Genomic DNA, 72,089 nt, shown 5'->3' with positions numbered 1-72,089 from the left:
GGCCCATTTGATGTATTTGAGGCCCATGGGTTGAAGCCCAATGGGATGTATATAAGGTCTATTGCATTGTGTGCTTCCACCATGGGTTTTGTAATTACATTTATGGCGGGCCATGCCTTGAGAGCAATGTTGGTTTGACGTCCACATTATAAGAATAATGTTGGTTAAATGTCCACATTATAACTCTCCCTAAGGCCCATTAATAGGCCCATACTTGTTGTGTGTAGGCCATTAAGGCCCATCTTCGTTATGAGAATAGTTCATCACCATATAAAATGCTTAGTATAACTCCACGATTCATGCCCATACACATCATATGTATGCCTGATATGAGGAATGTTTGATCATAGCATACGCTATTAGGCAGACTATTTATAGGACTCCTTATAAGACGGAGTGCCTACATTATCGCGCTGTATGCGCATGATTACTGCGTGACTGGATAGTGTAACTCATGCATCTCATATATATGTGACTTGATCATTGTATGCCCTAGCGACATCAGGGCCGTGGCCTCCACAGACACATCGTGGATGGCCAGATAGGCCACCGAAAATGATTGGTTCTAGCACTCTGGGCATGTAGGATGTCCTTCGGTGAAAATTCCAGAACCTCCTTGGTACTAGGAGATGCTCCAACATCTAGACCGAGTGGAATATGAGCGTCGGTGCCTATACCATGAGGTTGTGTCTCCTACTGTGTCGTGGTCGGTTGGAGGAGGTGTGGTCTTATCCACCCGAGTGAGGGGGCTATAAGCTAGGCTGAGTATGACCAGCTCGTAAATGGGTCCGTTATTGACGAGTCGGGCCCGATATTAGCAAGCGGATAGTGAGGTCTCTTCCACTCACTGGGTTGTGTAGTTAGGGAGGAGACAGTCAAAGTGGAGTGTAATAGACCCCGGTGATTTCTCCAGAGAGCAACCGTACTGATATGTGGACTTATTGAGAAGGAATTACATATCTATTCATTCATTCATTCACTATCCACTCGGACTAATGGTGCGTAACTATTTATTACGTGTACCATCGCATGACCAGGATTTAGGTTGGGCGCGCGACTAACATGAGATCAGGAGTTTACCACTTGGTGTCGGACTATCCAAATTTAGGTATGGGATTGGTTTAGATAGAAGTCCCTTTTAGTGAACCTCGTAGCCTGCGATACTACGTACTATCATCCCGACTTCACATTTCATCATGGCCATTTCATTCGCACCGCATATTACATTGCATTCGCAGTTCTTAGCATTTTGGGTTACTATGTTTTTGGATGAGGTTGATGGTATTCGTGGCTCGTTAGGATTTGCATATTGCATTGCATCCTCAGCATCTGTTATTGTCTTGTTATGTGTTGCATCGCCTAGCCTTGGTACGGCTGATAGCACTCATAGACTTATCAGTATATTTTCACTTACTCTGATATCGTATGATTCATGATCTTGTCAGTATTTTCGCTTATTTCGATGATGTATGATTTATGAGCTTTATGGTATACTTGGCAATTATCTTAGGCACACACTTTCACCACCCTCTAAGCTTTTGTAAGCTTATGCATGATAGATGCGTACAGGTGGCGTTAGGTTGTAGTAACATTGAGCTTGGAGTGTGCAGCGGTCCTCTGGAGCTTTGATTTTGATATATGTATTTCCTTTTCAATATTGTATCCAAATGTTTATATTAATGGATATGTGATGATGATGTTGCCTTTTTTATTTGGGTAAACTTGTGATTATGCTCCTTTTTTAAAAAAGTACGTTGGAAAATCCTCCTTGTAGGATCCCAGGATAGGAATCTAGCATATAAGTGTCGGAATCCGAAAATGGGGCACTACGGAGGCTGTTGGCGCCAGATTTTGCGATCGAAAATTTTGTGAGCCCGGTTTCCGAGTTTGGGGCGTGACATCATTGGGCACAACACAGTGCGCCACACACCCAAACAAAACTGTGTGGTTAAGCGAATGAATCGGATTCTCTTGAAGAGGGACCGTGCATGTTAAGTAATGCTGCTTTCGGCAAGGACTTATGTACTGAGGCCGTTAATACAGCTTGTTATTTGGTGAACCGGTCTCCTTTTACGACAATTAAATGTAAAATTCCAGAGAAAGTATGGAGTGATCATAAACTGGAATACTCATATTTGCGCATATTTGGTTGTGAGGCTTACTCTCATGTACCATCAATTGAGAGAGATAAGCTACACTATAGTGCCAAAAATTATATTTTTGTTGGCTATGGTGTTGGTGTGAAAGGTTACAGGTTATTTAACAAGGTCACACGCAAGGTCATCTTTAGCCGTAATGTCAGATTCGATGAAAACTCTCTATTCCGCAAGAATGATCAAGAGGAGCAAGATGAACCAGAATGATTGATTGTAGATATCCAGATTGACACAGATGATACTCAGGCAAAGATAGATGCACAGATAGGGGTACAAGATCAGGTGGAGTAGCCACATGTGAGAAGAAACCCAGCGCGTGATCGCAGGTTGTTGAGGGTCAAATATTGCATCTTATCTCCCATTTATTTCTTGGATTTACAAACATAATATGACTTAATAGTATATTTTACATGTGTTTGTGTTGCAAGGTGAATTTAAGAGCTTGGATTGAAAAGAATGTTAAAAGCATGGATTTAATACTCAAGAATCATCAAGCAAAGAATGAATCTTTGGAGACCAAGATGAAAGATTTCAAGACCCCAAGATTCAAGAAAATCAAGTGGAAAAGGAAGGAAGTGTAAAAATTAGTGCAGAAATTGGTGCAGAAATTCACACAATTTTAGCTTAGATGACATCGAACAGAGCTGTTCGATGGCATCGAAGGATGGTGTTTAATGACATCGAAGGCTTGTCAATGACATCGAAGAATTACAGAAAAATTGAATTGGTTGCTGACGTATTGGGTGCTCTTTTCAATCCATCGAAGATATGTTCGATGACATCGAAGGAAGGGGTTCGATGACATCGAAGTCTGCTCGATGATATCGAATTTATTGAAGAAATTGAAGCAACTCGCTAGATTGTTTTGAGTACATTTTCGATGACATCGAAGCCAGTCCTCGATAACATCGGAGGTTGTTCGATGACATCGAAGACTTATGCAAAAGTTGCGCGGACTGCATAAATTTGAGACGGTTTTCAAAAATTTTAATTGGTATACGAAAGTTTAAGCCCTAAAACTATAAATATGGGTCCCTTTAGCATCCCTAAGCATCATCTAGGGTTTGTGGAGTGGAGCAAAAGTTTGGAGAAGCCGTCGCCAAGCATTTTTCTTCCCTTTCTTTAGTTATTTTTGTGCTTTTCTTAAGAGTTTTTAGTTCAATCATGTCTATGGTTGGCTAAACCTCTTAGTTAGGGCTAAGAGGTGAAGCTTGTAGCGTGATTAGGGTATTTTCTTTGTTTTGATTCATATTTTATTGAACTCTCTTGGATTCTAGTTTGATTATGAATAAATATTTTTAATTTTTAATGGTTTGTTGTGACAAATTACAATAGATCTGCAATAACTTGAGATATCTTCTTTTCCTGAATTGAGATTGTGAAAGTAGGAGATCCTGTTGTTCACCATCATCCCTTGGGCATGGTAGGATGATGGAATCCTTCCTAACCTTCACAATTCTCTCATGATTAGTTGTGTGATTGGTAGATCCTGTTGTTTGCCTTCTCTCCTGGGCATGGTTAAGTGATGGAATCACTTCCAAATCATCACAGCTCTCATCCATTGATGATTAGATCCATGAGAAGTTCAGAGATCTGATAAATCTCTTTGTCCTTCAATCAAGCAAGGTAGCATCCTGAGAACCTATATGTGGATCTTTAGAAACTCTAGTTTCTCACCTTTGATTTTCTTAAGTTTTTCATTAAATCTCTCATAATTACTCTCAATCTCTTCAGAATTAGTTTTATATCCTTTTTTAGTTCTTCTTCTAGTTGATTTCAGAAAACACATGAGATTAGTCCCTCTGGATTCGATCTCAGTCTCACCGAGATTATTACTACATCACAACCCTACACTTGGGGTTGTGAACATAAGTTACCGGTAAGATACAGGGATGACTGTGATATTGCATATGCCCTCGTTACAGATGAAGGGGACCCATCTACTATTCAGGAGGCTCTCAGTGAGCATGATGCAGAAAAGTGGAAGGAGGCTATGGATGATGAGATGGACTCGTTGAATGAAAATCACACATGAGAACTGGTGGAGCTTCCAGTAGGCTTAAAAGCGATCAGATGCAAGTGATTATTTAAAAGAAAACATGATATATACAAAGCTACATTGGTAGCAAAGGGTTATACTCAGAGAGAAGGAATCGACTTCATAGAGATATTCGCGCTGGTGGTTAAGTAGGTGTCTATCAGATTCGTGTTGGCGTTGGTTGCCCAATACGATCTCAAGCTAGAACAAATGGATGTCAAGACTGCATTTCTACATGGGGAGTTAAAAGAGCAAATCTACATGAAGCAATCAAAGGGCTACGAAATTAAAGGGGAAGAGAATAAAGTTTGTAGGTTAATGAGGTTGTTGTACAGCCTGAAACAATTGCCTAGGCAGTGGTATAAAAAATTTGATTATTTCATGTTGAGTCAGAAATTTACTTGGAGTAAATATGATCACTGTATCTATTACAAGACACTAAGTGATGACAGATTCATCATCCTAGTATTGTATGTTGATGATATGTTGATCGCCAGTCATTATATGTCTGAAATCAACATACTGAAGACTCAGTTATCAGGGACATTCGAGATGATAGATCTGGGGGTAGGATTATCAGCATAGATATTCATAAAGACAGGAAGAGGAGTAGGCTTTGGTTATCACAGATAGAATACTTTGAAAAAGTGTTGATCAAATATGGGATAGATCAGACAAAGTCAGTGAGCATTCCCCCACACGGCTCACTACAAGCTTTCCTCAGAACAATGTTATAAATCAAATGAGGAAAAATAGGTTATGTTTCATGTACCTTATTCGAATGCGGTAGCCAGTTTAATCTATACGAAACCGGATATTTCACAGGCAGTCGGTATTGTGAGCAGATACATTTCAAACTTGGGCAAGCAACATCGGAAAGCGGTGAAATGGATACTTTGATACATTCGAGGTATAAAAGACTATATCTTAAGTTTTGAGAAGAAAATGACAAAGTTGGTAGGGTATGTGGATTTAGACTATGCAAGCAATGTGAATTTTAGAAAGTCTACTTCATGATACTCGTTTGTACTAACGGGTGAAGCAATTAGTTAGATGTCGAAGTTTCAGTCCGTGGTGGCTCTTTTTGCACGACCAAAGTAAAATATATAGCAGTGACAGAAACGTTTAAGGAAGGTGTTTGGTTAAGAGGTATGATAAATCAGTTGAGACTTTAATAGGAGGCCGTGTCGGTTAACTATGATAGCGAGAGCACTATCAATTTTGTTAAAACTTCAGTTTATCACTCTCGTACTAAACACATTGATGTTTGTCACCATTTTATCCAACATGTGATTGAGGAATGAGGCGTAACACTAGAGAAGATTCACACCAACGTGAATCCAACAGACATGCTTACTAAGGTTGTTTCTATAAAGAAGTTCAAGTTCTGTACAACTTCTCTAGGCATGGCTGTGGCATAAAAGAATGACGGAGTGTGCACGAGAAGTGTTGACTGAAACTATGATATGATATAAAGATAAGAGAAGATGGCAAGAAGATACACGTTTGAAGATTGAAGTCATGGTAGAGATTGTTGTTAAACAGATGTCTTCAATCTTGGAGTTTCGAGGTGCTCGACCAATCAAGGGATTGGCTCAATTAGTCAAAGGTCCCTCGACTGGTCAAAGCCCTCCTTCGACTAGTCGAGGGTTACGTAGATGGTGCGTAGTTTGTGCGTGGACTGCGTAAATTTTAAGCGGTTTCTAAGGGTGTACATAAGTAGGACTTTTCCATTTATAAATAGGAGTCCTTAGGGCTATTCTAAGATATTCTAAGGCTTTGTAAAAGTATTCTAAAGATTTCTAAAAGGGTTCTAAGGTTACCAAAGGGTGAACAGGGGTGAGATTCGACGTTGTTCAAATCAGGTAAGTCCTCTTTCTTTATAATTTCTATTTTCATAGTGAAAATCTATCGCTTTGTGCCATGGTTTTTTCCGAAAAGGGTTTTCCACGTTAAATCTTTGTGTATTCTTGTGATTGGTTAGCGTCATTGGATTGCTGTCCTAGATCCATATCTGTGTGATTCCACAGCACAAATCTCAACACTTGATTGTTTTATCCAAGCCTTTCATGGGTTTTCCACCAATTAAAGGGATAGATATATCTAGCATGGTTGATTTTTTTATATTTCAAGTGATCCAATCTAGGTCTTAATATATAGATGTAGCAACCTAGGTCGGTACACTGGAATTATGAAGAAATGGTTGTGAAGTTGGGAAATTTTCTTGTATCTTTTATTAATAAAAGAGAAGTTCTATTATGAAGATGTGCAAAACTAAACTTAGAACAAATTAAATATATGATTAGCCGTATAATTAGTACAATATCTAAACTCCATTTGATTTTTCTGACTCGACTTTATCATCTCTTAAAGAAAGTAGGTGTCTTTTGATAGAAAGAGTACCTATTATTTTTTAAGGGCCTGTTTGGCTAGGCGGAGGGATAGGATGGTAAAATCTCGAGATATGCCAAACGAGCCAAACAGACCCAATGAACTTGTCCCGGGATATAGCAATCCCATGGATCTTAAACTAATTCACTGACATCACCATCATTACCTTAAAATTGATCCCATCCCTCCTAATCCCATTTAATCATACCTGGGTTGTGTTTGGTTGGACGGATTAGAAGGGATTGGAAGGTATAATCCCGAGATATGCCGGGTGTGCCAAATAGACTCGGTGAACTTGTCCTAGGATATAGCAATCCCATGGATCTTAAACCAATCCACTGACACCACCGTCATTACCTTAAAATCCATCCCATCCCTCCTAATCCCATGGGATCCGTCTGGCCAAACAGGCCCTAAGAGTCCTTATCATGCCCAAGGTACGGATTTTAACCCTTTTTTTTTGTTATTATTTTTTTATATGTATGGAGAATGGAATTACATCTTTTAGAATTTTGGGTAGATTGAGAGTAATTACCTATAGAAGTTTCTAGAATAAATTGTTTGGGTTTGGCTCGTCATTGAAGATTTTTTTTTTTTTTAGAAATATTATTATTATTATTATTATTTTAAAATACACATAAAATGTCACTCTTTTATGGAGAAGTGGCGATATCTAATGAAGGGGAAGAGCCATGGCGAAGAGCCTAATGCCAGAAGGTTCTTCTAAGAATATGTTTGGCATGTTTGGTTGCTGGTTTTTATTTCTCAGCTTAACAATTTCCTAGCTTTTCTAAAGCACAAGTTTGCTTTACAATTTTAGTTCTTTTTCCCTTTCACTGAGAATTCCATTTGCCCCACCTTCTTTTTTTTTCCCCCCCCTTAAATTATAGTTAGGAAATGAAAAAATAATAATAATAAATTTTTGGTAAGTTTTTTCAAAATAACTACTATATCAACCAATCAAAATTTAATCATTCTTCAAAAAAATATGTTGATAACTCTAACATTTCTTAGGGAATATAAAAGATAAGAAATGAATTCTATAACAACTAACAAGTCATAAAAATGATTTCTTCTCATTCTAGTTGGTCATTATAAGTTACAGATAATAGTTGTTGGTTATGAAGATAACCTTAATAGTTAAAAAATAATAATTTCCAATACAAGATCAACCAAAGTAAGACAATTGTATAAAGTCTAACACATAATGGCATACAGGTTTTCATAGAATGAGGCGCTGCATGAAACCTACCATGGGTGTCTTGGTTCTTACCATTTGCCGCAAGGAATGGTGTGAAACAATACTGAGAAAGAATCTTTATGGTTATTCTTGAGCCTATACAATAAAAAAGCGAAATTCAAATTTTTTTCAGACATCCCGATAACATTACTTTTAAAAAAACAAAAACAAAACCGTAATTAATAATCCTAATTTAATTAAATAGAATTTACCAAAATATTAAATTTTGCCAAAAATACAAAGTGCTAAATTAATTGTGTTGGATAATTCCTATTATAATTACAAGCAATTCCTAATAATCTCCTATATACTAAAATTTTAAAATAAGGGAGATATGCTAAAATTAGAAATTATTGAAAATAGTAAATTTTTTGAAACTTATAATTTTAAACTAGAAGGAAGCATTTTATCATAAAATGGACTGATGTGACCTGTTATGGGAGTCGGTTGACGCCAATGGCCCATTGCAACAAAGATTGGTAGCTGTGCATTCATGACGACATCCAAGTCATGGCAGATGTCTGCTTGGAGGTGAAATAACTTTAATACCCTTGCATGCTTCCTTTGATAAAGGGGTGGAGTTGAGCGTGGCAGAACTTGTGGTATTTGTATGACATCCAATCCATCCAACATGTGCATCCAAGTCCAACGATCATGATCATCAGATAAATAGAATATCATGCAGATTGGGATCATCAAGTGGGCCCAACCTCAGAAAACAACGTAGATACTCATATACTACTAAATTCATGTGTGGACCCTCTGATGATTCCATTGTCCTCAATTCTCATTCACACACCCCATTGGGCTCCATATTACTAATCATGCAAGGGTATTTTTGTCATTTCACACCTGTGATGTGTAGGATGCTTTTGTAACTAAAAAGGAACCGTCTGGTTAGAGTAAATATGAATATGATGGTAAAAACATCATGATGAGTGGTAATAAATGCTGCTGAGAGAGGAAACAAGTTCACATGCAGTAAAATCCAACGAGGAATATTGCATGCTGAGTATTGAGTAAAATCCATGGGTCCACTTAAACTTTGGAGCTATCTCGTTTTTGGGCGCTTGGGAGCTGGTACAATGGATGGACAGCTTAAATAAGACACACACACATCAAGTGGGCCCCACAAATTTCACTCAGTGAATTGAGATCTTATGTCTCATATCCTTTCAGCCGTGTAGTGAATTGAGATTTACTGACATAATTATGTCTGCTTATGGGTATTTACCCCCAACTAAAACCGTACTAAAAATAGTCCAAGTGATTGTCTAATACATCAGGATTCAGAAGAAATGTTGATATGTGTCGGGAATATCTGACCACATATCAGAAGGGATGCCCATTGTCTGTGGATTTAACAGGTTGAGCCGTGTAAGACGCACTAAAGGAGGTAGGATGCTTGCTCTTCCCGGAGTGGGGTGGTAGACTCCCGGGAGTTTCAACACCTGGTCAAGGGTTCGAGTATCTATAGGTGGTGAAAGCCCGCCACGGTGTGAGTGTGTGGGGGTGTGTGTGCGTGTGTTAAAAAAAGAAAAAAGAAAAAAAAGGTTGGCCCCTCCATAATCTTCAAAACAAACGGTTCAACTCATATGATTTTGCCTGTCCGTAGATCAATGGCTAAGGCCATCGGTAGTGACTCATTATTCTTCAATGAACTTGTCGTGGTAGGCCCAGTCCCTGCAATGGTTCCTATCACCCATACACGTGTATGGCCCCACTAGGTGACTATGAATTCGTTTAAATAGCGACTGTCAGGAATGGACCGGTGGTGTTAAACGATTAAACCACTCCGATGGACACAGTGGTACGGTAACCGTTGTCACAGAAAGCTTGTCTGGGACATGTTTTTGGTAAGATGGCCGCCAGACGGGCTTCTGCAGTAATAAACTTAACCACCAGGACGGACATGGATCCATGAGCTATGAATATTTTCGCCTTTGATTTCTAATGCAATATTTCTCTGGACAGTTGCTGACAACTGCATTAACGCCTGTCCAGAGCATGCCAATGACTGAATTTAAGTTCGAGAATGCGAATGGTTTGGATTATCAAACACATGGCCACGTGAACACACATGTGAAATATTGACGATTCCCACCTATTTAAGCTCCTTTTTTTTTTCGAAAAAATAAATACTGTCCTATAAATTTAGGGCCTTTTTGGATTAGCCATTAAAGCAGTAATGCCCAATGAATAATTATTATCATTAGCACAAGTAAAATAGAGTGTTCACTTGTATGTTACACCACTCTGGGGTGTGTGTGTGTGTGTGTATCATGGTTGCGTATATATGGATGTAAATGCATCAATATGTATTGTATTTACATTATTCATCCCTTTTGCAATATCATCTCTGAGCGTGAGCTAAAAAATGAAGTAAATCCAAAGCTCAAGTGAACTACACCACAGAAAGCATCGGGGACAATGACCCTCATTTATTGAAACTTTCATAGGGCCCACTATAATATTTATTTGTCATCCAACTTGTTTATAAGGTCACACAGGAAAAACACAAATATCAACTTGGTCCAACACTTCTATGGGGTTCAAAAAAGTTTTCAATGGTAGGTGTTCAATACCCAATACTTTATATGGTGTGGTCCACTTGAGCTTTGGATATGTCTCATCTTTAAGTTCATTCTCTAAAAAGATCTCATGAGATAGGTGGACAGACAACGCGGATATAACACATACATCATAGTGGGGCTTATAGAACGTTGCCACATCACACGTTCCCAATCATCTCTTAAGAACTATTGAGATTTGATCACTGACACTATTTCATTGCAGCAAGAAAACAGGGAATTTTGCGGACTAAGATAAAAAAAAAAAACCGTTCGTTGATGGGTCACAGTGATGGTCCCAGTCCAAAAATCACACCCTTGCGTGTCGGACAAAAATCCCAAGATGTACGGTATGGATCATCAGATGCATGTGCCATGTGATGGCATACAACTAGGAGGCATGAAAGGCATGCGGAGCCCACCTTCCAGAGAGCTGAGGCGCACCAATGTAGCCGCGGATTCCGTAGTGACCCCTCTAGTATATACCAATGTCTTGGTACTGGTCGATGTTGTGGACCCCACAGTGATATATGTGTTTTGACCACGCAGTCTATCCATTTTTCTAGCTCAATCATGGTATGAGCCCAAAAATAGGCAGATCAGAATCTCTAGGCCCACGAGTTAGTGTTGATTTAATGCTCACCGTTTAAAACCTCTTAGGGCCCACTATAATGTTTATTTGCCATTCAACCTGTTGATTAGTTCACATATACTTTAATTAAAGGAAAACACAAATATCAGCTGGATCCTAAAGTTTTGGGGCCCCCAGTAAGTTTTTAATGGTGGGGCGTTCAATCCCTGCTGTTTCCTATGGTGTGGTCCACCTGAGATTTGGATCTGCTTTATTTTCTGGCTAAATAGATAAACCACATGGTTAAAACACATACATCATGGTGGGGCCCACATTATTGATCAGTACCAACGTACTGGTTTGAGGCCAGGGGTCACTACCGAATCCATATCCCAGCAACATCTGCGCCATCTGGCCATCATAGTCCCAATCGCCATTTAAAATCTAGACCATTGGCTACTCTGTGCATCTTCGTCAGCTCAAATGAGTCATATAATAGGGGCGATATTAGTGAGTGGCCCATCTGATAATAGGGCCAACCAGGTCAACGATTTTGGCTACTGAAATGTAGGTTGAGTGTGACCTTTGGTTTTATAACCCATCCATAGTAGGGCCCAAGATTGTGATGGTTTGATTCTTAGTTTATAACCCATTTAAAGTTGGGCCCACAATTGTGATGGTTTGATTCAAGTGGCATGCATTACACCAGGAGAATTTAACGGTATGGGTGTGAACCATCACTGAAAGTAAGGTCACTTGGCACCCCTGAAATTTCTGAATTTCAATCAGAGGGTTGTTTAAATTTTCAAAGTTTCTTGCTTTTTCAATCCAAAGGAGAACTATGGCTTACAAAATCCAATATAATGAGGTCATCTCCAACTCCATAACTATTATCTCCACCTTTCTTAATGTATTCACACTCATTCCTATGTTGAATGCTTTCACTTGTGTATATACAATGATGATAAGATTCTGCAAAAAAATTCAAGCTTATGTAATTATTATTATTATTCATTAGTTCTCATTTCTATGTAGGAAAACAAGGAGCCACTAGATAGGAAAGTCGAAAAAGTGTGTTCTCAAAAATAGTACTCGTGTGATTGAAATTGTTGATCTCGAGCTAGGCAAAATCGTGTTGCGCGCTTGCCATCAAATCAAGCCCATCAAATCTTTCGACATAATATCAATTGTACAAAAAATATAATGAGCTGAGGATATGTACACTGTTCCATGGATCATTTCCTCGCCAAAATAAATGGAACATGTGTGGCCCATTTCTTGATTCTTATTGTCAGTTTTCATCAGACGCCTAAGGCTAAATGACAGAGCCAATCACATTAACCCGACATGCCAAAAGCAGCCCCACCACTTATATGGTTCGTAACTAGCCCCTTTGCTTGTTATACTTAGTTTTTAATCCATGTCCGTTCCACTACCACCACTCATTCTTCCCTAATAAAGTTGTTTTATTAGTTGTTTTCGTGATTATGTACTAATGTTTGTGTGGGGCCTACTGTGTTGTGCCTACTCCAACCAACTCGTGCATTTACTGAGCCCCACCACTACTATTGGATGCCCCAAAAAATAAAGCGTTTTCAATAATTAGATGTATAATAACTTAGAAGAAAACTGATAACCATTTCAAAGCTTCCAAATTCACGTGATAGCTCATTTGATGATTTGGATTCCCTCATTTTTGACATTTTCATCTTTCATGGCATTGTGACTGTCAACAGGTTGTATGTCATACACACACCATGGTGAGCTCACACGCAGCCCTCGTGGAATAAAGCTTATTCTACTGGGATAATCCTAAAGAGATGTAAAGAAAGAGTCCACCTTTTCATCATAACAAGTCGAGCCCATGGTTTAGTACTCCGGAGAATGTACCTGTGTCTCCTACTTTGAATGTATATTCATGTATCTGAAAATTTTTACTTTAGCCATTCATGCATCTGAAAATCCTTTCTTACTTTAGCCATTCATGTATCTGAAAATTCTACTTGGGATAATCTTAGTTTCATGATTTTTGGCCTAAAAATAAACTGCGGTCCACATTCCATTTTAAAAAGTTACAAGATTAGTGGTTGGGATTAAACTTCTGCAGCATGGTCCATCTATAGATTGACACAATAGATCAATGGAATAATGTGAAAATTGGAACTTTTAAGTATATTGTGAAAAAGTGGTTGCCATGATACCATTTATTAGCTTGATGTATGGCCAAATCCGGATCCTTGGTGCCTTATGGAGTGGATTTCTACGTGGGGCTCACTTATGATTAACAAAGAAAGGTGGATTAGAGAAGATGCATTGTGGACCGCTTACTTACATGAAAGAAGATACAGAAATTGGATGATCACATTCATACAACTATAGTAATGCAAAGGGGATGCTAAGCGTTAAATGAGTTAACCATTCATTTTTAGGCCATTAACATTTTGAGCGTTGGTCTTGGGTTTTCATATTCGATCACATGTTAAGTACAGGTGTGCCAGAAGTGAATGTGTAGCTCAATTCAAGCTAAACAACTATGACCCTAGGCATCAAGATAGGTAGATACACAGTATATAACTAACATCGAATAAGATCGGTCGCCCACTTGCACAGTGTTTTAAATGATGATCCGAGGATAGTCATAAGGTATGATTCGTCCTCTGAAAAATGGCTTACACATTTGTCTTCCATACAAGAAGAATTTTCGATATAAATAAAAGAATAACAAAAATAAAAGTCTTAAGGTCGATCACAATAATATCTGTAAAACATCTATTTAGATGGAGAACTCTGTTTAATAGTTGAACTGAATTCAGAGTATGAGCGTAAACTCGAATTACAGATAAAATTTAACAACTACTTGATTACTGCTACGAATTATACTAATGAATATAAATGAAAGATAAAAGTTAAAGATTATACTATAGAATGTAATTAGCTGATTATGTTAAAGAATGTATCTAAATGATAATTGAAATATTGATTTTATCTGGTTTGATTTATTGATATGAGACGATTTCTTCTATTGAATTCTCTTACTATTTATAGCCTTAATGTAATCATCTGAATTTTTTCCACACTTTAATGATTATTATAATTATTTCAGTACTATTGACCTTCTGGATGCTTTTAATATTCTGATGGTTGCTATAATCGTTTCAACACTACAAGATCTTTTGCAGATTTCCTTCTAAACTTGTCACTTGTTCTAAAAATTGCTCCATGCTACCTTATCGACTCGACCATATTTCACTCGGTCGCTTGGTCGACCTCCTATATGACTCTCGACCGCTCGGTTAATCTCCTAAATGACTCTCAGCTGCTTAATTTGCCTTCAATTTCCTTTCAACTTTTTCATATCTTGTTATCCTATATGCTATGATTTTATAAAAAGCACTCTAACATATCCTTAAGATACTTAGCATGTTTTATCTTTCTCTTGTTATAACATATATATTTTTTCAATTAGGTTTCACAATAAAAATTAAAAATATAATACACCGTTGAGTACTTACACATAAAAAATAAAAACTAATAAAATATTGACGCCATTACGAATTAGAGCAGGTAAAATCTAAACCCAGCAATGAGGCCTACAATTTCCTATATTTCAAATCCTTTCAATTTCCTTTAAAATTTCAAAAGACATTTTTATTATACAAAGACCAATTACGCACATAAAATTGCCGACACCTATTGGCATTCTAGATAGTGGAGATTTGCAATTTTTCGTCACCCATCATAAATAATGACAGTAGTATTTCCTGCCATTATGTCGTTTTTCAAACATACAGTAGGCTACGGGCCCACCAGAGCACTCCGTCACCTCAAGGCTCGAGCTTCCTTAGCAAGCCCACACCAACCTCCGCAACCACAGGTCTGTGGACGCTGCGCCATATGCCTTAACTGTGCCCTGTATGTAGATGACCAGGTCCAAAAATCTGGTCAGCCTGCTCTTCCGTTGGCTAGTTGCGCACGTCAAGTATCGATTGTTGATGCACAGCTCTGATTTCACATGCTGGCCGCATGTGAAATTTCTGGCTGACTTTTCAAAACCGTGGCCCCTATCATCTGTTGGAGGAAATATATAGACCGTTTGACAAGTGACGGCTATGGTTTTGCGCATTTGGGATCCCATGTTCGGTGATTCAAGCCATTCATCTGATAGGACCATCATGGGTAGGTAATAACCCAAAAATATCCCATGTTTGAAAATCGAAGCCTTCTGATTTTCGGCTTGAAAGCTGTCCTGAAGAAAATAATACAACAACCGTCCACATTCAATCATAGAGGATTTAGGATCTTCCTGCGTTGGATGCTTCGATGGTGCGTCTCTCATCCATAATGTAGTCGATCAGATGAACGATTTGAATGGACAAGCGAAGCGTGTGGGGATCCAACTATTTTGGTGGTCCTATGAACTACCATACGGACCACGCCAACGTGTGTTAGGGGCCAAGGACCTACGAAAAAGCGGTAGATTTTTATATTAGATTATGCACCTTTTGGAAAGCGGTAGCAGCTCATCCTTCTTACATGATGTGGCACCACCGCACAGCTATACAGACCATCCAGATTGTGGGTCCTACAGTGGATTGAGCGTATATCTAAAATCACACCCATCAATCATTCAAGTGTGCTGGTTGGTTAATTAGAAGTTTCAAGCATGACTTTTTAGGCTATCTTCTATCGTGGACCCCACCTTACTTTTGGATTGGTGGTTTTCTGAGTCAGCTCGACTCAGGACCAAACGAGTCGGTCAGGTCCTCCAGTCTATGAACCATGTATATAAGTCATGAAAGGGAGCCCATTCGTAAAATTTTAATAAAATTTACAATAATCTGATTGTGGATGAAAAATGAGATTATAATATCTTAAATAATAACATAAACCCTAGCAAGAAGTTTCGGAATTAAACTATGACTAAAACTTATAGAAGCCATGATTCCTACTAGTGACTCTGGTTTTTTTAGAAAACAGTGTCGTACTTGGTGTATAGTTTTCGTCAAAAAATAGTGAGTGTCTTGTTTGGCAGAACCATGATGTTTCCCTAGCTATTCTAAGCACTTTGCATGTTGGACACAACTCATAAAGCCAAGTTCATGAAGAGGTATATTCAAACTAAAACTTATTAAAGGTAGTAAAAACGAAATTATAATAGAAATTCGGTAGCCTGTATTTCACAAATTAGGTGTGCGGTTAAAGTAGCTTGTCCTACTCTCAAAATCATATACGACACGTTCGATAACTCATGTCAATTTCTAAGCTACATCCGTTTTAAGTTCTGAAGGTCTGGATCACCTGCATCTACAATCAAGTTTTTTCTGGTCGAACTTGGTCATGAATTTATCCCCGACCGGCTCTACATCACCTGGTATTTAAATTATCTTAAATTCCTCCCTTCTACTGGTGACGTCGGAGGATCATCTTTAGCTAATGACAAAAATATCCTCGAGTTTGGAGGTGTTATGGCAAGCGTGGAGGGCCAATCCTCATGTGGAAATGGAATCTAACCCACCAGCTGGGTCCCAAGCTAATTTCAATTATGGGGTTGGGCCACAATCCACCCAAGACCCTCCAAGCGCCACCGATGGTTGCATTTGTATGATTTTTGGAGTCTCCCATTATTTCTATGGTGGAGTGGACCACGTTGAACGGGTTAGACAACACACGCGCACTATGGTGGGCCCCACAAGTTTACCCTTAGTTATGGACACGTTAGATCTCAACAACCCGGATAATGCCCATCTTTTTGGATGATACATATCAGTTGGTGTTGTGGACACGTATGTGTCTTCTTTGACGCCCACCGGAACCCATCAGCTCACATCACTTCCAACTTGTACAGTTCTTTTTATTTGTATTTTTATTTATTCCGAGAACTCCCTTTCGAGGAAGCGGATTGGCTGGTGGACCACACACTGCTGACATGGTTGATGTGTTGACATTAACAAGTTATGTGGGTCCCACCATAAGGTATATTTTATATCCAAACCATCCATTCATTTATCGAGATTAAACGTCTACCATTGAAATTTTTTGGGTGACAGCTCTGTTTTGGATCAATATGATATTTATTTTTTCTCTTCATTCAGATTTTGGTGACCTTATGAACAGACTGGATGGGAAATAAACGTTGTGGGCCCTATGAATGTTTTAAAAGTGAGAATTATTGTTCCATTGTTATTTGTGTTGTGGTCCACTGGAACATTGGATATAAATCATTTTTAGGATCATGATCTAAAATTTTCTATCTAAATGGATGAACGGTGTAGATATAATAAATATATCATTGTGGGGCCATGTAACCTTGATCTCACGTACACACACCAGCCGGCTCGGTAGTGTGTGGTACACCAGCCATGCCCAAATTATGGGTCCCAGTTGGATATATCATGGACCAGCGATTACGCCTATTTGACTTTCTGACTGTTGGATTGGTGGACATCTATTGGACGCTTGAAAATAAAAATGTTCAAGAGTTCTATTTCAACATACAATCATCCAGGATTCAGTGGTTAGAATTGTTCAACCAATGTGGTTTCGGAATTGGACTCAGCGACGGTGGATTTCCCAACTTAGTGGGATCGATCGTAGTTAATATACGCCACGTGTACGATTTGTGAGTGCCTGCGTATCAAGGGTCACGCTCTGCCAGAGTGTCAATTAGCTACCCGTTTCTCTTTCTTTCTTTTCAACGCTGGGTGTAGGTTGGATGATCTGGGGCCATGTAGGGCGATCCAAACCATTTCTACGTTAAAATAATCCTCAAGTTGTAAGATCCAATCAATCCCTAACAAAACTTAGTTAAAAGAGACGACCACCGACAAGGAGAAAAGTTGGATGGTGGAAAGGTTAGGTTTTTTTTTTAATCCTTATCTGAGAATGTGAGAGTGTTCTTATCTCCAATCCAAGGTGAGGACCATCATATGAACGGTTTAGATCATTGCAACGTGAAACTGATCCAACGAATACGGTCCTCACGTAAAAGCAGCGATACCTTGGGATGTAGTAGCACGCGTCTGCTGAGTTCAGTTTTTAAGGCCCTCGCCTCTCAGACGTGGGAACACGTGAAAGATCCAATGGGGTTGTCAGACTGGTCATTTCTTTATCCTCAGGTGGGCCACACATATAAATACGAGCAGTTGACCAACAATCTGTACTCAACGTACATGTGTGGCCCACCTCATGACTTGAACAGCATGACCTTTTGGCCTATACCGTAATCAAGTGTGCCCTACCTGATGAACGTCCCTGATCTTGCACAGGTAGTCGATGTTGGCACGTGCGTGGTGATGCTCCCCCATTCCGTGTCGTGGGTTGTCCGCGTGGTGTGGTGGAAGTAGTCATACTCATTCAATTGCATGTATACGGCTGTATCAATTTTGTCAACATGATAGGCCCCACCGTGAAAGGTATAATAATAACGCTGACTTGACTATCTTAACCGTCCAATTGGTAGCCATCAAATGAAGATCAATAGAACTTTTGTGGGGCCCACTCATGTGGAAAACTGAACATGGATCCTTGCTCTTGCTCGGGTGGTAGGCTCTCGGGAGTTTCAATACCCGGCCAAGGGTTCGAGTATCCTTCGGTGGTGAGAGCCCACTACGAAAAAAAAAAGAAAAGAAGGGTTTGGTTCGTGTCATCAGAAATTAAACTCTTGAGGTGCACATCAATGCCGCGGGTACGAACATCTAGAGTCCTCTACGGTAAAACTGACATGCTCAAGTGAGGTGCAGGTGATCGCCTGGCACACGTGACATGTCGCACCCGTACGTGTCAGATACCAGGTGATGCCCTCCGTCGACATGTCCTGCTCTAAGAACCCACGCCCGTTCATTCATCGGTTGGGGCTCATAACGAGTGAACCAGTTTGTTTCCTGACCACGGTGGGGCCCACCTGAAGAATATCCCGTTCTTCACACACGTGTACCTCACTTCTCCATCTTGCGTCGGTTGGAAGGGCCCTAGTGTAAAAGCCAGGTCGTTTACTAGTTTACTATTCATTACTCGCAGACTTTTTCGAAACGGGAAGTCCATAAACCCCTCGTCATGTATGCAACCATTCGTACTCTCATCATAAGCCGTATGAAATAATGAGAGATGAGACTGTCAAATGCCGTCTGGATGAAGAGAGGATTATGATGAGATTAGTGACTGGAATGGACGAGTGGTCTTCCTTACCTTAGGCATTTCCTTTTATTTTTTGTTAGGCTAATCTGCATTTAGATACTCCAGTCCAACATCCTAATGTAAAACGACCTTTTCACTTGCAAACGTGGACCCTTTTTTTAATATTGATTTTAAGTAACGATTTTGAAAAAGAAACAACGTTAACAGTAATAAATAATATAAAATAAACTGATTAAAAGCTTTGCTTAACAAGAAAATTTGTAGAATACCGTACCCATCTCAACCACCAACGGTTAGGATCAAGAGAGCATTATAGCCCCGACAGAACAGTTTAGCCTTGTGCAAACTTAATATTCTTTTGGGTAGGTCCATGGTTCTCAAAGACCAGACCATTGATACAATGGACTTACTGTGGAGGGCCATCGAAGAAATGTCCTATGCATGTAAGATCTCGTGCGAGAGATTGTTAGGATGCACAGAAAATTGTGTCAGTAAGGCTGTCCAAGACATGTCAGGCATAAGCTAAATTTCTGATGACAATGCTAACCATTATCTGTACCCCTGTCTTCATGGGTTGTATGGGACCTACCATGATGCATGTGTTTTATCGTTTGTACATTTATTTTAACATATTATTTTAATGCATTAGTTAGAAAAAAGAAAAGATCCGCGACTTTAAGTAGGCCACACCATGGGAACAGTATGGATTCAACATATACGTTGGAAATATTCTTGGGACCGCAAAAGTATTTTATTTTTATTTATTATTATTATTATCAAGTCAGCGTTATTATTTATGTAGCGGAAATATGTCTTATTTATTTGTTTATTTATTAATAAATTTAATAAGTCATGCACAAATTGTTTTGACGAATGTAATTTAATTTTTATTAAATATCATTAAAATATTTTTGTTAAGGAAGATTCAGTTACATTTTCTTTATTAGCCATCAATCTGTTGGACGCCTATTGAAGGCTCTTCCATTTGGGAGATATTTGCAGCAAGAGTTATGGATGGAGGTCGTAGTCTATATTTGAAGTGATGATTTTCAGTCATTATGATCTTTTGTTAGCCGCCACCAATGCGTCCATCAGATTAACCGCATGGATCACTGAACTATGATTTCCAACAAGATCCCTGAGTACTACCTTATACAAGTGGGGCCCATGGCTCAGTGGTCAAGAAATACGGCATCGTTCAACGGCTAATGAAAATGCAAAGTTTGGATGGCCAGAATCAATCACGGGATGGGTGGCATTTATGTAATTTCTTTGGATAACATGGGCGAGTTGTTTGGATACAGATTGGCTTGCCTGGACGGCAATTTGGACTCCCTCCCGAAAAGGTTAGCACCAAAAATGCACGGAACGAATTAGCTGCCGTACCTGCAGAAAGAAGTGCGTGCAACACCCGAGCGATGTGGGGCCTATAATTATGTTTTTCTTACAATCCACTCCGTTAATAAGTTGACTCATACTATTTTCACCGCGCACAACAAAATCGACCTTATTTTATAATCCAATTACAACACCGTGTGAACAATGCCAAATAATGACTAGAACTTATAAATTCACTCGCTATATCCACATGAATTTTTTTAATCTTTTTTAAATATCATTTTATCATGGAGGTGCTCACCTGATCAACGTGTCGGATGAAGTATAAATAATATCCTGATCCCACGAAGGTTTCTATGGTGGGTGTTTCGATCCTCAATGTTCTTTTGTCGTATGGATCACTTTAGATTTGTATCAACCTGATTTTTGGGATCAAGCTCTAATATTAGATTTATAAAGTAACGTACGGATTGGATGTTATACACACATCACGATGGGGCACAGGAGCTAAGGTGCTCCACACTTTCTCGCAACAGGTGTTGTCAATGTCTGCGAGGTATCCACTCGGAGGACGGAAGCGCATTGGCTGATGCATTACATCCCCAACGGCCTGGCTGGTATGTCGACGTCACCAAGTTATGTGGTTTCCGTTATGCTGTACGTGTTATATCCAAACCATCAGTACATTTACGAGATCGTCATAAGGGTTGAGCTGGAAAACGAGAGAGATCTGATGATTAAGTGGAACCCACTACAAAAGGCAATGAGATTAGACTTTTACCGTTGAAACCCTTTCGAGGTCACAAAAGTTTTGAATCAATACGATATTTTCTTTTCCACTTCATCAGGTGTGTGAGACCTTATAAACAGATTAGATGGAAAATAAAGGTGATGTGATCAACTTAAGCTTTCCATATAAATCATTTTTGAAGCAATACTTTAAAATTATCTTACCAAAGGAATGAACAGTTTGGATATGATAAAAGCATCATTGTGGGTTCCATGTAACTTTGATCTCTTTTGAAACGTTCATAAAGCTCGGATACCGAGGAGCATCAGCACTTTTCTTCGCACGACACGCATCAACACCAGCTAGGTATAGTTTAGGTCCTTTTGGATAAATCTAATATTTGTTTTTTTTTCATTCATTTATTGGATCAATCTAATATTGGTTCACTTATGATTTAGATCAGCCACACTTTTAGAATAATACATTAAAATAATCTAGCAAAGTAGACTTAGATATAAGACGTATATCAAGGTAGCCCACTGATGATGTGTGGATCACATCACGCACTTCGCTTCCCTTCCCATCCGTTCCGGGAGAAAAAACTTTTAATATTCTGGAGTGTGATACACGGCAAGCAGCGGTTAGAAATTGCAGACGTATCATACAATGATACAAATATCACGAACTGAATCAGTGGAATGGTCCAAACGATGTTGATCTAGCTACAATGTGTTTCACAATTTAATTGGTTTACTTTGAGTTCATACATGCCACGTGTACAACTTTCGAGTGCCCGCACCTCAACCGCCACACGCCGCCAGAGTATCATATATCTCCCACTCATCCGTCCGAAATGTCCAAACTTTCTAACTGCACGATGGTCGGTAGAGGTATGGACGGGGAATCTCTGATTCCTCTCACGTGTATCGACGTGCCGGAGGTTGACTAGAGGGTCCATCTGATGGGCTCTACTCCGGATTTGATTCGGTCCAAAATCAATACGATGGAACGGTCCTTATCATCAATCGATATATTAATTTGTTGGTGGTTGAATTCTGAGCGTTGTATACCATATCATTTTTTTTAAAATTTTTAAAATTTTTTTTAATTTAATTTTTTTAAATGCTCCTCAGTCACCCGAATCGAAGAGATTTTGGGGGTGGCTTCAGAAGAGGATTGCGTACTGTGTAAACTATGTGGGATCTACGGTGATTTATGTATTTTATCCGCTCCGTCCATCCATTTTACCAAATAATTTTAGGAATTAGAGCCTAAAAATGGAGTATATCTAATCCTCAAATGGACCACACTATAGGAAACAGTGTCAATTAAACATTTACAATTGAAAATTTCTTATGGGCCACCGAAGTTTTGGATCAAGCTTATATTTGTGTTTTCCCTTCATCCATGTCTGTATGATCTTATGATCTTATCAACAGGTTAGATGAGAAATAAACATCATTATAGGCTCTAGAAAGGTTTCAAAAGTGGAAGTCATTATTTCAACAGTTTCCTATGGCATGGTCTACTTGATATTTGGGTATGCTTAAATTTAGGTCTAAACCTCTAAAATAATATGAAAAAAATGGATAAACAGCGTGGATAGACCACATGCATTCATGGTGGGCCCAACAGAGTTTACTCAGTGCAATAAGAGCTTACTAAGTAACTTAGTATGCAATCCTAGGTCTTACTCTTACTCCGGTGGTAGACTCCCAGGAGTTTCAACACCTAGTTGAGGGTTCGAGTACCCATAGGTCGTGAAATTCCACTAAGGCATGAGTGTGTAGTGGTGTGTGTGCATGTGTTTTAAAAATTAAAAAAAAAAAAAAAAAAAAAAAACTTTGTACGCACACCACTACACACTCACACCTTAGTGGATCTGGGATCCCTGACTGTGGGTCCATGATGTTTGTGCCTTATATCCACGCTGTCCATCATTTTTTATGGCTTGTTTTATGCTATGATACAAAAATGAAGTAGATCCAAATCTCACGTGGATTACATCACAAAAAAGAGCTATCATCAAAAACTACTAATGGCTACAAAAGTTTTGGATTAAGCTGATATTTGTGTGGTCTTCTCATCCAAGTTGTTTTGACCTTATCAAAAGGTTGGATGGAAAAAAAAATTCCGGCTCCAAAAAGTTCTTGATGGTGAGTATTCAATCCTCACTATTTCCTTTGCTGTGATTCACTTTAGATCTGGATTTGCTTCATTTTTTGAATCATGCCCTAAAACGAGCTTTCAAAATGGATGGACGATGTTAATGTGAGTAGCATACATCATGGTGGGCCCCACATTTGGGAATCCACCGACCCGGATCCTTGAAGCCGTGCTCCAGTTTTTGGTCATCATAATCTACTGCGGGGCCTACCTTTTGGATGGAAGTTGCGTCGTAGTTACAACTTTAGAGGAGTATGGAACAGCGCCTTTTGGGGGTTTGCTACAATCCCAAAACTCCAAGTAACCCGGCCCTTACGACACACCATGTGGTGGTCCGTATTTCATTTAGAAGATGGCTCACGATCTTCACCGTCCACAGGAAAGCTGTCTGTTTCCAATTCTCTATAGACCATAAGGTCTCTGACAGGTATTATATTTCCAAATATGGAGCACCTTCCGTATTGACTTAATGATGAACGGTCTGGATCATCATTTCCTGAGGTAGAAGGGCTAGCAGATTGAGGCAGATTCTGCTTTATTAATGGACCGTCTGGACCACAGTGACATATCTGTTTTATGGACTACGTCCATCTGTTTTGCCGGCTCATTCTTGAGCTATGAGATAGATCCTAAGCCTAAAGTGTACCACACCACACGAAAGCCGTGGGATTGAAATCCTACATTCCAAAACTTCCTAAAGTTTTACATCAAGCTGATATTTACGTTTTCACAAAATTTACGTCTAGGTACGTGTGACCTTAGGAACGGGTTAAATTGCCATTATACATTGCAGTGGGCCCTAGGAAGGTTTAGTTACATCTCCACTATTTCCTCTATTATGGTCTATTCAAGCTTTGAATATGCCTCATTTTTAGGCTCATGCATAGAACTAGCTGGCAAAACTGTTGGACAACGTAGATAAAACATATACATTAGGATTGGGCCCACAGTTAGGTCACCAGGACATACATCTGTGTACCTAGCTTTGGCATCTTCAGACCCATATGTTTCCATGGATTTGATAGAAAGGCGGCAGGACAGGCTCATACCCTCGGATAGGATACGTGCCAGATATCCGGACCACTGTGGCATCATCAGACCAAAGTTTCAGCGCAGGAACTTTTTTTTTTTACACGTGTTGATGCGAAAATTTGGTTCGTCCTCTTAGACCGCTTATAAATACTCGAACCATTGACCGGGTGTGAAACTACTGAGAGTCTACCACCCGAGCAAGAGTAAGGATTGGTGTGCAAAAGTCTACCACCGGAGCGAGCGCAGGTAACTTCTTCCGAAAGGCTTTTGTAGGAAATCCGAGTCCGTTATTTTATATAAAATTGAAAAGCTGATTGGTACACTGTCCCACCTCAACGGCTTCTCGGATTCTGTCCAGTAAAAATGTGTAAAGTCTTGGGACTTGTGAGTGGAATTTACCGCCCCGGCACGGATTGGCTACCTTGATACGTGTGTTTTATCCACCCCATCATTTTATTTTTACAAATCATTTTAGCTCTCAAGCACCAGGAATCAAATACAAGGCTCTATTGGACCACACGACATAAATCAGTGGTGATAATGACGCTGACCGTTGAAACCTTCCGAGGGCCCACCGTGATGTTTATTTGCCATCCAACCTATTTACGAGGTCACGTGCAGGTGGGCGAAGAAAAAATACAAATATCAGCTTCATCAAAACTCCACCGCTCTAGAAGCTTTTAATAGTAGGCGTTGATTCCCTGTTGCCCATATCTTCAAGTAACCTGAAAAAAAAAAGAAAGTAGATAGACGGATTGGACAAAGCATATTCATCACGGTGGGCCCCACACAGCCCCTGGGAGGACCGAGTCTGGCCTGATAGGGCAGGGCGCAATCCGCGTCCCACTTTTGCATCAAGAACCAGCGTGCAATCTGCTGCATAAGAATTTCGTGCAACCAGCTACATGTAGCGTTCATCTTAGTGCGTACATGGCATCGGACGTGTCTAAGAGAGCAAGCGCTTTGTCAAAATGGGAGGCCTTAAAAAGTTATAGTCATCTAATCATCAGATGGGCCAGAACATCAGGAAGAATGAACAGCTATCTAGAAAATATTATCCAAACTATAGACCATGGTTGGTCCAGCCATGATGGGTTTATCAGATCCATGGCTTGGATACACCAACTATGGGCCGCCGCACATCTACAAGCTAAGTTCGTTGAAGCGATTGGGTTACCGAGACTCTGGAGACTAACCTTTGTTTCTTATCTAAATATTTTATAGAAAGTTCAACATCTCTTGTAAGTTTATCATAGGTATATGATATAATAAATAATGTATTTTAAGATTTTTATAGTAAAAAACTGGATTTTTGGAACAAGGCTTTTGACTATTTTGTCAGAAGGAAAATGGATGACGTATTTTTTTAAAATGCCATTAAATTATTTTCTCAAACGAAAATTGTAGAGCCAAGCATTGTGGGGCCCAGGTGGTGTGTTTATCCATCCAACCCATCAAATAGGTGGACCCATCATAATTATCATATGAGCCAAAAATCAGGCTGATACAGTCGTTAGGTGAAGCACATCATTGAAAACAACAGGCTCCTGCAAAAAATCAGTAACTCCACTTGGCCCACCTGATAATTCATCCAGCAAATGTTTCATCATCAAGATAGGGTTATACACGAATCACAACGGTTCAACAATGCTTAACGACACTACTTTTTTAAAAAAATAAGAATAATAAAAAAATAAAATTGGCCAAAGGCATTCTGATCATTGTGCCATCCATTTGTACGGTAATTGAATGTTTTGAAAATTCAAAGTGAACAAATCCTTTATACAGGACGCGCTTTTGCTAGTGACGCTGCCACTAGCAGGTGGCCAGTGCTCAGTACTATGTGGGCCCACCAAGATTTGTGTGTTTTATTCGTACTGTACATTTATTTTCACGTATCATTTCAGGGCTTGATTTTAAAAATGAAGCATACCTGAATCTTAGGTGCACCACATCATAGAAAAACGGTAGCGATTGAATGTCGACTATTTAAAACTTCCTAGAGCCTAATGTTTATGTGACATCTAACTAATTGTTTAGTTCATACAAGCCTAGATGAAGAAAAGAAATATAAATAGCCGTCGATCCAAAACTTTTAGGTCTTTCAAGAAGGTTTTTAATAATGGGCTATCAATTATTATTATTATTATTATTTTGTAATATAGTCAACTAGAGATTTAAATCTGCCTCATTTTTAAGCTAATACTATAAGATAATTTTAAAAAATAAATGAACAGCAAAAATAAAATTATACATCGAAGTGGGACCCACATAGCATTGACTATTAGTTATTAGCTTAGTTACGGGTCAATGGCCAATCTGTGTCAATTCAGTGTTTGAGGATTTTTTTTTTTTCTAAAATTAAAAAAATTAAAGTTCGTATCTTTTTCTAGGAAGGATAAAAAAAAAAAAAAGGAAAAAGGAAAAAGAGGTAAATATATATTAAAGGATTTCTAGCAGACATTTCTTCCAGAAGTTTGATTTACCAGACACTGCTTTGACTTTTGAAACGTGCAGGTGAGCACACTTCAATATATTGAAAGGACTGAAACGCCCCCATCCATTTTGTTCTCTTAAAAAAGAGTTCAAGCCGAGCGTTGCTAGATCTACCGTGTGTGTATGACATCTAGCCTGTTTAATAAGTGCACCCAACCAAGATGACTGCGAATAAAGATTGAGGCTGAACTACTGATAGGGTGGGCCAACACCATAAAAACAATATACACCACCGAAAATCTCCAAAATCACCAATGGCCCACTTGGTGATTGTATTCTCCTGATTTTTTATTTTTATTTTTTGTCCTATCATCACGTCCGTACACCTGTTGGATAGTGTGAACGTCATGCACTGCAACGTTCGCCCACGATGCTCGACTCCACAAATTTTAGTGTGTGTGTGTGTGTATAAGGGCATTTAGGTAATTTCGCCTGAAAAACACCAACTGGGTCAAAATCACAAGTCGTGAGGAAGTTCGCCGTGAAAATTCGTGTGTCCATATTCAATCCACTTGCACGGACCATGAGGTTCCGGTCCAATGAATTCATATCATAGGCCAGCATTTCACTGGTATATGACATGCGCTCCATCGATCAGGCAATCCATTCATCAAACCCGCTACACATATACTGATTTAATCGTATTGTGTGGTCCACCTAATGAATGGATCTGCATGAATCTTGTGTGTATGATCTTAACGGTGAGATTATCCTTATCAACGGATCCAAATATTCCTGGAGAACAGAAATTATTACAAAATGATGTAGAGATTTTTACGATCTTTTTATTGTGATAGATCCATTCTTTTGTTGTGTGGGCCACCTAAAGATCCAGACTAAAGCAAGTAGGGTCCGTGGTTTAGCTGGTCAAGGCACTGATATGACACAAGCTAATAATGGATGGTCCATGCGCGCTAAAAATTAAAAATAAATAAATTCTGAGCGTGGAAAAGTCTCAGCTTCCATCAAGTGGCTGAGAAATAGACAGCCAAGAAAGAAAGAGACAATGGGGTAGTTCTCATTTAAATGAGAAAGCCATGACCACTATATGACTCGTCTATTTCCATCCACAGGAATGCAGATATGTGCCGTGATGTAATGAATTTTTTGGTACATGAAGCTCACTTTATTTAATTCATTTGACGGCTCGTTTGTTTCACCATAACTACCTAAACGTAGAAAAAATATGCAATGATTACAAATTATTTTACTGGCCTTCTAACAACATCTGCATTTAACTGGTTATTCCTGTTTTGGTTCATCCGCATAAATTCTCACCAACTGTATTTTTGTATTACTTTAATATTAAACTATTACTAAAATACATTGATGGTTGTGTTTGGATATGAGATTTTCACCCCAATGCTTATAATTATTTTTTCTCCTGATTATTTGCATTTGACTAATTATTCCTATTAGATTTGTAATGATCACACATTTCCTTTATATTATAGAGTAACTGGCTAAATAAACTGCCCTAAGCACGTAGGTGCGTCGAAGTATAGGAAATAAGTGCATGCATGCATGCTCTTTAAAGTGAACTTAAATGAACATAGGTGCATTTAAAATGCAAGTAAATGGACTTTTATGCATTTTGCTTTAAATATGTGAAAATAAGAAAATAGAGATGGAAATGACCACTTTTTATATTGAAATCTTCACTTGAATAGCTATAGCCTATTCGGAACATGGGATTAGGAGGAATGGAATTGCATTTGGTCCCATGCAAATTTCATGCGATGTTTGGAGACAGCGGGAAGGAATTGGATTAATCTAAGTATGTTTCATATGATTCAATCCCAATAGTAGATACTATGGGGTTTTTGGTGGATTTCAAAATCCAGTACATTTGTAGGCCCTGCGTTAATGCATGTGTTTCATCCACGCTATTCATCCTTATGTGTCCTTTATATGTGATAATCGAGTTGCATATGCATATAGGTGATTGACATCAATTGTGAAATCTAGTCCGATGATTACAATTTCTTAATCTACCAAACATAAGTTTCACTTAATATTGTGTTTTTTCTAAAGAAAGAATTTAATCCCAAACATGAGATTAGACAGTCGAAATACCATAGTATTTACATATATGTAATCATTGTGCATTAATGGTGTTAATTCCATCTAATGCAATTCCATACTATTTAATCCTACATTCCAAATAGGCCCATAATATATCGAGATAGAGTCTGATTCTCTTTTATTAGATATTCTAGCGCGTGCAAAAGAAGGGACATAGCTTATTTATAGTATTATCGTCTCCTACTTGGAGACGCTCTCTCCTTTGTACATACATATATATCTGATTCTCTTTTATTAGATATTCTAGCACGTGCAAAAGACGGGACATAACTCATTTATAGTAGTGCTGTTTCCTACTTGGAGACCTCTCTCCTTCATACATACATATATATGCACGTGCTGCATCATGAAGCCTAGTTTTCCAAGGTCTTCTACAATGCTCTCTCTTGTTATATGGTCTTTATAAAGAGGATCATCGGCAGAGAAAACACCTTCTTAAGGTATCTTTTTGGAGAATTTATGGGGTGTGAAAGATTTCTTATGCAATTGGAGTAAGAGTAAGCCTTGTAACTTAATTTCCCTTATGCAATGAAGCCTAGTTTCATGTGGCAAAAACTCCTCTTACCACTAATACACAAGATTTTTTATTTTTTTTAATGAAGTTTTCATATATAATATATTTACTTACTATTTAAAAAATATATATATTTACTTTTTAAAATACAAAACTAAGATGAAGTTAAATGCATTGTGTATGATATATAGAATGCATTTAAGCTTTGTATTAGATCTGATTATACATCCTTAGTATCCCACTCACTATACTCAAAAACGTCTTTTTCAATACTTTTTCTCGACCACGAATTACATAGTTTCCAAAGGCATGCTTATGAATCATCAATTTTGACAAAGTTTTAGAAAGAAAGAAAGAAAGAGAAAATAAAATCTTTTCTTAGTTGTATCAAATTTCTTATCTGACTGGCTGTATTTTAAATATTAAAAACACATTGCAATTGTTAGTCCCACCATAACCGTCACGTAGACTTATCAATGGTTTGATTTGACCACCCAACAACACTGACAAACTATTATTACATCTATAATTCTAAAGAATTGAAACTCTATAATTAATATAAATTATAAATTGGCTTGGTGAACTGGAATGATATATCTGTTTTTTCATCCTACTCAGCCCTAGGACTAGGCTCCTCTAGACACATGGACTAAAGGTATATTGTTGGAATTTGTCTTACGGTGAAGTGAGAGAAAACCATTTATGTCTAATGATTTTCTTTAGTGAGTAGCTGGTCAGAATGGAAAAGGAAATTATAACAATTATCTAATGATGATTTTTCAAAATCTTTATATGTAGGGCTAAATCATGAATTCTAATAGAGTTCATATTTTATAATCTTGTTTAAATAACAAATTTAAATATTATAAAATGTTAAAATAGTCACGTCGTATCTTATAAATGAAATTTTAATTATGATATTTAATTATCAATTACTTTTTAAATTTTAATATTTACTTTATCATTCTAATAGAACCAAACATTTCATCATGAGAGAAGTCATTTATTTCATTCTCTGTCACTTTTCATGGTTCAAACAAACCTTTGTAGGAGGAAGCTGATTGCATCCTCCCTTCGCTTGGACCCGTTCGTCCAGGCAAGGGCCCTGTAGAGCCCACCGTGATGTATGTATCATGTTGTTCATCCATTTTTCAGGTCATTTCAAGGTAGGTATGAACCTTAAAATGAGGCAGATCAAAGGCTCAAGTAAACCATTCAATGGTGATTGAATGCTCATCATTAAAATTTTCTTAAGAGTCATAGAAGTAGTTTTAGATCAAGCTGAAATTTATGTTTACCCTTCATCTAAGTCTATGTGACCTTATGAACCGGTTGAATGACAAATAAATATAATGGTGGGTCTATAAAAGCTTTAACGTTAGGTGTCATTATCACCATTGCTTCCTGTGGTGTAGCTCACTTGAACCTTGTATCTACCAAAAATTTGGACTTAGAATCTAAAATTATCTAAAAAGATGGATGTACGGTGTGGATGAAACCCATACATTATGGTTGGTCCCACATGATCCCTTCCTTGACCAACAATCCACTTAGTTTGCAGGAGGAAACTTAAACAAAGTAACGTAACGCCGTTTTCTACTCTTAATAACTAGAAAGTTTATGTAACTCAGCTGATGAGTATTGTTTATTGAAATAACCATTAAAGACCAGATGCATTGGAATGAAAAACGTGATAATGCATGTATGGTACAACTGTCAGAGCCCCACTACGGATGGATGGATATCGTTCTAACCATGTTTAATGTTTGTTGACCTTATCCATCTAATCTATGCTAATTATTTCAAACCAATTTTCTTTTATGTTCGATCTTAAACTTTCTAAAGGTGGACGACTATATTACTTTTGCAGCATTTATTAATGAAAGATAATACATACACTCAAAAGAAATGGAAAATGAAATTACAAATGGCCAGGTTATAAAGGTGGACGACTATATTACTTTTGCAGCATTATGGATTTATCATGTTCTGAAAAATATGCTTTTTACACACACCCATAAATATCAATTGATCTTTAATTTCTAGCCCTTAATTTGTCAGTTATTTGCTTTTATGTCTCACCGTCAATCTAAAGGCTACTACTTAGATGGCGAGGATCACCTCATTTGTGCATATCTAGAATCGGTTCCGTCCATTGTGGGTCCAAAGCTTCTAGGAAGTTTTTAATGATGGTCATTCAATCCCTTATATGTGCCTTATTTGAGCCTTGGATCTACCTTATTTTTTGGGTTATACTTTAAAATGATATGACAAAATAGATGTACGTGGTGGATAAACAAGCACATCACGGTTACGCTGCCACGACAAGACTCCATTTTAGCAATAACCCCAGCCTGGCCCACATGTATGGTTTTATCCACACAATTCAATTATTATTATTTTGTATCAATTTACATTATAAACTCAAAAATGAGGTAGATCCAAGGCTCAAGTGGACTACACCACAGGAAGCAGGCCACTGTAATGATCTGCTATCCAACATGTTCACCAACATGTTCACATAGTAGTATGGACCTGGATGAATCTAAAACACAAATATCAGTATAATCCAAAACTTGTGCAACTCCTGTGAAGTTTTGAATGGTTGGTGTTCAATTTCCATTGTGTATTCACCTTAAGTCTTGTATGTCTCATTTTTGTTGGGCTTATGTGATGTAGAGTACGCCGCAGACATTTTCATGTCCAAGATGGATCAGAGAAGACCCGATCAAAGGCAGAAATCATCAAGATCATCAGAACTATAAAACAGGTATATCTCGCAAATTGGAATGAGTTACTCGACATATCATATATGATTTCGGGGTAGGACGAGGTACTTTAGGCAACCAACCTAGCATACCGGGTTGCCCATGCCGAATTTGCGTGATTCCATCCTATCGACGGTAAAATTCCATGTTTAGTTTCACTTTTACTATAAATATTAAGTTTTAGTGTAATTATAACTCTTCATCCGTTGAGCTTTAGGAGTTGTGTCCAATATGAAAAGTGCTTAGAATAATTAGGAGAATATCGTGGTTAAGTCACATAGTACACTTACTATAAAAGTAAATTTCCTATATATTGTAAGTTACAAATTTTAGAGAGTTTTAGTTATAGTTTACTTCTGATTTCTCTCCCATTGCTTGGTATTCCTATTTAAAAGGTTGTGAACTCGTTTATTTCATTAATTAATCAAATTACAAATTTCTTTAGAATTTTGTTTATATTTTTATTGCTTTTTCCTCATGAATTCGAGAAGTCTCTGTGAGGAGTCCAGAGAAGCTTCGTGGATTCGAAGTAGTCATCCTCAAGGAAGACGGTGATCGACCTCATCACGTTCATCCCTACGTCAATTGGTATAAGATCGAGGATTCCCCTGGGGCTGATGATAAACTACTAAAGTATGAGTCAAAATCTTGTGGACGGTGATCCAAGGATTCGTTATTTTTTGGAAAGAATGAAAGTTTTCCACCGGGAGAGTCAATTGACCATGCAAGGGCTTCAGGCAACCTTCAACTGTATTGTGGATGCGCTAATTCCGCCCCAAGTTCAAAGTGATGCTCAACTGCCCGTGGTCATTATACGACACAACCCTGATTTCTGCAGCATACCATTAGATGATGATAAATCGCAGGCTACCACTTTGATTGTGAGGAAGTCGTTATACATGCCAAAGGTAGAAATAGAATTATACTTGACAACATCTTTCAAACAATGTGCATTGTAAGTCAAAAAGTTTGTAATGTGATCATCGAAGTCAGGAGTAGTAAGAATCTTGTGTCGATAGTAATGGTAAAAAGGTTGCAACTGAAAATAAAAAAGCATCCATCTCCGTACACGATTTGATGGATCAAAGAGGTCAATAAAAGAAATGTAACTGAACAATGTAGTCTCGTTTTCAATTGATAAACATTATAAGGATCAAGTACTTTATGACGTAGTTGACATGAAAGTTTGTCATATGTTACTTGTGTGGGACTTAATCTATATGCGGAATAGGCCCACGGATCTGTCTGTGCATGGGACATGGCGATCAGGGGTCGGATAGCTTACCTAGCTGTGATGTCGCCATGGAAGCCGGATAAGAATACCGATAATTCCTGAAGAGCTTAGGATCTTGCTCTCCTTCATACCCTTTCTGCAATATAATAGATGGGACTCGAATTCTGCTGCATGGTGTAGGATCGGGGACCTAGCTCTCTTTTATAGAATCTATGGAGAGAGAGTTTGAAATCCATCACAACTCTCTCTCTCCCACGCTCGACATTGTAGTATCCTAGTTCAACTCAAACTGTTGTCTGCGTAAGACAGCTATAGCATTCCAGCCCTAGTACTCAAAGATGCGCAGATAGACTGTGCAACGCATCACCTGAAGTGGGGCCCACTGGTCTACTCAATCATCCAATCCAACTATATGACAATCCAGACCGTTGATCAGTGAGGCCCACTAAATAGAGCTCTTACATTCTCCCACTTGGGCCTCATTGAGCAACGTTAATGATAGTCATGTAAAATTATTTAGAAAATAAGTTTTGATCTTTTAAGAAAATGTCCAAATGGTTAACCAATAAAAAATAGTTGGACAGTATGAGTAATGCTATTCAATCTGGTTCATCAAAACAGTCAGTATCGAAATGTGGTAGTCATCACAACATTTAGGCGAAGTGAGTCTAAGCGCGATCACAATTACTTTTTATCTTAACGACATATATCACGAACTAGGAAATGTAGTATAAGGATTACACACTTTAGTGTGATGTTATGTGTCTATCCTTAAGAGGTCCTGAAGCTTTTACATGTCTCCAACGATACACGACTGTAGTTCTACTTACTCAAAATTTGCGCATATATATAGAGAAGTAGAAATGAATCTTTATATCAAAATCATCCAAACAAACTATATAAAACGAGATATCTAAGTGTCTGTGAAAATCAAAGTACGCTCAACTCCCGCTAACTGAAAACATCTATGGAATTAATGACTCCTATGGATGTTACATACTCCTGAAATGGCGTGATAGGGAGCCCTTTAGTGAGCGGATCTGCAATCATCTGCTTAGTGCCGATGAATTTCACGGACACTTGATGATTCTAAACCCCTTCTTTTACAACAAGATACTTGATGTCGATATGCTTCGACCTTGACGAATGCTTGTTATTACTAGAGAAGGAAATAGCAGCCGAATTATCGCAAAATATTCTCAATGGTTTCGGGATATGCTCCAGTACCCGTAAACCTGAGAAGAAACTCTGTAACCATAGTGCCTGATTAGATGCCTCATGGCAGGCAATAAATTCAGCTTCCATAGTGGATGAAACTGTGGTAGACTGTTTCACGCTTTTCCACGACACAGCTCCTCCCACCATCATGAAGATGTATCCTGAAGTAGATTTCTTAGTATCAACGCAGCCTGCGAAGTCTGCATCTGAATATCTGATCAACTCCAACTGATCAGACCTTCTGTATGTGAGTCCGAAGTCTTTCGTTCTCTGAAGATACCGTAATACTTTCTTTGTAGCTATCCAATGTTGCATTCCTGTATTAGATAGATATCTTCCCAACATTCCAGTGACAAAGGCAATGTCCGGTCGCGTACAGACTTGAGCATACATGATGCTCTTTACTACTGATGTGTACAAATTTTTTTTCATTCGATTCTTTTCTAAATCATTTTTTGGACACTGAAATAAACCAAATTTGTTGCCCTTCACAATGGGTGACTTTCCTGAAGCACAATTTTGCATGTCATATCTTTTGAGTACCCTAATAATATAGGCCCTCTGTGACAAGCTGAGCAATCCAAGTGTTCTATCACGGCGAATCTCAATGCCGATGACGTAAGAAGCTTCACCAAGGTCTTTCATTTTAAACCTTTGAGATAAGAATTTCTTAGTGTCACTCAACATCCTAGTATCACTGCTAGCTAACAGAATGTCATCAACATACAAAATCATCATAACGAACTTACTCCCACTGGTTTTAATGTAATGCATTCATCTGCAGTGTTTTCTACAAAGCCATATGAAGAAATTACTTCATGAAACTTAAGGTACTACTGTCGCGATGCCTATTTCAACCCATAGATGGACTTCTTAAGTTTGCAAACCAAATGTTCTGATCCAATAGCTATAAAACCTTCGGGCTGCAACATGTACACATTCTCATTCAGATCCTCATTGAGAAATGCAGTCTTTACATCCATCTGATGTAACTCTAAATCCATATGAGCTACAAGAGCCAATATGATCCTGAACAAGTTTTTCTTGGATACTGGTGAGAAAGTCTCCTTAAAGTTAATGCCCTCAAGTTGGTTAAAACCCTTGACAACAAGTCTGGCTTTATATCGTTCGACATTACCTTTGGAGTCCCGTTTGGTTTTAAATATCCATTTACAACCAATCGGCCTTATTCCAGTGGGTAACTCTACAAGATCTCATACTTTATTGTCCTACATGGATTTCAACTCATCTTTCATGGCATTAAACCAACGAGAAGGATCAACACTTTGTTTGACTTGTGTAAAGGATTCAGGATCCTTTTCCACCCCCATATTAAAGTCGTGTTCCTGTAAGTATACGATGTAATCGCCTCGATTTACAGGCATTCTCTCTCTTTCAGATCTTCTTAATGGTTCAGCTTGTTGAGTCTGATCTTGATTTTCCTCATCAGTGGTTTGTATATGAGTTTCTACGTGGTGCTCTACAGTGACTGCAGAATCGACTGAATCATTAATGTCCACGTGATCTGGATTGACTATGACAGGAGTCGTAGTCCTTTGTTCCTCAAATACAAAATTTCTTATGTTCGTGCTCCCACTGTTTTCAGTGTCCTCAATAAATCTGGCATTCCCAGTCTCAACAATTCTGATAGAGTGGGAAGGACAGTAGAATTAATAGCCTTTTGATCTTTCTAGGTATCCAATGAAGAAATAGCTTATGGTTCTAGGATCAAGCTTCTTTTCATGCGGGTTATAAATTTTGGCCTTAGCAGAACAACCCCAAACATGTAGATATCAGAGACTTGGTTTTCTCCCATTCCACAACTCAAAAGGAGTTTTGCTTACTGCTTTGCTGAGAACCCTGTTTAATATATGAACTGCAGTTTTAATCGTATCACCCCATAGAGATTCTAGTAATGTTGAATTGCTGACCATACTTCGCACCATATCCATAAGGGTGCGATTATGTCTCTTAGTAACTCCATTCTGCTCTGGAGTACCAGGTATAGTGTACTGAGCAACAATGCCACAATCATGCAGGTATTTAGCGAATGGCCCTAGATTGCGTCCTGATTCATCATATCTGCCATAATATTCACCACCACGGTTAGATCTGACAACTTTAATTCTCTTATTGAGTTGATTTTCAACCTCGGCCTTATAGATTTTAAAAGTATCCAGGGCATCGAATTTCTCACTGATAAGGTATAGGTACCCAAAGCGAGAGTAGTCATCTATAAAAGTAATGAAATATTTGTGGCCGCTCCATGAGGCTGTAGGGAATGGTCCACAGATATCTGTATGTATAACCTCTAATAGATCTACACTCCTGGTTGCACCTTTCTTTCTCGTTCTAGTCTGTTTCCCTTTTATACAATCAATGCATACTTTATAGTCAAAAAAGTCTAGAGAATGCAAAATTCCTTCTCACACAAGCATGTCTAATCTCTCACGAGATATATGGCATAGCCGCTTGTGCCACAACATGGAAGAATTCTCATAGTCTAGTCTTCGCTTGGATCCCACTACATTTCCATGCAAGGTATTAATATTATAGACGTGAGAGGCAATCAAGTCTAACTAGTATCAGTTGTTTACTAAAGAGCTGGTTCCAATTTTAATCAAATTAAAGTAAATACTAAAACTTTTGTTTCCAAAGTGGAACGAATATCCCAAATTATCCAAACAGGAAATTGAAACTAAATTGCGCCTTATAGACGGCACACAGAATGTATTTACTAAATTCAAAAAATGACCAGACTTCAACTTAAGCCTATAGACTCCTATTGCCTCCACGTCATTTTTGACACCATTGCCTACGTATACTGAGCGCTTTGCATCAGTTGGTGGCCTAGCCTGTGGTAATTCCTGCATAAAAGTGCATATGTGAATAGTAGTTCCTGAATCTATCCACCAGGAATCCGCTGACACATTGGTCAGATTAGATTCAAAACAGACAAGAACAGAATGATTACCTTTCTTTATGAGTCAATCCTTAAAACCTTTGCAGTCTTTCTTTAGATGACCCGTCTTTTTACAAAAGAAGCATAGTTTGCCTTTAACCCGTTTGCGTTTAGATCTATTTCTAGATTGATTCTCATGGTTTTCAGATGGAGGACCAGAGAATCCATTATTAGAACCTTATTTCCTCTTCCTTCTACCTTTATTCCCTCACCCATGCCCTTGTCCTAAAGTCACCATATTAACATTTTGAACTTTTATCATCTGTCTGATCCTGTCCTTTTTTTGGACGCACTGAGTAATGAGTTCATCTAATGTCCACATGTCCTTCATAGTATTGTAGTTTACCAGGAACGTGCCGAATTGGGGAGGTAGGTTGTTCATGATCAAATGAACTAGTTGATCATCAGTGAGTACAAGCCCTAGAGCACGGATCTTAGAAACAACTTCGATCTGCTCTATAATGTATTCACGAATGTTGCCTTTTCCATCATAGGACGAGCGGGTCAATTTATTCAAAAGAATGCCCACTTCAGATTTATCAGATTTCTTAAATCATTTTCCCATTTCAGTCAGGAAAACTTTAGCCCTATCTGTTTCAAGCATGACACCCTTCATCGATTCAGAAATTGAATACTTAATGACTTTCAGGCATGTATCATTAATCTAAACCATGCAACCCATCGATTATATTCAGCTTCAGTGGCATTATCAGATGGCTTTGGCAGTTCTGGTGTTATCAGGGCAAGATCTAATTGAATACAGCCCAGTACAACTTCAATGACGTTCTTCCATTGAGCCTAATTGAATTGAGACTGAAATAAAAGAGATACATTTATACTCACATTAGTTCATAATTTCACAAAGCAATTTAGTAAATATAAACAAATATCAGGCAAAGTTAATCAATTCAGTTGCTAAGGGAGGCATCAACTGAATCATTTAGGATGACGATGGGCCCAACCATCTCATCCTGGTGAGAATCTGTTACATCATCATCATTCCTCCTCTGGGTGGTAATAATAATATGTTAGTGATTCTCCTAAACATGAAGCTAAGTGATGTCAGTCATGTAAATCTGAGACACTCAACACCTGTGGGTGAGATGAGTCTTTCAGCTTTACATCACCAGCACCATTTACTTCACCCGTTCACATGTCTGTCAAACGGTAATCGTCTGTGTTTTCGTTACCATACGCAGATAATGTGAACGCAACTGTATGCAATCCTCCTTATCCCAATATTACAAGTCTGTACTTGTAGAATTTTCATTCGATTCTTTTCTAAATCATTCTTTGGACACTGAAATAAACCAAAATTGTCGCCCTTCACAATGGGCGACTTTTCTGAAGCACAATTTTGCATGCCATTCCTTTCGAGTACCCTAGTAATATACGCCCTCTGTGACAAGCTGAGCAGTCCAAGTGTTCTGTCACGGCGAATCTCAATGCCGATGACGTAAGAAGCTTCACCAAGGTCTTTTATTTCAAACCTTTGAGATAAGAATTTCTTGGTGTCGCTCAACATCCTGGTATCACTGCTAGCTAACAAAATATCATCAACATAGAAAATCATCATAACGAACTTACTCCCACTGGTTTTAATGCAGATGAATGCATCTGCATTAAAATCAATGGGAGTAAGTTCGTTATGATAATTTCTTGGTGTCGCTCAACATCCTGGTATCACTGTTAGCTAACAGAATGTCATCAACATACAAAATCATCATAACGAACTTACTCCCACTGGTTTTAATACAGATGAATGCATCTACATTAAAACCAGTGGGAGTAAGTTCGTTATGATAATTTCTTAGTGTCGTTCAACATCCTGGTATCACTGCTAGCTAACAGAATGTCATCAACATACAAAATCATCATAACGAACTTACTCCCATTGGTTTTAATTTGAAACTCTAATTTTAGGGATTGGAAATTGAAGCCCCTAATCTTCTAATTTGCGGATTCGAAATCGAAATCCCTAATCTACTCTGGATTTTGGGGATGGGAATCTGAAATTCCCAATTTGGGATTTAGGATTCGAAATCCCTAATTGCTGTATTTGGGATTAAAATCCCTAATTTCAAATTTTGGGGATTCCGAATTAAAAGAAAAAAAAAAACCCCCCAATTGATATCTGAATTTGGGGATTCGAATTCGAAATCCCTAATTTGGGATGTGGAAATTGAAATTCCTAATTACTTTATTTGTCTTTAAGGTTTTCGAAATTCAAATCCCTGATCTTAATATTTCTGGATTCAGGGACTTGGAAATCCCTGATCACAACTGTTTCAAGAATTCGAAAATCCCTGCTATGATCAGATATAGCTAGATGTGATCATCCATACCTATGCACAAATAGCTCTGATACCAACTGTGGGACTTAATCTATATGCGGAATAGGCCCACGGATCTGTCTATGCATGGGACATGGCGATCAGGGGTCGGATAGCTTACCTAGCTGTGACGCCGCCATGGAAGCCAGATAAGAATACCAGAATACCGATAATTCCTGAAGAGCTTAGGATCTTCCTCTCCTTCACACCCTTTCTGCAATATAATAGATGGGACTCGAATTCTGCTACATGGTCTAGGATCGGGGACTTGACTCTCTTTTATAGAATATGTGGAGAGAGAGTTTGAAACCCATCACAACTCTTTCTCTCTCCCATGCTCCACATTCTAGTATCCTAGTTCAACTTAAACTGTTGTCTGCGTAAGACAGCTATAGCATTCCAGCCCTTGTATGCAGAACTGCGCAGATAGACTGCGTAGCGCATCACTTGAAGTGGTGCCCACTGGTCTACTCAATCATCCAATCCAACTATATGATAATCCAGACCGTTGATCAGTGAGCCTCACTAAATAGAGTTCTTACAACTTGGTCGACCATGACAAAATAATATTGATACTATCGCTATGTATAAAGGTCAGGATAAAGTATTTAAATTTACTAAAGATGGCAGAAAGATTGGCCCCGTCTCTACGAGAATGGAGAACCAACCAAGACTTTTAAAGTAAACAATTTGAAGAAACAAGAGATATATATGCATTAGTTGAAAAGAAAGAATCTATGAAGCCCATGATCACCCCAGGAGATTTGAAACAAGTGTTACAGGAGTTCAAGGCGATTGTGCTCGATGAACTCCCTAATAAATTACCTCTCATACGAGATATATAAAACCACATTGATCTTGTCACAGGAATAAGTCTGCCTAATTGCCCACATTATTAGAAGAAATGTGAGATCTTGAAAGCAAAAGTAATGTATTGTGTCAATTCAAGAGCCTAATGTCAAATACAAGAAAATGGCTAATAAACATCGGCATAAAAAGTTATCTTAGAATTAAAAACCAAGTCCCTTAAGTAACTCAAAGACAAGTTTTTTCCAAGTAGAGGGGTTTAATATAGAACATGTCATAGATACATTCCTAGTATGGTTGGACTAAAAGAAGGTGGACTGTAAATTGGTCATAACTTTTGATCCAGATATCGTTACGGCACACCAGACCGAGTATCATGAATCGAAGTGGCACGAGAACTCGAAGACGAGTTCTTTTGAAGTGGAAGGGACTGATGTAGAGCGGGCCGCAGACACTTTCATGTCCAAGATGGATCAGAGAAGGCCCGATCAGAGGCAGAAATCATCAAGACCGTCAGAAATTTAAAACAAGCATATCTCGCAAATTGGAATGAGTTACTCGACGTACCATATATGATTTTGGGGTAGGACGAGGTACTTTAACCAACCAACCCAGCTATGCCGGGTTACCCACACCGAATTTACGAGATTCCATCCTATTGATGGGGAAATTTCATATTTAATTCCGTTTTTACTGTAAATAATAAGTTTTAGTTTAATTATAACTCTTCATTCATTGGGCTTTAGAAGTTGTGTCCAACATGAAAAGTGCTTAGAATAATTAAGAGAATAGCGTGGTTAAGCCACATAGTACACTCACTTACTATAAAAGTAAATTTCCTATATATATATAGTAAGTTACAAATTTTAGAGAGTTTTAGTGATAGTTTGCTTCTTATTTCTCTCACTTTGCTTGGTATTGTTATTTTCCAGTGGATTCGATAAGTCTCTACAAGAAGTCCAAAGAAGCTTCGTGGATTCGAAGTAGTTATCCATGAGGAAGACGGTAATCGACTTCATCACGTTCATCCCTGCGTCATTATGCTTTAAAATGGTACTGAAAAATGAATGGACGGTGTGGATAAAACCATGGTAGGCCCCTAGCAGCCCCGGCATGTGCCGGGCTGGGACAGGCGGGGTAGTACCTAATCCACGTCTGGTTGCGTGCTCCTCACCCCGTCCCATCATGAATCTCTGTTCAAAACTGTGATGAAGCGTAATCGGAAAATGCACTGGCGAGATTACAATGCATCCGGACCGACCGTAGCAAACAAACAAGGTCCGTATCATGAAACAGTCCGTCGCAAGTACCGTAGCAAACAGAAACGGTCGGTTAGGAACGTTGAAAACATTGGACTTTGGACAGAAGATGGCCTTCTGTTCGGAGAGGGACCAAACGAATGGGTGGTACAGCGGTTGCACCACGTGCACCGTAGTGAGGTTGGGCGGGAAACGAATATCGGCAGTTCCGGAAAGCCGCCTTCACACTCAACGAGCGAAGATGCTTCACAAATGCCAATGCTGCACACGTGTGAGAGTTCTCAGACGCCCATTAGGCCGGCCTCGCAATGAAAATTCCCCAAGCCAGATTCAGGAGGCTGGAGAAACACGCCCTGAAACGGTAACGTTTGATTGAACACGGTGCCGTTGTTGAAGATGGGGCAACGGAGTGGTTGAGGCCTGACCTGGAGGGGAGCGGATTACGTGAGACCCCGGCCTCACACAGGACGGTGAGACCCTTACTGTGTGGCCCACCTCGATGCATGTATTCTGTATCCACGCCATCCATCCATTTTTCTAGATCATTTCCTCCTTTTATTCTAAAAATGAAGCATATTTAATTATCAGGTGGACTATACTGTAGGAAATAGTTGTGATTGAATGCCCTACTATTGAAAACTTCACAGGGAACACCTTACTATTTCTGCAGTGTTTATTTGCCATCTAATTTGTACGTGAAAAGAAAAAAACAAATATTAGGATGATTCAAAACTTTTGTGCACCATTAATAGTTAATCACCACAGTTTACTATGATATGGTCCACTTGATAATTGGATCTGCCACGTTTTTTTCGATAAAAATGGATAGTGTGTGTGTGTGTATATCAAGGTGGGCCCTATGATAAGGGCCGCAGCATCTTAGGTGAGTCTGGGTCTCACCTAATGCGCTCACTACCTGGAGGGATCCGGTTGGTTCGGTCCGCTTGATGTTGATGGAATATTATCCGATCGAGAAACTTTCAAACATACTTTGATGGCATATATTTAGCAGCAGCTGCACAGCAATTAAAACTTCACAATGCCAACAATTAGACTAACTTAATATCTTTCACTTCACTAAATTCAGCTTAAAAAGTGGTTCAGATTGGGTTGGTTGGTCCAACCAAATCCTCACCGGGTCCGGTTCCGAATATCCCAAGCTAAGTATCAGCGCGGCCCACTCATCATGTGGCCCTTCACTTCCTATCCATGTGGATAGTTTGTTATACTTTGTTTCTAACTTGTAATTTTTTTTGTGATGCGTGGCCAAGATGATGTGTGAACCAAATGGATTTTTAGGGTCAAGGAACGTCCTAGATGGGCGTCATCTGACGATTGGTCTGAATCTCTCTCACGCAAAAGAGACGTTGACACGTGTGCAGCGACTAATCTTTCGAACGCATGTATGCTGGACTGCAATAGAAATCATTTTCTCCACTGGAGGACATGGGCATTAAGCTCCGGTTTCCAGTTTCTAGATCGACTGGTGGGCCCTATGATGTAGTGATGTATATTGCACTACGTTGCACGGCTGGCCCACAACATGAACAGAGCACGCCACAAAAGTCTACTCGACAAAACAATGTTACACGTTGATCTGTGTCTTGCAAATAGACGGTCAATCATCACTGGACAAAAATCCCGACATCAAATGCTAGAATCCTTCAATGCGGAATTCATTTAAGAGGTGGTCCATACATGGTGGGTTTCATCAGTCCAACGGCATGGATCACTGAACCTTGGTCACCATTTCTACAAATTGAAGACCCGAATATCGAGTGACACTACTCGCTCGAGGATTATATAATTTATTTGAAAGGAGCGTTGCGAAAAGGTGCAGTGAATTATTCATGAGCTGGGGGGAAACTTCTCTCTCTCTCTTTTCCGTACCTAGGGCGTGTTTGGCCGGGTGAATGGGAAGGGATTGAATGGTATTGCAGTGGATGGGATGGATTTCAAGGTAACGATGGTGTTGTCGGTGGATTGTCCTAAGATCCATGGGATTAGGATTGCTGTACAAAGTCAGGGATTAAACCTTTCCATCTCTGTCCATCCCTCGAACCAAACACGGCCCAGGCAAATTAGGATAGATGGGATTTAAAGGTAATGATGGTGTTGTCAGTAGATTGTCTTGAGATCCATGGGATTGTTATACCTCGGGATCAGATCACCCAGGCTGATTGGCACGCCCGGCCAATCCTAGGATTTAACTTCCAATCCCTTCCAAGCCAATCCGCCGGCCAAACAGGTAGTAAACTCTGTGGGAACACTAGATGTACGTGTCTTATCCACACCTTCCATCCATTTTTAGGGCATGAACCCAAACTTGAATATCCAAATCTCGAGCGGATCACATTCACACCACAGGGAAACAGTGGGAATAATGATATCCACCGTTGAAACCTTTTTACGGCCCACAGTGATGTTTATTTGTCTTCCAAACTGTTAATATCGTTACACACAGATGGATGAACGGAAAACACATGTATCATCTTGATGAAAAACTTCTGTGGCCCCCGGAAAAGTCTTCAACGGTAGGAATTCAATTCACACTGTTCCCTTTGTGTGGTCCACTTAAGATTTTTACGTGCTTCTATTTTTAAATTATTTCCTAAAATGATACGGTAAAATGGATGGACGGAGTAGATAAGATTAAAAAAAAAAAAAAAAAAGCTGGCCCCCCAATGCATGACGTACCGAGTTAGCACGCTGTACGCTTCCTTTTTGTCGTTGTCGGATGATAAGGTAGAGCCACGAGAACCGGAATATTTTAGAGCCATCTCTCCACTGGACACGTGGAAGTATGATATGTCGATCAGATCCGATATTTACTCTCAACGGAATGGATGGTTTACATTTTCAAAGTAGAACTCATGAATCAATCCTATCCATTACCTTTCGCACAGCGTATCCTAGTGCATAACTGACCGTTAAATGTTTTTGTTTTCTAATGTAATATTAATGGCGAGAGATCACTCGGATAGAATCATCTAAATAGGAGTTAATTTTTATTCATAAGCCATCCATGGTAGGGAGCTGCACTGGTCGGTCCCGATTTCACATTAGCCAGCCACGTCCCATATGTCGTGTGGAGAGATGGATCTACCATGTTCCGGTTCTCCTGGCTCCACCGTATCATCTCCTCATAATGACCTGTTAGTCGGGTCATCAAGTGGTCCGCTGGTGGATCAGACATAGATCAACGTTCCACATTCAATGTCAATGTGCATCCTACCTTATGACCTAATGATCAGATGTTTAAGCGAGAGAACGTGCAGAATGCAGCCCATGCGACAGGGATCTCTCACACACTTGCGACGTTGGCACGTGTAAAAACTACGGGTCATCTAATAACTACTCTCGCTGGTAGCCAAACCAATGGCTGTGCTGCTGCGGAGTTGTTTTATACTCTGGCAGAGTATGGAGTTGATACTTGTTGATAGCAAAATCTGGATCATCCTTCACTCCGCACTACATAATTCTGAGAAATCCTAATTCTGCACAAAGGGTTAGCAAATGAAGCCCTGACTAAGTTGGGGGACTTCCGATGCCTAAGTCAGGTCAAGGGAATCTAATTATAAGTTGACGAGTAAAGAGAGAATTCTAGATGTTACGTACCTGTAGCAATGGAGTTTTATTGTATTTATACTTGATCATCGGATGGTCTAGGTCTGTTAATCTCAGCATGATTTGCTCAATCAATGAGATTTTCAGATCGTGAAGATATTGCGCGCAATCCAGGGATCGTGTAGCGTATCCGTGAGTGAGGTTATTAGTCACGTCTGCTTAAGGCAGTTTCTTAATTTAGCGTTTGAGATATCCATATTCAACCACGGCCTTGGCTCGGGACACCTTTCTTTGAACGAAGATGAGGATGAGGACGAGACCCCGACTCAGATGTCCTTCTCCAGATGAAGATGATGACGAGGACAAGCCCCCGGCTCAGATGTTCTTCTTCAGATGAAGATGGGAATGAGGACGAGACCCCAGCTAAGCCTTCTTTCATCGGTGGAAATTCACCTTGCTTGGCTTAGGGTTATCATCTAGAAATTCGTTCGCGCCTGATGTGATGTTCTTTTTCTGAGGCCTTACCGTTGATTTCTGAATCCAAGTGGAGCTTTGGTCTGAACGGAGTATGACTTAGCTTCATTTATCTATTGAGCATACTGGAGGCCTTCCTTTCGAGCTCCGAATCGAATGACAGATCTGTCCTGTCGAGTTGAGTTTTCTCGCAACTGATGCGAGTGGTTATGTTGTTCATATCTAGTCGGTCAGTAGACGGTCAGCTTGGAATATGCGGTCTGAGCACTACACTTTTTTTTCTTCAGTAACGTTCATCATTTCGGATGCTCTTGTGTGTTCGACTAAATTAAGAAGATGTTGATCCTCGAGACTGTAAGAGGCTCAAATCTTCCTATAACAATACCCATGCACTCAAGAATTGTATACCCATGCACTCAAGAATTGTATGTATAACTCAAATTACATCGACTAAACTGAGGAGACCAGTGTCTCTAAGTCAGTATCTCAAATTCATGTTAGTTGGGAGATTATAATCTCTTATTCGGGGACACTTGTTTACTGAAATAGAACAGTCGAATATTTTCATTTTCTTCCGTCCAATAAATGGGCACCAATAGAAAAATTAGATAATCGAATAAGCTTACTTTCGGTACGTTTTAAATCTAATATAGTGAACCATAACTCGAGCAGTTAAAAATTTCTTGTATGACACGTACACCGTTTCTAGTCAGTGCATGTGTATCAACTATCAGACTGTCAGAGCATAAAAGTTTTTCGTGCAACTTTCCGCTCTTAGAAAAAATAGCTACGCATGCACCCTCCCCACACGTACCTTTCCACTCGTCACACATGACATCATATCATGATAGTAGGACATCTGAGCCGTGGGCCCCATCGTGAAAATGATCCATTACAAAAGTCAGGATGATCTACTAATAAGCCAACGGACACACATGATCCAATGGACGGTTTCAAAGAACTTCCCGACGGCCCACATTCAACGTGAAAGTAACCCAGCTCGCAAGATGAGGGCCCCACCTTTATTCTCTCATCAAGTCATCTTCACAGATAAAACCACCCTACGCGCCTCAGATGTCCCACTTACAAGAAATTCCCACACGTGTACTTCGTGTAAAGGTGGATGTGAGGGGAGAGAGATAGAGAGAGGACGGTGTGTGGCCAGCCGGAAAGCCCAAAAAGGATAAGTCGGGCCGAGAGTCGGCACAGAAACTAATAGTGGCTCTTTCGTGATTAAACGAAAACCCTTGGGCATTATCGAACCTGACTAGGCGCCCGGGTGGACTGCATTTCGTCTCCCCTTATAAATACGACTGCATCGCAATCTTCCTTCACTCACAACAGCCTCTTCAAGAAAGAGAGGGAAAAGAAACGAAGAAGAAGAAGAAAGTCCCTTTCTCTCTCTGTGAGTTTCTAACATCTTTATCTGAATCGTTATTTCCGGTTTGAATAGTCTCGAGCAAAGCTAATTCCAGAACTGCCCTGGTTTCTTTTATTATTTTACAGGTTTTCTTCTTTAAAAATAAAAATAAAATCCTCGAAGATGTTGGAGAAGAAGATGGAGGAATTCGATGGGACGAAAGTGATACAGGAATTCGAAGCGGTGACGAAGGAAGCAGGGAAAGTTCAGATCGAGACGCTTCGGAAGATTCTAGAAGAGAACGCGGGGGCAGAGTACCTTCAGAAATTGGGTCTAGATGGAAGAACAGACGTGGAGAGCTTCAAATCATGTGTCCCTCTGGTCACTCATAAGGATTTGGAGCCTTATATTCAGCGAATTGCCGACGGTGACAAGTCGGCGGTCCTCACCGGCAAGCCCATCACCGCCATATCACTGAGGTTCGGCATCTCTCGGGGATTTTCTTTTCCTGATTTTTCCTTTCCTTTTTCTTTTTCCTTTTTCCTGATGGTTGTGGAAAATTCATGTTTTGTTTCGGTAGTTCGGGGACTACGCAAGGGAAGCCGAAGTTCGTGCCATTCAATGAGGAGTTGTTGAGGTCAACAATGCAGATTTACCGCACTTCGTTCGCTTTTAGAAACAGGTGATGTCTCTTTTTCTTGGTTTGGGATTTCCTGCGATTGGGTTTCGATTTCGTAGTTTCTGATTCTGTATTTGTTGCTGTCTTGAGTTTGGGAAGTCGAAACTGAAACCGGATTGTCGCGCTGTTCTATTTTAGAACTTGTTTGAGTGAATATCCATAAGGAAGAATACTATCTTTGCTGTGAATCTGTGATTAAAAATGTTACTCATCCAAGTAGGAATCTTTTCTTTTGAGAGAAGTGGAAATACGTTAGTTCTGCCTCTCAATCATGGCTGACAAACACAGGAAGATGCTGGGTCGGAGTATAATTGGATCTAGAATTATGATATTTGGGCCATGTAGAATATAATAAAGCGGGACTCAGGTATCCGTTTTATCGCAATAAATGGGTAATCCAAACAGGGTATTTTGTTAATATACCCTTTAATTAATCCTGTTTTTGAATCTTGAGTTTCTGTACGCTAGAATCGATTTTTGAATGTTTGAACAATCGAATGAATTTTGAATCCTATCTACGGATTTATAGTGACGCGTTTTGAATTTTGATTTTCCACTCATGAATGGTTTTGCAGAGACTTCCCGATAGGGAAGGGGAAGGCCCTGCAGTTCATATACAGCGGCAGGCTGTTCAAAACTGGAGGGGGTCTTGCTGCCAGCACTGCCACCACGAGTATCTTCCGCAGCGAGCTGTTCAAGAACACGATGAAGGACATACAGTCCCAGTGTGTTAGCCCTGAGGAAGTCATATTCGGGCCTGACTTCCACCAGTCATTGTATTGCCACCTTTTGTGTGGGCTGATCTACCGGGAGGATGTCCAGTTCGTGTCATCCACCTTCGCCCACAGTATTGTCTGTGCGTTTCGGACCTTTGAGCTGGTCTGGGAAGAAATCTGTACTGATATAAGAGAGGGCGTTCTCAACAGCAATGTTACCACTCCATCCATACGCAGCGCCATGTCTAAGATCCTTAAGCCAAACCCTGAATTGGCGGATTCTATATATAGGAAATGCTCAGGGTTGACTAACTGGTATGGATTGATCCCGGAGCTCTGGCCGAATGCCAAGTACGTGTATGGTATTATGACTGGATCAATGTTGCCATATCTGAAGAAACTGAGGCATTATGCGGGAAGCTTGCCGCTCTTGAGCTCCGATTATGGGTCGTCGGAAGGATGGATTGGCGCGAACGTCAACCCAACATTGCCTCCTGAGTTGGTGACTTATGCTGTGTTTCCTGATATTGGGTACTTTGAATTTATCCCGCTGAGAGAAACATTTGAGGAGCAGCAACTCGAGAAGACTGCGTCTACCGTCCTCTATATGGAATCGGAGCCGGTTGGTCTTACGGAAGTTAAGGTTGGGGAAGAGTATGAAATCATAGTCACGAATTTTGCTGGTATGAAATCCTATTGCAGCTTCTCTTCCTTTGTGTGTCATTTCTTACAAGATCATGTGAACACTATGAAGACTTGGACTAGGTTGGGGTGATTTTGTCTTTGATGACAAACAGAATCCCCTCCACCTAAATGGCTATTGAGATTGTAGCAGGACTACCTGTTCTCATCTCAATATTGTATGCGGTGGAAAAAACAGGAGAGCAGGAACCCCCGTAATGAGGTTTCTGCTTCCTGTGACACCCCAAACTCAAAGTTGATGGGCTCCACTCAAGTTGTGGAAACGATTGTAGCAGCACTTCACCAGCCCTTTCAGAAACACTTAATGTTCCAGGAATCTTTGGAGCTCTGTTTAGTCATAGAAACTAGAAAAGTTCAATTGTAAGTAGGGCTGCAACTTGGGTTTGGGTTGACCTTAACAATGATTCAGATTGTCAAGGTCCTTGGGTTGGAATTCAGGTCGGGCTGGGTTGCAGGTTGTCTGCTTGAGGTCAAGTTATGCTTGGGTTGGCCCACAATCTGACCCAACCGGCCGCTTTTCCCTCCTAATAGGAACTTGGGCAATAAATTCACTTGCATCTTTACTGTTGAAAAGAGCAAATAGATTGGCCTGGCAATGGGCTGGACCCGAGCCTGAATTGTGAACTGGTCGGGCTGTCCCTTTTCAAAATTCTGATTTTCCTGGGTCTATGCCCGTCCCATTGCCAGCTTTACAAAAAGAAGTCACCGTCCTCCCTATTCAATTTTCAATTTTTCATTTACTGCACTTGTTTAGGCTTAGCTTCCCAGAAAGGCTACTTGTTGGTTATTAATCATGGAATATGGGAACTTGATGTCGTCAACAGAGTCTTCTACTTTCCAACAAAGGCGTTTCACTGCCTTTTGAATTAATGGAAGAACGTTGGAAGTCCAAGACGACCATATCTTGCAACACTCTGTCCCTCGCGCATTTCACTGCTTTTCACTTAATTGTGTTTTTTGTGGGGCCTCATATTTCAGCTGTCTGGGGAGGGGGTTGCTGCAGCCCTCTCGGAGTACAATTTGAGAAGCTTGCAAACCCAGCCTCTTCCCTTTTAAACATTTCTTAGCTTACATGAATTTCATGTGCCCACCACTATTATAAGATAATGGAAGATGGCGTCCTTCTGTTTTTAGTTTATTGATTGCTTTGTTTTATCTTATGATTTCTTGTTTATATTTGTCGAGTAATCTCATTGCTTGCCTTGGTGTATGCTGCATTCAAACCTGTGGACCAACAAAGCCTTTTCTTTTATATTCCTTTTTAGCTTTCGCAAAGCAACTGACCCAGTGTGTTTACCTGGTCACAAATGAGAGGTCCTTGGGACTTAGAAATTTGGTCCTTTGATGACTGACATGTAAAATGAAGAGAGTATAAAAGGAAGAAAATGAAATTTCATCTTCTTGCCTCTGCTTCTCAAGCTAAAAGGAGGCAAATCACGGACGGTCCCTGCTTCTTGATGAAGTATTAAATTATTATTGAGTTTCAATAAATAATTAAATATAACTTGACTTATGAATGACATAATACCCCCAGAAACTTGTATATAAATTAAGGGAAAGTACGAGGAAAGTGAATCATCTTTTGAAGGGCATTCATGTCATTTTACAAGGGACTGGGAGGGTAGTTTGGTCATTTCTTCATTTAATTGGTGTGTGGGTACTTCATTAGTCTTCTGTAGAGTTTCTATAAGATTGTTTAAAGCTTTCTTAATCACTAGAAAACAACTTAGCTAAATAAAGAAAGCATCAGGTTTTTGTCCGCTCTGTCTGTCGATCCAATCTAGGAGATGCAAACAAGGATTAGGTGAAATGATTTAATGGAGACCACCGTCACCACACTGCATTACAAGATGGCTGTATGGTTTGGATGAAATCATGGGTTGGGATTCTTTTGGTTATTTTTCCTTTATTGAATGATGGGTTGGAAAAGGAGAATGAGAACCATAGTGGAGAGAGGTATGTTGGGAGTGGGCTGTAAAGATTAAACACTATAGAAGCTTAATATAGTATTGCGGTAAATATAGACGGCGGGTGGTCCCTTTTTTACTACTCGAGCAATTCACTCGGAGACAGCACATGGACCGTGATGGCCATTGCCCATTTCTTAATTCAAGAGTTCAACCCGCCTTTCTCTTCTTATGAATACTTTATACAATACAGAGTTAAATATATGCGGCTTGAGCTTTTTCCCGTTGACGCTCCCATCTAACCCTACTAATAAAAATTCATTTCCATGTGCATCCATTTACACGTGCATCCATCATGGTTGAGCCTCTGGGCCTACAGTGTAGTGTAGCCTAATTGCTGCCGTGATGAGGTCACATGTTCGATCAAAGCTTCTCCACTAGCAAAAACACAGAGTCATACATCTACAAGCACTTCATTCATGTTTTCAAACCCCATGGCATAGTGCTTATGGCCAAGTGTTTTGATTTTGATGTCTATATTACCTGGTTAGCTGTTTGCAACTTGCAAACAAGACTTCCTGTTTGTGCTTCCAGTTCAGTAAATCAAAGTGTAGAGTGTGTGAGTGATCCAGGGTTCAATCTTGGTAGTGTTACCTAAAAAAAAAAAAAAAAGAAAGTTCAGTAAATCAATTAGCTACCTACCAAGCTCAAAGAAAGACACATTTGCAGCCTAATAAAACATTCCTGGGATGATTAGTTTTCTGCTTTCATGGGCCCCACTTGAACAAACTCCAGGCTCGAGGCTACTGGGCATATCATATGATTCCTCTTTCTTAGATATTAAAGTCATTTTCTCAAATTATTGTAAGTAATTGCATTGTATCTATGAAATTGTGTTGCTCCTTTGTCATCAAAATGATGAAAACCTCCATGCTGGTGCGGCACAAAATCAGATTTGGATCAAAATGGAAAATCTACTGTATCTTATTCCGAGAAACATGAATTCCATCTTTATAATTGTTCAAAATGGTTATCGTTTTGTCAAGGTTCCCCCATCTTGAAAATCACTGCGCTCAATGAAATTCCAATTAATCTCCAATGTTGAATTGCAGGTCTATATAGGTACAGGCTAGGAGATGTGGTGAAGGTAATGGGATTTCACAACTCGACGCCTGAGCTGCAATTTGTGTGCCGGAGGAGTCTGCTACTGACCATCAACATAGACAAAAACACCGAGAAAGACTTGCAGTTAGCAGTGGAAGCGGCAATGAAGCTACTAGCAGAAGAAAAGATCGAAGTCATTGACTACACAAGCCATGTGGACATGACGTCAGACCCAGGCCACTATGTGATCTACTGGGAGCTGAGTGAAGAGGCAAATGATGCTGTCTTGAGTGATTGCTGCAATTGCTTGGACCGATCATTCGTCGATGCAGGATACGTTAGTTCTCGGAAGGTAAAGGCAATCGGGGCCCTTGAGCTTCGACTCATCCGTAGGGGAACCTTCCAGAAGATTCTAGATCACTACCTGGGCCTAGGGGGTGCGGTCGGCCAGTTCAAGACGCCCCGCTGCATTGGGGCCTCCAACTCTGGAGTGTTGCAGATCTTGTCAAACAGTGTTGTTAAGAGCTATTTCAGCACTGTATTTGGTTAATGTGGGATTAGACTTGTCCTGTAATAATGTTTTTTAGTTCCATCTGTGTTGATACCACTGATCAATCAACGCTCAGAAATAGTCCATCCCTTGTGATCTTTGGATTGTGGCCCATTATACATAGATCCTATCTGGGCCACCTTCCTGGTCAATGGATCTTATGCCCACGTGTACGGCTTTGATGTGATTCTGAAATGAAAAAATAAAAAATAAAAAATCTCTTTTAGCCTAAAATCAATCTGATGCGTGTTATGTTCCAGATCATTGAAGTCAATTGAAGAAATATTGGATACGAATCCTTACCTCGGTGGTAGACTCTGAGGAGTTTCAACATTGGGTCTTGGGTTCGATACCCGGTGGTGATGAAATCCCACCTTGATCTTGGGTTTGACCAGATCCTTTTTAGCGCATGAGCCAAATAGTGAAACAGATCCAATTCTCAGGTGTACCGTACCCTAGCAAACATTGGTGATTGACCATTAAAACTTTTTGTGGGGCATAAAAGTTTTGGATCAAGGTGATATTTATTTTTTATCCCTTTATCCAGAATTTTGTGACATCATCAACAGGTTTTTTTTTTTTTGGGTTAGCTTGTTAGTACACCCCACCGTCAGTTTACACTTCAATGACCACTGTTTCATGTGGTGTGTGGTCCACATTAGATTTAGATCTGTATAATTTTTCGGATGTTAACCTGATATGATCTGTAGAAATGTATGGACGGTGTGGATATAAGAAAAATACATCAAGGTGGGCCCCACAGTCAGGGAGCCACCGAAGCGCGTTCAATATATTTAAGAGAAATGATCTAGTGGGCTAACTGTACGGGAGCTTCCAATGCATCTAGTTGTATGTGGACCCGTTTCATTCACAACACCCATCCGGACCACCCGTTAGGTCAGTCCATCCTATATATATAGGCTGCCTTGAAAAAATCAGTACACTGATAGGATGATCTAAAACGCCCAACCAGTGGCATGCAAAAGTGGGCGTTTAGGACCATCTGATTGCTGCGATTCCTGCATATCAGTGGAAGAAGAGTGAACTGGACCTAATGGACGGCCCGGATAATTGATCCGGATGCCAACGATCCCACGTGTAATGAGGTGCACTAAGAAGTCTTGATTGCTTCAACCTTGATCTGAACCGTTGGATGTGTGTCTTTGCGATTGAATCTTCTTCTAAAATGCCACATGAACTGATGAGGTTTATTTGAAACCACCGGGCTCTTGATTGATGATCAGATGCTTCTGATATTTTTGGGGTGATCATATTGTGACCTTTTAACGGTCAACACTTGGGCCATGTCTTGACCATTAGATTTGGACCTTTCTTTAAAGAGCTTGTTGGTCGGATTCTGAGATTTTGAAATTTCCTCTTGGATGGTCCTACTCCTGATTCAATGATTCAATGAGGGGCCCTCGACTGATGGACTGGAACACATGCCAGAGATCCGGTCCACTCATCAGGCATGCGCACTGTGAACATGTGACAAACCAAAAAAATCAAGGTGGTACGCTCATCAACTGAGCTACACCTGTTGGTCGAATTTGGACCGTTGGATTATTTTTCTAAACGCCCATTTTTCTTCATTGTTTTTTATCGTGATTCAGTGTACCCTGCCTGATGAATGGTGGCATGGGTCTCTGACAGGTTTGTCGTCTGGCTGAGATGTGTTCACATCCATGATAAGGACCTGCGGCTGCTTTTTGATGGATGATCTGGTCCGATCTTTTTGTGTCCTACTGTCGCTCCGCAGCTGTACACATGTCACATCAATCGCACGATCCTATCTCTCCATTTAGCAGACTTCCAGAGGAGTGCTAAGGGAATAATCAAGAGTCCACATTCAATGAAGAAACTTTGGATGATAGTGTGGTCCCATCAGTGAGATTTTCGGACAAACACATCTATGGTGGGTGGGCCCAGATGGATGGCCAGTTTGGATTGTCTAGACAGCCCATTTTCATGGGTGGGCCCAGTTAACTACACATGAATCGCGATTCGCGGCAAAGGCAACACGTTGTCCACAAGATGCTAGTGTACTGTCTAGCTCCTGGAAAGCGTATTGCGTCCTGCCCCCGCTTGACAGAACCGGTCCATGCAAGGGCTCTGTGGGACCCACTGTGATTTATGGTTTTCAGCCATACTAATAATCAAAATTTCTAGAATATTTTAGTATATGTGTACAAAAATGAGGCTTATCCAAAGCTCAACTGGATCACACATTGGTGATTGAACGGTCACCATTAAAAGCTTTTTGGAGGCTACAGAAGCTTTGGATCAAGATGAAATTTTTTTTTTTTCCTTTCATCCAGGACTATGTGACATTATTAACAGGTTGGGTGGAAAATAAGATCACAGTGGACCCTAGAGAGTTTTCAACGGTGGCCCTCATTATAAATGATTCTTCCTATGGTGTGATCTACTTGACCCTTGGATCTGACTCTATTTTGATATGGTACACTAATATGTTCTGGGAAAACGGATGAACGGTGTGGATATGACCCATACATCTAGGTGGGCACTGGTTCGATTTCCGTCCATGCGGGGGCAGGACGGAGTGCGCTTCCTTCGTTCTCCTGTCCTTTCGACTTCCATTTCGAATATTTGAAAGTTCCACAAGCGTGGGAGTTTGGTTGTCCACACACGCATGATTTACAATATAAAATTCATTTACTTGATCAGATCATTGCTTCAGGTGTCTTACATAGTAAAAATCAATCTATTTAGCACATTAAGTAGACCACATACTGTGAAGAAAATAGACGGCTATAAATTGTTTTAGCCGTTGGTTTACTTTACATATTATAGGTCCCATAAAGAGTAAACTATAAAGATCTAAATACAATTTCCATTCAGATAGAACGTTCAGATCTTCCACATTTGTTCGATACTGGCATGTATTCTTGCGTGTGATTGGCCGCGTTTCCACACGCGTGAAAGAATCATCGAACCTCTACAGTATTTAATTGATTTTTGACCCCTTTATACAGTACATTGAGGTTTGGTAGCCCCACATGCACCCCCACACACGGATCTCGTGTCAAACTGCGACGCGTGTGGGACATCTGAGCAGTGCATAAGGTAGCCCCTGCAACGACCTCGCGGAACCCCACCGCGGATGGCCCACGAACCCCAAATCTTCCTAATTGGAAAATTCTAACTTTTCATGTAGCCAGTCCGACCAGGTATGTGCAGGACATCCAATCCGTCCATCATTTGCTTCTCCTCCTGTTCTCATGGGAGCCGGAAAATCAGGGTGATTAAAAACTCAGGTGGGCCACACCATAAGTATAGGAATGGGACACCTACCATTAAAAACCTTCTGGATTATGTGTGGGGCCTACACTATTCTTCATATACCATGTAAGCCATTGATATTATGCATCCTACATGGATGAACGGACCCCAAAAGTCAGGCCATTCAGAACGATTTTAGAGGTTTCGAGGAAGATTTTGCATGGTGGAGCCCACCTGAGCCTTTTATCAGGCTGATCCAAGAAGAACATGAGAGAGCACGCATGATGGATAGATTGAACGTCATGCACACATCACGGTGGGCCCCACACATTGCATTGTAGCTGACGTTTAGCTTACTAAGACTTGTAATGGATCCGCCTGCCAGCATCGTTCAATTGGCTTTCAACATGTATGTCATTTAAAAGGAAAATACAGCAAGGGTCCACATTCATCCAAGGAAAAAGATTCAATGGCTACAAACTTTCAGGGAGATTTTCAGTGATCTAGGTGGGCCCCATCACAGAACCTCTCTCTCTCGCTCTGCCTTTCAGAATTCGTTCCCTTTGGGACAAAAAAACAATCCAATCTCTTCCCATTAAAGCAAAGAATCTAAGCACAGCTCCAGATCAGGTCGTCTCAATATAAACTATGGCTTGGACCAAGTGCACCTGAACCTTCTCATGCACATAGTTGCATCTGGACTTACTGTCATCCATATAACCTATCTAGACCGCCCATTAGGTCCAGTCCGTACTTCTTTATCTTGATATACAAACATCACTGCAAATGGGTGGTTTCAAACATTCCGTCACTAGACCTATCTTCTATGAATGATATTCTCTGTCCATTTTTCCATGCCGCTGAAAGGACAGTTTGGATCCTAAGATCTATGTAATGTTTTCAAGGCAGCCTATGGATACTAGGCTGGACCTAACGGACGGTCCAGATAGCTAATATGGATGCCAAAGTGTCGGAATGCAACTATATACAGGGGAATGTTTCCATACACGTAGCCCGCTGGATCATGGTTCTTTAGCGTAGGAAATGACAGACGGATTCAAACAAATGCTAAATGAACGGTTCTGATTACATCCAAAATTGTAGAAGAAAGAGCCCATATGATATTTGTCTAGGTGGTGGTTAGGTGACTTGATACTCCTATTTTATTACTTTTTTTAATTTTATCTTTGGATCACCAATTTTATAGAAAAAACGGTAGGTGGACCATGACAACAACCCAACAACTTGCTGGACCTGTCTGCACAAGCGAGAGGCTTGGTGGTCCACATGGACTACTCTCCACACCCATCTTTGCACACACCACGCATGCTGATCTCGCGAGTGTGTGTCATCCACAAGTGAATCCTGGCAGTCCATTCGTGTAATAATCATACCGATCGGTTTGAATGTGGGAACGTTGTTGGAGCCATCCGCTTGAACCGGACGCGGATTGCGTCCTAACCCCGCAGGGCTATGTGGGGCCCACCCTGATGTAAATGTTTTTATCCACGCCGTTTATAGATTTTATGATATCATTTTAAGATATGAGACAAAAAATGAGGCAGTTACAGTTCTTAAGTGGACCACAAAGTGGGGATTGAACTTACACCATTAAAAACTTCTTGGGAGCTGGAGAAGTTCCGGATCAAGCTGATATTTGTGTTTTCACTTCATCCACGTATGCATGACCTTATGAACAGGTTGGATGGTAAAAAAAAACATCACGGTGGCCCTTAGAAAGGTTTCAACGGTGGGTGTCATTATCACTGCAGCTTCCTTTGGTGTGTTCCACTGGAGCTGTGGACCCGCTTCCTTTTTTGGGTCATACCTTAAAATGATCTGATAAAAGCGATTAACGGCGTGGATAAAAAACTTACATCACGGTGGGCCCCAGAGATCCCTGCCCAGACGGATTAGGATTGCGTCCGCTTGAACCGTGGATCTGATAGTTAGCATCATCGAACCAAAGTGCTTCATCTGAATCATAAGCAATCCACGGCGGGATCTATTGGTCAGATGCTTCGAGATGATGACTGGGCCTACTATTGATCGGATGGTTAGGATCATCCTATCAGCATCAATTTTCAACATTGATTGGGCAGGATGGTATAATTGAATGGACCATGCGGTCAACGATTAACCGTGTGCAACGTGTTACTTAAAACTCAGGAAAAGTCTCTGAGGTCACGTGAAGGCGGGGCACGTTAGCTTTCCAGTAAGGTTGACCGAGTGATGTTATCTACCAATCATGGCACCTCATATTCACAAACCCACCTATTTTGATGGAGACATTTTTTCTTTACTTCATGCGCGGCTCAGGATCTCCTACGTGTGTGGTCCCCTATTGGGGTCCACATGCGTAGATGGTTTGATGACTTTTGTTTTTTTCTTTTTATTCAACACACACCCACTACTCATTTACACCCTGCACGGGCACTAGAACTCTAGACTTCAGTGTAAAAACCGCTGGGCGTTTATCATTGTGTCATGCATGGAAACGCGAATTGATGACTTGTATTCGGGGTTTATTTATTTATTTATTTTATATTCATATTTCCTGACTTATTTGGATGTTCAATTGAAAATGAAGGATAGATGGTGGCGGTCGACAAGCCTCTTTAATGCTACTTTACAAGTCCTGATTGACCGTTTACCATTAAAAAATTCCCATTGTAATATTTATTTGTTACCAACTTGTTAAATAGGTTATAAGGAACCGGTGCCTTGAAGGAAGGAAAAAATGAAAAATAAAAAAACACATATCAGACTGATCCAAAACTTTTATACACCCAAAGAAGCTTTTTTACTAGTTGCATTCAGCCGCCACTCTTTTCTACGGTGTGGTCTACTTGAGATTTAAATATGCTTATTTTTGACTGATGCTCTAAAATTATATAAAAAATTGAAAGGTGCATTGATAAAATACATACATCATAACGGAGCCCACAGCTTTTATAGCGCATGCGTGACGGAGGTTAGCATGGGGCAGGTGAGTAAGGAAGTTTGTCTCCCGTCATTTAATAGAAATGATAGCCAGTGTCTCTCTTATTTTGGGGACGCGGTTTAGCTAGTGACGCTGGCCCAACCCCACCATGATATATGTTTTTTATCCACCATGTATATTTAAATTTTCAGATCATTTTAAGACTTAGATTCCGAAACTGTAAAAAAAACAACAATGATTAAATGTCCATTATTAAAATCATCCTTGGCCCACTATAATGTTAATTGAAACCCAATCGATTGGTTAGGTCATATAGATCAGAACTGTTATGGGAAGATTTGAGTCCCTTCAATTCCAAGGTCCAACGCCACACTAATCGGATTAGATATATAAAAGTAAAACTGTAAGATTAATCTGAAGGAAGATGCTCGGCTCGACCTCAGTCGAGTTACTGCACCGAGGTTATTGGTTTGGAGTAATCTAAGACCGAGACAGTCAATGCGAAGATCATACCGAAACCTACTTGCGAGATCTCGGATTGCTCCACTACCGCCCAACCAGAGACGAATCGTTCGATCATTTACATCTGTGTCACTCGTTGCGGGGAAACTCAACTCAACGAGTTAAATCCGCTGCCCACCTCGAAGCTCGAAGGGAAGATTTACAGAATACTTGGCAGACAAGTAGGGCCAAGTCCATCATGAGTCTAGACCGGAGCTTGGTTCGGACTTGAGACGCGGTCCTTGTTTAATAACCCAATAGCAAAAGCCCATGTGTATGCTGGTCTAGGTCGGAGGCTCGGAGTCAGGGTCTCTTTGGCCTGGGATCCCGAGCCGAGGTCGAGGCGGAATGTATACGTTCCATGCGCTAAACTAAGAAACTACCTTAAGCAGACACGACCGATTGTCTTGCTCGCAGATACGCACGATATGCTACACGATTCCCGGATTATGGATAATATTTCTACCATCATAAAATCTTACTAATTGAGTGAATCGTGCCGAGATTAACTGACCCAAACCGTCCGACCGGTAGGTATAAATACAAAGGGAGTTTATTGCTACCGGTACGTAACATCTTGCACTCTCTTACTACACCCGAACTTAGACCCAGATTCCCTTAACCTGACTTAGGCATCGGAGGGTCCCCTACCTAGACCAGGGTCTCCTTTGCTCATCGCAAGTATGCAGGTTCATGACGCTGAAGCGGTTCAGAGTTTGTCAGTCGGAGTGGAGAGTCAGATTTTTTTTTAACGGTGGGCATTCAATCAATACTGATTCTTGTGATGTGATCCATTGGAGATTTGTATCTACCTCATTTTTTAACTCATGCCATAAAATAATATGAAAAAAATGAATGTACAACATATGTGAAACACAGACATCATGGTAAGGCCCAAAGATTATTAGCCATTGGGTAGTGGCAGGTTCACTAGCCAATCTGGGTCCTTACTGTTGCTTGGGTGGTAGACTCTCAAGAGTTTCAACACTGGGTCAAGGGTTTGAGTACCCATAAGTAGTGAAATTCCACCATGGTGTGAGTATGTGGGGGTGTGCGTGCATGTAAAAAAAAAAAAAAAAAAAGGGTTACTGGCCAATCCGCATCCCATTTTAGGACACAAGACATCCATTTTTTCAACCCGGAGTGGGTACTTTCCCCACCTGTCCTAAGCCTGGGATAGGCCAGGACTTCGATGGTCCATTGTTGTGTATGAATTTATTTTACACCGTTCATGAGGACATATAGACCTGGACGAAGGGAAGACACGAATATCAACTTGATACAAAACTTTCATGGCACCTAAGAAGTTTTAAACCGTATCCGTTTAATCCCACTATGTGGTCCACTTGAGACTTGGATTTGTCTTATTTTTAGGATGTAATTTAAAGCAACATAGAAAAACGAATGGATGGTGTGGATAAAACTCATGCATCACAGTGGCCTGTAAGAGGCCCAGATGTCCCGAGTTCCAGACAGGTGGGGGTTAGTACCCAAACTGTGCCCCGATTCTTCAAAGACATGCCATACATAACCGCATAATGGAAAGGATTCTTCAAGACTCTCAGGTCCAAGAAGTGCATATTAAATACCGTCGAAGCCCAATATCATAGATGAAATAAAGTGAACTACTCCGTATACAAAGTATGGAAAGGTGTCTATAACTTTCCCACCTAGACCTATCCCCAACCTAGAGTAGCTAGATGGGAAAGTCAAATCAATCCTTGTTCATATACAGATAGGCTTTTCTAGTACACGAAATGAGCCGCTTCAACTGGGTTCATTGCTTTTGGTCATATTCTAAAATGATCTAGAAAAATAGAAGGACGGCATGGATGAAACACATACATCATGGTGGGCCCACATGGCACCGACCACCAGCCATTGGCGGGTGGTAGGGGAAGTAGCCAATCCGGTCCTTTCCATCGGATGAGGTACCTAACAACATACAACTTTGTCTCAACGCTGAATGCAGCATGAATTAGCAACCACTGCACCCACTTGATGACATGTAAAGGTATTTTTGAACCGTCAATAAAAGTTTGTCCCATTTTGACGATGGTCCCAATGATAAGATACATTGAAAACTTTCTTTTCACTACTCTAATTCATCTCCAAATAGGAGGGTGAAAATCATTTGTTCTTCCTAATTTTCATCATTAACAAAATGTACGTTCCGATCATCAGACCATTCTTCCTGTGGGCCCCAGTGGGTGCGATGTACATTTTGGATCCTGTGTCCTGATAGAGACAGAACCAACTCCTCTACGAAATTACCAAATGAAAGTTCGTTGCATCTCTCCCCTCTATATTACATTAGGATATAGAAACGAAAGCTGTCATGGACTCTTAAATACCCATCTGGGATTCGTCAAAGCCCATTGAAATCTTCAGGGCTATGCCCAAGCCCAGAACCAGGCCCAGATGAAAGTAGGTGAGGAGAGAGAAGATGGCGACGTTATTAACCTTTGGGACTGTGGCAACCCCTTGTACGACTCCTTCGAACTAGTTTCTGTCTCACCTCATCGATCGTAAGTTGATGCCCTTTGCTAGCGGATCAGGGAGACTGATCAGATGTTTCTTCGACAGTTCTCATCGGGTCTCTTCGAGAGGCAAGGTAGGGCCCACCAAGGTGGTCCTGTGGAGTGGGTTGATGGGGATGAGCTCGAGGAAACGGAACGTTGATAGGGAGAGGAAGAAAGAGAGGTTGAAGAAGATGAAGGCCAACTTTCATGGGATTTGCAGCTCTTTGGCTTTTTGGAAGAAATAGAAGTACAATGAAAAAATGGGTCAGATCTAGCACTTGCTTTTGTACATACATAGCTTGATTTTCTTCTGCATGCGTCTGTTGATTTCTTTCATGCACCACCTCTTTCCTTTTCCTTGTTCGATGAAAATAAAATCAAGAGGATGATGAAATGGAGGCATGAATTTCACGAAAGGTGATTGAAATTGAAAAAGGTGAATGTTTTTTATAGGTGAAACTAATGACATTTTGGTTATTAGTGAGTAGGTGATAGGTAAAATACCACATGGCTTGTTGTATTTGCCTATTGGAAAGTCTTGGACACGTGACATCTTCTTATTAGTAATTAGGGTAATTAGTTAGGTAATTTGAGTGGAATTTATGGGTAAAAATGTGAAGTACTACTTTTCTTTTAAGAATTTGTAATAAAATGTTTACGAAATTACTTACGATAATAGGCGATGACAAAAAATTCAAAAAGCTAAGAAAATAATGTAATAATTGGGTCATCATTAAGGAACAAAGATCCAATTTCTGCTACTCATCTTTGACCAAATCCTAACTTCTAATTGATTGACCGCTAATCGTGAGAATGTTTGGCAGCTTCTGGGGGAGAAAAGTTTGGAGCAGATCTTGGCTTCCACTTCTATCAAATAGCTAATTTGGCTTATTTTAGCATTTGGATAGTTGGGATTAGGGCTTGGATTATTTTGGGGTCAGATTGGATTAATTTGGATAGACATATAGACTTATATAGACCTAGACAACCTGGGTGGGATGTCTACAATTATTATAAGAAAAGCTCCAGTGCTCTACTGTGACATTTGGACAGTCCAATCCATTAAGACTGCACATTTCATAGGCTGCCATGTAAACATCACACCGTCTGCTATAATGTTAAGCATCTCATCAATAGCTTTTAATATTGAAGATCATGATTAGTTACAGAAAAATAGGTCCAAACAATAAATTAATTTGTCTATTTGTTGGTGGGCTGCTAATGATTCTAAAGAATCATTTTTGTTAGGCAACCGTAGTCATCAATATTAAAGTCAAATAAAAAAATGAATTAGATCATCCCATTAATGTGATGTTTGCATGATTACCAATGAAATTTTGTTTTGAACATAATGGTTAGTTCAATGCAACTAGGAGCACTACTAAGTGCTCTAATAAGAGCATTGGAGCATCTCACTATGATTATTATTGATTAAGTTGTAATTTGATTTCTCAACTCAAAATGTCCATTACCTAAATTTTGGTGAATAACCCAATCAAGAGCATGATTTTAAGACTCAGTGGCTAGGACGTCCTTTAATTCTGAGTTGTGCTGATATGGCCGACGGAGTCAAGCTGTCGCAACCTCTATTTGCTAATCTGACATACGGTGTCAAACCAGGTTGAACCCAATTCAACTCGTACAAGTCACATGGCTCATCATTTGCATGAACAAGGAAGTGCTAATTAAGTTTCCAAGTGCCAAGTAAACATAATTCACTGTTTTTGGCTGACTGCCTTACTTTGAAAAAGAACAACGGCATCACATCGACCATGCTTGATTAATCAAGTGTGCAATCTTCACAGCACTAGTTTTCTGCCAATATGTGGCCCGATCTGCACGCTCATTTGATTATCTAAACTGCTCATCTATATGTTATGTCTCCGATCTGATCCACCAGGGACAGTTAATATAGAGAAGATATCACTAATCTGAGATCTCATCGTCCATACAAATTACAAACTAACTGAAAAAAAAAAAAAAAGATTCCTGAAAAGCATCTTCTAACTCATCTCCAGCTAATGAGATTCTTTCCATCTTGATCAGATTCATATACCATAGGTGCTTCTAAATGAAAGGTCTGGTTCATCAAAGTGCAAGAAGATTGGGCATCTCTAAAGTATTCATGATCATTGGTCTCATTCGATCAAGTATCAACAGTTTAAAATTTGGACTAAATGAACTTATTTTGTTAACCCTGTCCATTTGTTGGTCCCTTATTGAAGGGTCACGATTCTTCCAATAAGAAAACTTTTGGTCCATAGATCTATGAATGGTGGGTCCCACTCGTACAAAGTGAAAACCTGAACTTCTGTTAATTATATTAAATTGGCGATGTTCAAAGGCTATATCTTATTCGATAAAAACAGAGATAGATAAGGGTGTAAATACAGAACGCCTTCATGCACAAGACATGCAAAACCCAATTCATGATGGCCATACAATGCATATATACACTATCATCCGCCCTCAACCACAAGCTGCTGGAAGAGAGTGCACCTGCAGTTTGTATAGCGAAGAACGAAACAACACAGTGGTGTGGGTGTTGAAAAGGTTTTCAAGGCTGTATCTTACTCAATTAAAAAAACAGAGGTATTCAAGGGTAAAAATATAGGAATGCATACACGTTCATGACAACCATATAACTCCACAATACGCTATGCGCATATCTACAGCATCATCACGTATGAGCTATTGAACCTTGGCCAGAGCATTTGTATACTACTTGGATGGTTCACAGCCTCATTTATGTGCCAGCTGCACAGTGGAGATGCTTAAGACAGTGGATCTTCATTTCCAATTAGATGATCCTTGCCATCTGATGAAACTGGACTACTGCTATACATAGTCCACATCTAACCCTGGTAAGTCAGATGATTGGGATTATTTGATGGAGGAGATTTCGTGTATGTCTCATTCACCATGGGCCCACAGACTAGATACATTGTTGGGATCACCAGGCGGGCCCCACAGCTAAGGATGTTGAGCTGCACGAAAATTCAATCCTATTTTCTCTTCTGGTTTTAGAAAATTGGAATCAAGGGTAGCAATGGGTCAAATCCTGACAATTTGTGTCTTCTCTATTGGCTTTAGGAAAATTGGAAGTAGGGGTAGCAATGGGTCAGGTTGACCCACCGAACCTGCTTCTTAGCCAGGTTTCGGCCACGTTAGGTCAGGTAGATGGTAGTTTAAGGATCCAGCCCAATCTGGTTACAATTAAATGGGTCGGCTCCGAAAATTTCAAGTGGGTCAGATCGGATCATAGGAGAATGGATTGTGGGTTCAGGATTCTTACCCGTTTGGAAGGGGTTGGGCTTGGGCTGACTTGGACCCGGACAGAACCCAATCCATTGCCTGGCCTAAGTGGAACAAGTGACATAGGGTTACACCATGGGTCAATAGTAGCTTAAAAATCACAGTAATAAACTATATCAGATGCCTCTAAATAGTCAGTGAAGAGAAGGTGGAGCATAAAAATAATCAATGGTCCATATTCAATGGAGAAATTTTGCAAAGGTTACCAAAGAAGTTGGGCCCATGTAAATCATCTAGCCCAACTACTTAGCTAATTAAAGGTCTACTAACTAACGCTTAACAGATACTTGGGTTCAATCCCAAAAAGTGAGGCCCATTTTTCAATAATCTAGACTGTTGGAGTGTTTTTGGCATAGTGGATGGGCATTTGCTGCATGTTCTCCTCGACCATCTGGAGAAATTAAAGAATTAAAGAATCCTCCATTCTGGAGAAATTTCAAGGCATCCCGTTAGATGGTAGAGGGACCTATCATACGAGCAGTTTAGATCACCGATTGATAGGCCAGGAGCGCCCCTAGTCACGACATGTAAAACGCAGGTTTTGCTAAGCCCACACGCGTGTACAAGAGAACCATCTACACGCCACCCATGTGCCAACGTGGCAATATGTTTGAGATCCAAGCGATCCATCCGGTGGGACCCAATGGTTAGATGCCTACATAAAAACCCGGGCCCCTCTACTCATCAAAGAGGCCAACACGTTAGATATAAAAAGATGGCGTGAAAAAACTGTGTGGCTTAAATAATCAACGGACAGCCGAGATTTTGGTCAAATGAATCTCAACAGTAGATCACATCTTATGGTCAGATTGGATCCCGCACATGTGTTACCTTGCACGTGGGTGGAGTGTAGATGGTATCCCGTGTACAAGCGTGTGGGCTTAGCGAAGCTACGACGGGAGTTCTTGTTCCTCCATCGCGACATATTATCAGAGTTCGTCGCTGCGGACTGGGGCCTACATGATGATTGTTACGATTATCAGAACTGTCCATGTTGTTTCGTATACTTTCTAAAGTTAACTTTCATAAGATTACTCTGGATGGATGATTATGACTATCGCTATATTTAGAAGACATTAATACAACGAAAAGAAATTTCCAATGGCTCGCGTTCAGCTCCAAGAATCAAAAGGTAAAACCAAAACTGAAGTGTGATTTCTGGATGATATCATATTCATGGTAGTAAAGAGAATATGGACCGTTAAAATCGTCAAACATTCGCAGCATGTGGCCTCAGTGGGAGGCGACAGACGCTGGACACTGAGTCGCGATAGAGACAAAATGAACTCAAACCTCTTAGCCACACCTATAAAATGAAGAGAAAATGGAGGAGGAAAATAGGGGAAAAATAATAATAATCTCGCTGGCGGGAAATGGCTTCTTATACCGTTATCCTCCGTCAGTTGGGAAATCGGGTAGGACAGTACCTCAAGCTGGCGCCCTCGACGGGAGTCGGTGTTACGAGATTAGGGTTTTCGACCGACACGAAGGTCGATCACGACAACGGCGATGATTCGAAAATGCAGGATTTCTTGGATTACATGGAGAATCTGAAGAATTACGAGAGAATGGGCGTGCCGAAAGGCGGTGGAACGGACTCAGAAGACGGGTTCGATTTGGGGCGGATGAGGCGTTTGATGGAATGCCTCGGAAACCCTCATTCCAATTTCAAGGTATTATTCAGACGAATCTTGAAACTCTGTAATGGTCTTTGTGCACCTCTTCACAATTCACACTCACCGTGTGTTCTTAGGACATCCATATCATGCAACAAGTGGTGCCCACTGTGTTGATGGCCTGGCACGAATGTCATGCTTGGTGAGCCACTCATGAGGTGGGGCCAGAGTGTATGTTCGGTTTAGACTGTAGGAACTTTGTTTGAAACCATCCATTGTCTCTGTAAATGCATCCTCTCGTCAGACGAGGGTTGCCTACATGGTTTAGATGCCCCCACAGGTGCTTTGTTGTGGTCATGTTTGGAGGTGGGCGTTAGTTCCATAACTCTCTGCTCCTCCATGTGATATGCATGTTTTAGTTCATACATTATAGAAAGGACAGGACTGCAGTTATAGTTGACCACATTTTCGAAATGGTGGTCAGTCATTCACAAGAGTTGTACATGTGCGGCATCCCATTGTATTAAAATCTTAGCTCCACTGTGGATGGAGCATTCCACAAAAGTTATACTGATCAAACCATCCCTAACCATCCAATTAGTGACTATCAAGTGGATGGTTAAAAATAAAATCGTGAACTGTCCCAATTCAGCAGTCTAAATTGCTTAGTTAAGATAGTCAATTTTCTGGCTATGCTCCATACACATTGGGGCCGATGGATTGGAAAGTCTGGATTTTCATGTACGCATACGATTTTTATGGTGGATGAGTCACCACCTGAATCTAGCCCTCCACTGCATGAGATTTCAAGCTTTGACAAAGTGGGAGCAGCACCAGATGACGGAAAATGGTGATATTATCAATCATAAAGCAGAGTATTGATGAATTACTCTGTAGTTGAGGTTTTTGTGCAGTGTTGCTGCTACTGCTTTACTAAGTAGTTTCATACTCACTTTTTGCGCTGTTGGCCCATCCAAACTTTATACTTGAAATGCAAACAAGAAAGATAAGGCAGCTAGAGAGAAAGATTTCACAGTTTATTCAGCTCCGTATGCCAAAATGCTAGAATTATGAAAATAGCAAATATTCATTCTGATCCTATTAATCTTCAGAGAAGTTATGTGATGCTTGAGTCAATAACTTGTATGGCATCCTTGACTCCAGAGTTGGTGCATGTGGCCCTGTAGATTGATTCACAGGTAAAAGAAAAAAAAAAAAAAAAAAAAAACAAGAGTTATGGGTGAAAAAGCTGTTTAGTGCTTGGTTTCTGGCAAAGCGAAGTGATTCAGCTTAGAACTGAGTCAAGGAACTGACTTTTTAGATCACGGCATGATCCAGACAGGTTCAACAAGGCAGCTATTAGTACACAGTTGTACTTATGGCCTTTTTTTTTTTTTTTTTTTCTAGTTCAATTAAGTTATTGCTCATGTTGAATTGTTTAACTGGATTGGCTTCTTTTTTTTCTTTTTTTTTTTTGCCTTCAAAACTTTGGTATTTGGTCATGTTTTACATTTAAGTTCTGGATGGTTTGTTTTTATGAAATATATATCCATGCACCTCACCAGCGTGAGGGTATTTGTAGGCTGTGCACATTGCTGGCACGAAAGGAAAAGGATCAACTGCAGCATTCCTCTCTAACATTCTACGGGAAGAAGGCTATTCTGTTGGTTGTTACACAAGGTATAGTCTGGTAACTATTTATCTTTTCAAGAATCTTTAAGATAAATTCTTCCCCATTGTCTCCCTCGCATTAGATGAGATGGTAGAGACAGTTCAGTGTGTGTGAGTGATCCAGGGTTCAATCCCTGCCAGGTGTTACCTTTCAGAAAATAAATAAATTCTTCACCATCGATGGTTATTTGAAAAGATGTCCCCAGATTGCTGGGACAAGACTGATAATGACGATATGGCTATTTGAAAGTTACACATCTTGTTAGAAGCATGGAAGTTCAAGAATATTGGGGACTTTCTGAACAGCCATTTTCCATTCCCATACTTGCATATCATAATATCCCTGTACATGCCACTGTGGCATGTCTATGCGAGATCTGGGCCATTCACTAGGTTGGCCCCACAAGTATGTAACATGGCCCATTAATCAGGCCTGTCCTGTCTTTGGGTGGTGGACTAGACATATATGTATAATGTGGACTGTTGATCAATTCTTTCCTTAACTGTCCAGTTCTTTACATGTGTCGACCACCTGATGACTGAAAGGTCCTGGGCGATGGCACATGCATGTGGGGCTGATGGTGATAAACAGGGGGATCTTACATATGGTTAAACTAGGATTTTTTGTTATTACTATTTTTCTAGATGTGGGCAGACTAGGACTCAACATCCACCTTTCATGAGCAGCCATTGTATTTCTCTTCCAGGAAACTACCCCCACCTCCCCATCTGGGTTCTTTTTGTTTTCCCCATATAGGTTGTTCCCATCAAGCTGGTGCTGATTAAGTGTAAATAACCAAGTTTTTTTTTTTTTTTTTCTTTTCTTTTTTAATTGGTTCACTTGTTAGTTTTGAATAACTTTAGAGTAATTCTTCCTAGTGCTAACTAGTGTGTAATGAGTGATGCGGGTGGCTTCCTTGGGCATCCAGTAAATTGCTATGATAGAATTGTTGAAATGGTGCCAAATTTTGAATTTGATATGGCAAGTTGGTAAGTTTTTGGAGTTCTGCAGTGTTCCCAAGTGAACATAGTGATTATCTCCTTTATCCTAATCTTTCCATCAGTAACTGCTTTCATTTGAAGGTATTTCTCTCAGTAATTCAACTGACTGATTAGAAAATGCCTAGAAATAGATAGTTCATTTGCATGTAAGGGCTTGATAGATATTGCCTATATCAATTTGATACATCTGTGTGCTTTTTTTCTGTTATCTGGCTTTTCTAGCTCTCTGATTTTTTTGATTAGCCTGGGAATGACTTTCTTCTTTTGTTGTCATGTACTATGTTGATTCATATATTTGACATTGGGTTGCAACCATTGGGTATCCATTTTTTGGTTTAGAATGCATTGAAATATTTCTACAGCTATCCTTTGTCTTAGAAAGAAAGGGAAAAGAAAACACCCTCCAATTTCATATGTTTCCAAATGATGATTTTATGATCAATTACTAATATTCCTCTACTTAATTTGCTAATCATGTTTGATTCAAAATCACTGGTTTTACTTTATGCATGCAGCCCTCATCTTTGGTCTATCAGAGAACGCATTTCGTTGGGGAGAAGTGGAGATGTTGTGTCGGCCGAAGCATTGAATAGTCATTTCCTCCAAGTTAAGGAAATTCTTGACCAATCAATTGAATTGGAGAATGGAACTCTCAGTCATTTTGAGGTACTGATCAGTGAATGACAAAGCTTCATTATTAGTTGATTTCTTTTTTGAGAATGCGAGTGAGCTTCAAAGTTTTATATTGAGGATACAAAATCTTCCCTGCTTTCTCTCTGCCTAGAGTTTTCTATGTTGTGACCAGTGTTTTTAATATCGACAATATCAAGCGATATATCCCACGATATATGTTATATCCCACCTGTGCGATACGAAATGCACAGGGAGTGCCGATATATCCCACCTCTTCGATCCAATGAGCATTTTCAATTTTTGATCGATGTTTTTATTGTAGGTCACATTAAACCATAGTCAAATGGTTACAAATCTATGATTCTTCATGTTTTCCATGAAAATTTATGAATTTGGAACTTCGATTTCGAGATTTTGTGGAGATGGGTCAAGTTGCGGAAATTTAAGAAAAATCAAAATTTGTCAATTTCTTACAAATCAGTTGCAATCTTTGTATCCAAACACAGAATTAAACATTTATGTAATCTGATCTAGTAATTATTCTTTTGCTTTTGAATGTATTTCTTGTGTTTCCATACATGTCTTCTTACTTTTATAAATTATATTAATAGACTTTGAATATACTTGCCTCAGTTAAGTTGGAAAGCACATATATTAGGACCCCATACAAAGGAAACCTTTATTATGTGCACCTTTTTTTTTTTTTTTTTTGTAATGTTTTGATTTCTAAGTGAATATTGATGTCTTTTCAACAATCCCTGAAGTTTCATTGAAAAATTTGACCAATTTCTCATTGCTCCCATGTTTTCCAACAACAGCGATTCATTACGAGATACAACCGATATATCCCATTCGATAACTGATATTTATCCGTATCCCAAGGGTGCAATACATCACACAATAACGGTATTTAAAACATTGGTTGTGACATGTGCCAGTTCATACAGTGGCTACTGGTATATAACTTATGTTGTTGGATATGGATACAAGACTTTGGGAAACCATACATCTATATCTAATGAAATAGTATATCCTTTCTTCTTTTTTTTTAATTATTATTATTATCAGACATGGGGTCTTATTAAGTCAAATTGTAACAAATAAATCCAGAGCTTCAAAACAAGTCGGTGAGCAATATCTTACTTTTTTGGTGGGAGTTAAAAAAATGGAATATAACATTTGTCCCAGCTTGTTGGTGCCTTGCTGCAATATTACTGGAAAGCTGTATCATGCATCTACTGTTAGGAAGACATGGGAACACTGAATCTACCAACTGAATTTATCTTCTGGTTCACTATGCTTGGTGACTGCTGCCATGGACATTTTCTATGTAAAATGTATATCATATTTTGTGTAAGCAAAATTTGTTTCTCACTATCTGTTTATGTTTGTCTATTTTGTATCTTCTCTCTTAACAGTAAATCCTGATGCTACATGAGGTGACACTTTCGTAGTCTGTTGAACTCTAATCTTGAACCCAACATTCCGTGTTGGGTCTATGATCCAGTAAATTCTTTATACCTTCTTTTGGTGTGCATTCCT

General features: G+C 39.8%; 2 protein-coding genes across 3 annotated transcripts in view; both read left to right on the top strand.

Moving 5' to 3' along the window:
* The first annotated feature begins 47,575 nt into the window (after positions 1-47,575).
* LOC131245063 (jasmonoyl--L-amino acid synthetase JAR4-like) lies at positions 47,576-53,142 on the top strand. Its single transcript, XM_058244247.1, has 4 exons — positions 47,576-47,921; positions 48,023-48,124; positions 48,697-49,520; positions 52,559-53,142. Exons 1-4 carry the CDS (start codon positions 47,626-47,628, stop codon positions 53,098-53,100), a joined length of 1,764 nt encoding a protein of 587 aa, XP_058100230.1. The 5' UTR covers positions 47,576-47,625; the 3' UTR covers positions 53,101-53,142.
* Positions 53,143-66,529: 13,387 nt separating this feature from the next.
* The window catches only part of LOC131245062 (dihydrofolate synthetase), a 13,396-nt gene continuing 7,836 nt past the window's right edge, over positions 66,530-72,089 (top strand). Inside the window, exons 1-3 of one of the 2 annotated variants that reach the window (XM_058244246.1) lie at positions 66,530-67,298; positions 68,824-68,921; positions 70,430-70,580. In XM_058244246.1, coding sequence (XP_058100229.1) covers positions 66,999-67,298; positions 68,824-68,921; positions 70,430-70,580 — 549 coding nt within the window. In that variant the 5' untranslated portion in view covers positions 66,530-66,998. The remainder of the gene's footprint in view (positions 67,299-68,823; positions 68,922-70,429; positions 70,581-72,089) is intronic. The other variant, XM_058244245.1, reaches the window with a different exon arrangement.

The sequence above is a fragment of the Magnolia sinica genome, chromosome 5 (assembly GCF_029962835.1).
Source record: "Magnolia sinica isolate HGM2019 chromosome 5, MsV1, whole genome shotgun sequence".
Classification (NCBI taxonomy): Eukaryota; Viridiplantae; Streptophyta; class Magnoliopsida; order Magnoliales; family Magnoliaceae; genus Magnolia; species Magnolia sinica.
Note: the sequence above shows the minus strand (reverse complement) of the source record. Positions and strands in the feature narration are given on the sequence as shown.

What these genes read in the sequence shown, in the direction of transcription:
- LOC131245063 (XM_058244247.1), top strand. Translation starts at nt 47,626, where the DNA reads ATGTTGGAGAAGAAGATGGAGGAATTCGATGGGACGAAAGTGATACAG. An exon ending in TCGTTCGCTTTTAGAAACAG is followed by an intron (nt 48,125 to 48,696) that starts GTGATGTCTCTT and finishes ATGGTTTTGCAG; the next exon opens with AGACTTCCCGATAGGGAAGG. An exon ending in CATAGTCACGAATTTTGCTG is followed by an intron (nt 49,521 to 52,558) that starts GTATGAAATCCT and finishes GTTGAATTGCAG; the next exon opens with GTCTATATAGGTACAGGCTA.